Genomic DNA, 72,089 nt, shown 5'->3' on the forward strand with positions numbered 1-72,089 from the left:
TCAGCAAGTGAAATTCATGCTCCATTTGATTTAAATCAGGAGATTGACTTGGCCAATCTAAAACCTTCCACATTTTCCTCTGATGAACTCCTTGGTTGTGTTAGCAGTGTGTTTGGATCATTGTCTTGCTGCATGGTGAATCACCGCCCAATGACATTGGAGGCATTTTCTTGTACATAGGCAGACAAAATGTTTCTGTGAATGAATGAATGAATGAATGAATGATCGTTTTAAGGCCATTTTCCCCGCTAGAGCCGGGGTTAGCCTCCGACTCTTCCGAATTCATTCTGCTGCTGCCATTATTAGTTAAATCTTTCTTCATCTAACTTTCGTTCGCCTTTTTCAATAAAATCATTATTAGTTAAATAATAAAGATGAGTGAGTCAGTTCCAGAGGCAGCCATGCAAGCCCAAACCATGAAGGTTGTTGGTGACGTCACTGACAGTTGTTTCAGGGTTTTTCTTCACACCTCTGATGATTTTTCCATCATCAACTGCAGTTGCTTTCCTTGGCCGAGCTGGCTGTTGTCTATTGTTAAATATACTCGTGGTTTCTTTCTTTTTCAAGATATTCCAAATTGGTGTATTTGTTTTGCCCAATTTTTGTGCTCTGGTTCTAAATTAATTCTTCTGTTCTTTCAGCTTCCAAATTGCTTGCTTTCCTTTCACGGACAGTTCTCTGGTCTTGATGTTGGTTTATGCTGACTGACTCCCAAGGCAAAAGCAAAGGCTAAAACTAAGACCAGACATTCACAGCTCTTTTATGTGTGAACAATCAATGCAACAAGAAACACCTGAGCAACAAGAAACACCTGCAGGCATTTGTTCCAATACTTATGCTTACCTAAAATGGGTTAGGGGACTGAACATAAAAGTGCTGTTGTTGTACAATAGAAAAACATATAGTCCATGGGCCAGAGCAGATATCGGTACCACCTGGGGGGACCAAACCAAAGCAGTACTAAAATGTTTATAGGGTTGATATGAGTGTAATAAGATATGATAGCCTTTTGAGATAGGTAGCTTTGTCAATAATTTTTAAAACTAATTTTTTTGTCATTAGCGCCATTGTGTAATTTGCAAAAAATGAAAGATACGCCAGTGTCAAATTTCTATCTCCACCAATGTGGATTAAAACAATGCAAATAAGGTTATTTCCTTTTGATTAAAAAGCAAAATGCAAAATAAATGTGATTCACACTATTTTTTACATTGTATTGTGTTTACTGCCTGCAATAATTGTATTTATCTTCAGCTGGAAACTTAACATTTTGAATTACAGGTAGATTTAAGCGTTTTTTTTTCACCAATTATACTTATATTATCTTTTCTTTCAAAACTAATATCTTAACCAATATTATCTTTTTGTATGTTGCAGATAGTGTTGTACAGTGATCAGAGTGATGTCGATGGATCAAGGTACCACCCTGCCGAAGAAGCGGCCGTGCACAAACTGTCTTATTCATTGCTCAGACGATGACTCTGATTCCCTGGTGACATCGAGGGACCTGGATTCATGGAAGGCTTTGCTCCGGGCTGCAGAGATCAGACAGCATGCCCCAGTCCTTGACTTGGCAAAAGGACTAAAAGAAGGGGAAGTACCTCAGGTACAGTACCATCGCAAATGCCGCAGCATGTTTACCATGAAGAAGTCTTTGGACTCGATCCTCTCCAAAGGTGCCAGTGCTGAACCCACAGAAGCTGCTTCCAGAAGATTTATCATCCAGGACCAGGGATGCACCAAGTAGGCCTACTTCAAGACTGTATGACAAGATCTGCATCTTCTGCCAGAAGCCGAAATACATCAAAGGACAAAAATCAAGGGAACCTCTTTATGCAGTGTCTTGAGTTACGAGCAGACGACACCATCCGCAAGGCGGCAATAAGGAAATGTGATCTAAGAGTGCTTGCATTGCTGAGCAGAGACCTAGTTGCCGCAGAGGGGAATTACCACAAGACGTGCTACAAAGAGTACACAAGAAGAGTGTCTTCTACCAGCTCTTCAGAAGTACAACAGGAAGAGAGTGAGGCAGCAGATTATGAGGAGACAGAGAGACAAGCCGATGAGGAACTGTTCATGCATGTGAGGACTGAATTCCTCCCAAACCCTGAAATATTGCCTTTAACAGACCTCACAGCCAGGCTTGAGAGATCCATGAACTCCCATGGCATCACCAAGATCAAACCCTCGACAAAGAAGCATGTTCGTCGCAAGCTTGAAAGTGAGCTGGAAGGGTCACTTCACTTTGTCTCAAATGAGAAAGGAAGGGTGCTTCTCTATCCAGACAGCCTGTCAATGGATGTCCTCACCAAAGCAGCCATACAGCTGAGGAATCAGATCAAGAAAGAAGATGTCCAACAGTCATGGCCACCGGATACACAGAAAAGTGTCATCCCTGAAGCTGTCACAAAGTTCCTGTTTACCCTGCTGACTGGGGATACTGAGTGTGCAAATCCCTCTGAAAGAGTCCAGCGTCTTGCTGCTTCTTTTGGCAGTGATCTAGTCTTTGCTGTCACCTGTGGCAAGACTAAGCCACCCAAGCACATACTCCTCCCATTTGCTGTGAAGTCACTGACAGGAAACACAGAACTGATACGAAGTCTGAATCGTCTTGGCCATGCTATTTCCTACTCCCAAGTAGAGGAGATTGACACAGCTCTTTGTGTCCAGAAGCTGGAACGCTCAGCAGAGGACATACCACTGCCAGAAGACATGCATCCTGGTGTGTTTACCACCCTGGCCTAACAGGGGAGGAGACACAGCATTGCAGTTCAAGACCATAGCACCTGGGCACAACATTCAACAGTGGAGAAAGTTCATCTCCAGTTCATCTAACAAGACCAGCTTGATCGAGTTCCTTGTGCAGACGTGGAAGGGGCCAGAACACAGGCAGAAGCTTGACAACAAGTTACTGTATGTGACCTGTGGACATCAATGTTACAAACTGTCGAAAGAGCACTGGGAGGAGGCCACAGAGCTAAAGTCCTCACAGGAAGAAGCTGACACCCGCATCTTACTACATGGTGTTCATGCAGCAGAATCTGGCATCAGGTCCGTTGTGATCAGTGCAGAAGACACAGATGTCCTCGTGCTGTGCCTGGCTGTTGCCAAGACCATCCCATGTCCCATGTACATGAAGTGCGGAACCAAGGCCAGGACAAGATACCTCGACATCCAGAAGCTGAGCCATGCTCTGGGAGGTGAGGTGTGTGAGGCACTGATTGGTATGCATGGCTACACAGGCTGTGATACAGTCAGCGCATTTGCTGGACGTGGCAAGTTGGCTGCCTTCAAGCGAATGAAGTCTGACAAGACCTATCTGGAGGCCTTTGCTGAACTTGGTCAGTCATGGGAGGTATCTGGGGAGCTGTTCAGTAAACTCCAAAAGGTCACCTGCCATCTCTACATGCCTTCTGCACAGACTGCCACAGTCAACAAGCTTCGCTACCAACTGTTCTGTGTGAGACGTGGTGAAGTGGAGTCTAGCCAGCTGCCTCCCTGTGAGGACTGTCTCTTCCTGCATGCCATCCATGCGAACTATCAAGCGGCCATCTGGAGGAGATGTTTGCAGAGTCACCCATTCATCCCTGATCCCAAGGACTGTGGTTGGACCACAGATGAAGAGGGCAAGCTTGCTGTGCAGTGGATGCGTGGATCACCTGCACCAGAAGCTGTGCTCCAGTTGCTGTCCTGCAAATGTGTGCGCTCATGCAAACTATCGGACTGTACCTGCCTGGCATATAGCTTGAAGTGCACAGACATGTGCAAACTACAAACCTGCACCAACCAAGCCAGAGAAAAAGAGCTGGAAGTAGAGTTGTCAGACTCGGACACTGATGATGACACTGATTAACTTGGCAGTGTACAGTCATGTATGAGAGTGTGTATCACGGTAACAGAAATTTCAATTTTGACTTGGGTTATTAAGTGATGACATGATAAGTGACATATTGGTTTTATTTTATTATTTAGGCTTTTCTAAACAGAATAAGGGTGTGAATCCATGTAAATATAAAAAGTTCTTTGAAATGACATTGCCAGAAGTAACAACATTGAGTGTATGAACACATTTATTTCAATTTACCTTCAAGTGTGTGAAACATCCCAGTTCATAAAAAGACACATTTTAAGATTGTTTTCTACTGAAAAATAACTCAAAATGTACTTTTGACTTTCCTAACTATCTTAATAAAGTTGTTATTCTTAGAGTAAAGTACAAGGAAAAACGTGTGTTTCGTCTTTTTTGCGCAGGGTATGTTTACATATGAGGTGATAACCACCATTAAGCTAGTCATCTACAAAGGCTATCATACCAAAATGTAAACTAGGGACATCTAGCAAGCTGAAAATAGCAATTTGGTTTGGTCCCTCTGGGTGGTACCAATATGTGAAAATTGGGGTCTGGGCTCAAGGACTAATATATACTGTTACGGTTCTCGGGCTTCGGCGCTCCCCTTATCAAGGGAGGGTTAATCCCCTTGCCTTTTTAGCTGGCCGTCCCGAGTCCTTAGAAGTTATAACGCTCCTTCCGGTCGGTATTAGCTAGGGTCATTGGTCAAAGTAGTCCCAAATACCTACTTACTAACCCGACCGTAAAGCAGGGAAATAACTCCCGCTCGAACCACGGATACGATGGAAAACGCCGAGCGGATGGCAATCCGCGATCCGAGCCGTTAACAATAAGACTAAACCCGATTCTGAGCGGTTCCTAATCGTGCCACAGGTACTCAATTGAGAAAAGACGGATGCGATCGTATGGAGAGGAAACCAGAGTATGGGAAGAACAAAGATGGGTTTATTCACAAATATACAAGAGAAGAGGAAACGAAAGGATGTACAGGAAGAAGAAGAAGAAGCAGGACACAGGGCAGTCTTAACAACAGTCTTAACTTAGGACCCCAGACAAACATACACACTCACACGGGTATTGTAGCTGGTAGGGTGGAAGGTCCAGGTAGATGGTCCAGGCGATGGGGTCCAGGCTCCGGTCCACTCCAGTCCAGCGCGCGAAACCCGGCAGGCAGTTCTGCGTATCGTTGGAACGCGACAGGACCTTACATATAGCGGGGGGCGGGGGAGGCTGGTGTCGTTCAGCGTACTTAATAACTGCAGCAGCGTGCCAAACGCACCCTCTCCAAGGTTCTCTTAAAAGAGCCAGCGAGTGAGTCCTTACGCCAATGTGCGCTCCTTATCAGGCTTTTGCAATGCACTCTCCCGACCAAGTCCTTTCAATCACGACAGTCCCCTGCGCAGTCCGTGAAAGAAGTCCCTTCAATGCGCGTGCCTCCAACAAGTCCTCCGAAGTCCCTTCAATGCGCGTGCCTCCAACAAGTCCTCCAGTCCTTTCGCCACTGCCGTGTGCACGCGAGTCCTCTGCGCAGTCCTATAAAAAGCAGTCCTTCAAAGGGTTTTGCGCTCGCGCTTATATCATGCGAGCCAAGATCACTCCGCGCTTCCTAAAGCCACGCCTGCCGGTGATATTCCCTCAGCCCTGGTTGGCTGGTGGGGGCTTACCGGCCACGCCTTTGATGGCTGGTTGACAGGCCACACCTTGTTCTTGGCGTTCCGCCCCCTTTTTCCTCGGGCCTGACCGCATGGTTAATGGTGGCTTGAACGAACGCTAAGGTGGCTGCTGCTGGCAGAGGCGCGTAATGGCATCGCTGGGAGAGAGAGGTTGGCAAAATGGCCAGAATTGGATTGGGGACCTACTCCTATTTAATCGATGCAACGCAGATTCAACTATTGGAAACACGGCCTTATCTAAAACACATAATAATGAAATAACTGAGTTCCTATGGTGGCCTACGTGTTGCTTGTGGACTAACTAGGGGTGCAACCTTTAACCTTTAATGTCGTATTTACAAGTGATTATTTATTTACAAAAGTGTGGGTTCTAAAACCACAACACTGCACCCTCCCTTTTTCCAGGCTCATCCCGAGCCGAAACAAAAGGAACTATCTTTTAAATTAGTGTGACACTTATGTGTGGTTACCCTCTACTTTTAACCTCACCCTGAGTGCGACAGTTTTAACACTAGATATGTCCCACCTGCTGCGTTGCATCCTATCTAACTGACTCACGCCCACAATTAACCAAATTACGGAATGGTCTTCAAACTAAACATAGAGCCGGTGGGGAGCATTATTTACAATACACTAATTATTTACAAACTGTCACCCAGGACCTGTCTTTGGTGGGAAAAGAAAAGATGGTTTTGATAAGAGGAAAAATGCCATTGCCATGCACTGCACCGATACACCATACCATATGTACCCATATGCACCGATAATAAAGAAATGCACAAAAAGCACCATAAAAGCACCATCCATGAAAATGCACCAAAAGCACCAGCACCAAAACATTTCAAAATTAATAAATGATGTCTGATGTCTTCTCTGCTGGGCCGATGTATCTTGCTGTCTTGATTGATCTTCTTGCTTGATGTTATTTTATTTAACAAAAGGGCACACACCGCGTCTGCTTTTTATTATTTGTATGGCCAGCAGGGCCAACCCAGGTGGTCCACTGCTGGGCATAGATGCCACTTTAAAACACAGTGGTCCGCAAGCCAGATACTGCTGGCAACCATGGTCGGTCCCAGCAGAGGTGCCAGGCCACAGAACGTGTGGTCCATAAGTGGTGCTAGGCCACAGAACGTGTGGTCCATATGTGGTGCCAGGCCACAGAACGTGTGGTCCATATGGTGCATCAGTGCAGGCAGGAGGCAGCAAGGGCGCGAGCGCACAACTGCGGATACCTGCACAATCCCCTCGGGCACAAAATAACATGGTCCATGAGTGGGGAAGGAGGACAAAGCAGATTAGCGGGGCAAGGGCGCAAGGGTACACATCAAAACCAAGCAATGCAAGATGAGGGGCGCGAGAGAGCGAGCCGAGAAAGCTCGTCCCTAACCGCACGTCACCCCCCATGTCACCTACTCTACCCTTGCCCCTACCCCGTATTTACACAATCTACAACTTTACAAATTCGTCGCTAACGTCTTGTCCTTCCCATCTCCCCTAAACCAAATTTGTCATCAATCCCTCCTAAGGAGGAAGAGATGGAATTACAAACAATGTCTCACCCACGTCAAGATGCGTCTCACATTCCAAATGCCTGCAAAAACTGGCGTGGAGTCCTGTCACCTAGGTGAGTGGATGCGGATGGTGCGAAGAGATTTTCCTCCTAACTATCTTCTAAATGACATTAACACTTTAACTCTACCCGGGGTCTTGCCCTGCCAATCCATTGGCCATCATTACACTATGCGGTTCTAGAAACCAATTCCCATTGAACATACTGTGGTGCTCTCCAATTTGGGGTCTCACTCCCCCGATTTTTCAACCTGTGCCCTTGCACAATTTTAGGGCTGGGTCGTGTGGCTCACCAGCAGGTCCGCTCACCTGCACACCTCCGCCACTGTAGTTGCCACCCGAGCTTACCTAGCTCCTCACCCTAACCTGGGGAAGGCCCTCTGGCCCCCTTTCCCCACTAATGCCCCCTCTGGCATCGGGCTACCCGGGTCCTCTCTCGGGATCCACGGGCCCCACTGAACTCTACTACCTGGCTCCCTGAGCCTACCTGCGGCCTCACTTGGCCGACAGACTAGCAGTGGCGGAGTGCCCATTTAACCATTCTCACTAACAGGCCACATGCCCAGCCATTTCACTTTACTCATGCACCAACCAAGCAGTACTCTGCTACTTTTAGCACCACAGATGTCAATATCCAACCACAATTTACCTACTCCCTCTACGCTTGGTATTACGCTGTTACGCTATTTTTACGCTTGGCATTGCTCATGGTGATCTTAGGCTTATGTGCGGCTTTTTGGCCATGGAAACCCATTTCATGAAGCTCCCGACGAACAGTTGTTGTGCTGACGTTGCTTCCAGAGGCAGTTAGGAAATCGGTATTGAGTGTTGCAATCGTGGACAGACGATTTCTATGCACTATGCGCTTCAGCACTCGGCGGTCACGTTCTGTGACCTTGTGTGGTCTACAACTTCGCAGCTGAGCTGTTGTTGCTCCTCGACGTTTCCAGTTCACAATAAGAACACTTACAAAGTTGACCAGGGCAGCTCTAGCAGTGCAGAAATTTGACGAACTGACTTGTTGGAAAGGTGGCATCCTATGACGGTGCCACGTTGAAAGGTACTGAGCTCTTCAGTACGGCCCATTATACTGCCAATGTTTGTCTATGGAGATTTCATGGTTGTGTGCTTGATTATATATACCTGTCAGCAATGGGTGTGGCTGAAATAGCCGAATCCACTAATTAGAAGGGGTGTCCGCATACTTTTGGTCATGTAGTGCGCACACACACACACACACACACACACACACACACACACACACACACACACACACACACACACACACACACACACACACACACACACACGAGTCAAAATCAGTTAAGGGGTAATAAGCATAGGCAATTTGTAAATTCCACTTTAAACAAGTAGCTATTGAAGAAATTGGCCAAATGATGATGGTATATTTTAATGTAATTGACAAAGAGACAATGAAGACATTTTCATGCAGTACAATAAAACCTAACTATGAGTAAAAAAGAAAAAGGCTAATTCAGGGATCATTTTTGGCATAGCTTTTTGTACCATGCTGGGATACCCACTATGTAATTGCTTGTAGACTTTTTATTGATTTCAAGTGACGATGTCTGTCTAATTGATGGGATGTATGCTTCCAAAGCTACCTATAGACATCATATTCATATGTCAAGCCTCCTCTAAATGAAAAAAACAATATCTTGAAAAGTGCACTTGTTAGTATGTCCATCAATATTATAGGTGTATCGTCAATATTATAGAAAAACATGCATCGTGATAATGTATTAGAAATCAACTGCAGTTGAAATAGTTATTTTTCAGGAATATCACATTTTCCACCCCAGGAGCCATTTATTATCAAAATTTCGTGGTTTGAAGAAAAGTTCTACCCTGTCCGTCAAGAATATAACATGCATAACTTATGCGAATATCTCCTGCCTACTGAGGACAATGTGACCAATCTGCTTTTTGGAAATCTAAACTTAGCCCGGTGCAAGTACTCGATCATCGTTTTTTTTTAGGAAGGAGGTGGCAATGGCAGTTTGTTCGATCTGCGGTGGTGTCTGTCAGATGAAATTACCTGAAGAATAAATAACGTACAGTATATGCAAGTACAAACCATCTTGAACTTTTTTTTTGTATACAAAGTAGAGGCTCATGTAAGAGCTAATACATTAAACACAAAAAACATAAATGGACACATAAAACATATAATAAAGGGAGTGGGAGAACTTACTCAAAATGAATTCGAATTGTTGTAAAACTTCATAGAAATACTTCTCAAGTTGAAAGAAAATAAATAAGGGCCGATGCCACGGCATAAAAACCGAGGTTGCCCCAGCCTGTAATAATTTATGACTATACTTTTAGAATTCGTTGAACCAATCGTAATTTGTGTTTTTTCTGAATAATCTCAGACTTGTGTTTGAATTCACTATTGTTACCAGTATTGCCCAAGTCTGACACTGTATTTCACTTGGATAGCAAACTAGATGCTGATAATCCAAACCCTTTGAGATGTGTCCGTCAAAACAACATGTGCAAGTGAAGGGTGCATGTGACATGTGCATGTGCATGTCACACAATTGCCCACGTGAAGTTGAAATTGGCTCCTGCCAGCTCGTACTTCCGTCTTCATGGAATTGTATCCCTTATGAATAGTGTGTTCATATATTTTAAGCTAAACGATGAAACAAACATTTGAACATGACAGGGAAACCGATACTCTACTCAAACCATTTTGCCAGTTAAGTATGACACAAAATGCTTATGATGACAATTTAAACTCGGACCACTTTATTATGCCGTCTAGATGAGGATCAGCTAATCTTGGGCCAATGTGGTATAATATTTAATCTGGAGAGAATTTCATTGAAAATCTAATTTCAGGCTCGCGTAGTGATATTTAAATTGAGATTATCTTGGTGTGATATGAAATGAAGGACTGGCTTAGTACCTTTCTTTTTCAACGAGGTCGCAGGGGAATCGTACCTTGATCTTTTTTTTTTTGTATACAAGATCGAGGCTCGTGAAAGAGCTAACATCAATCACAAAAAAAAAATTACCACTATTTTTACCACTATTGCCCACATTTTTACCACATATCTTCTGCAGACATCAATGGTTCTAAGCCAAAATAACACACTCGATATGGAAAGCATGTTCTGGCAACAGGATGGAGGACCTGCCCAATATCACAGTATTGTCCAAAGGTAACCTGGACGAATCCTCCCTCAGTGTTGGATACACCTCGATAACCTTGATAATTGAATAGCAACACTATTTTGTTCCATTAACAAGGGGAATTGTACTCGTGTTTGCATATCTGTCACCGACAGGTGGCCACGATGTTAAAGGGATACATTTTGAGTCCCTTCACTAATCACTTAATTTCAAGTTCACCATGTACAGAATAAACATTTCAAAATTTACTATGCACCCTTGAATAAATAAATACAATAGAACATTTAAAAGTTTACTGGTTACTTTTGGATCATTCTATACATGTTCTATACAATTCTATACATGATAAAAAAACAACACACATTCCCGCGTTTCGTTTTCTTGACCTCTGGTTCTCGATTACCTTTTTTGAGATATTTTTACTTGGTTCTGTGTCTCTGAAATGATGGGTCCCATCGTCGATGGGGCCAAATGTACATGAGGTTTGTAGAAGAGGCTCATACTTCTTATTCTTTCTATGATTTGCAAAAGGCAGAAATCTGGAAGAGGAAACACACCCCATGTGGCAAAAAATCGATGAGTTCATCATCATATCAGTGAGTTCATTTTGACCTGTAATCTTCAAATTTTCCTTAACAAATGGATATCAACACATTCTTATAAACATTTATGAACAGATTGATAAACTTGATCAATAAGCCATGATCTCCATTCATTTCATTAATTTTAAATCATACTCTAATTAATTTTTAAAATTATTATTGTCATTTATTTATTAGCGATTGATTCATATTATTGATGCCAACTTAATAACCATTTACTTTATCGTTTTACATTTTATGAACAGATTGATAAACTTGATCAATAAGCCATGATCTCCATTCATTTAATTAATTTTAAATCATACTCTAATTTATTTTTTAAAATTATTATTGTCATTTATTTATTAGCGATTGATTCATATTATTGATGCTAAACTTAATAACTATTTACTTTATCGTTTTACATTTTATGAACAGATTGATAAACTTGATCAACAAGCTATGATCTCCATTCATTTAATTAATTTTAAATCATACTCTAATTTTTAATTTTTTTTTATTATTGTCATTTATTTATTAGCGATTGATTCATATTATTGATCCTAAGCTTAATAACCATTTACTTTATCGTTTTACATTTTATGAACAGATTGATAAACTTGATCAATAAGCCATGATCTCCATTCATTTAATTAATTTTAAATCATAATCTAATTTAAATTTTTTTTTAAATTATTGTCATTTATTTATTAGCGATCGATTCATATTATTGATGCTAAACTTAATAACCATTTACTTTATCGTTTTACATTTTATGAACAGATTGATAAACTTGATCAATAAGCCATGATCTCCATTCATTTAATTAATTGTAAATCATACTCTAATTAATTTTTTAAATTATTATTGTCATTTATTTATTAGCGATTGATTCATATTCTTGATCCGAAACTTAACAACCATTTACTTTATCGTTTTACATTTTATGAACAGATTGATAAACTTGATCAATAAGCCATGATCTCCATTCATTTAATTATTTTAAAATCATACTCCAATTAATTTTTTAAATTATTATTGTCATTTATTTATTAGCGATTGATTCATATTATTGATTCTAAACTTAATAACCATTTACTTTATCGTTTTACGTTTTATGAACAGATTGATAAACTTGATCAATAAGCCATGATCTCCATTCATTTAATTATTTTTAAATCATACTCCAATTAATTTTTTTAATTATTATTGTCATTTATTTATTAGCGATTGATTCATATTATTGATCCTAAACTTAATAACCATTTACTTTATCGTTTTACGTTTTATGAACAGATTGATAAACTTGATCAATAAGCCATGATCTCCATTCATTTAATTATTTTTAAAATCATACTCTATTTTATTTTTTTAATTATTATTGTCATTTATTTATTAGCAATTGATTCATATTATTGATCCTAAACTTAATAACCATTTACTTTATCGTTTTACATTTTATGAACAGTTTGATAAACTTGATCAACAAGCTATGATCTCCATTCATTTAATTAATTTTAAATCATACTCTTTTATTTTTTTTTATTATTATTGTCATTTATTTATTAGCGATTGATTCATATTATTGATCCTAAACTTAATAACCATTTACTTTATCGTTTTACATTTTATGAACAGATTGATAAACTTGATCAATAAGCTATGATCTCCATTCATGTAATTAATTTTAAATCATACTCTAATTAATTTTTTTAATTATTATTGGCATTTATTTATTAGCAATTGATTCATATTATTGATCCTAAACTTAATAACCATTTACTTTATCGTTTTACATTTTATGAACAGATTGATAAACTTGATCAATAAGCCATGATCTCCATTCATTTAATTAATTTTAAATCATACTCTATTTTATTTTTTTAATTAATATTGTCATTTAATTATTAGCGATTGATTCATATTATTGATCCTAAACTTAATAACCATTTACTTTATCGTTTTACATTTTATGAACAGATTGATAAACTTGATCAATAAGCCATGATCTCCATTCATTTAATTAATTTTAAATCATACTCTATTTTATTTTTTTCATTATTATTGTCATTTATTTATTAGCGATTGATTCATATTATTGATCCTAAACTTAATAACCATTTACTTTATCGTTTTACATTTTATGAACAGATTGATAAACTTGATCAACAAGCCATGATCTCCATTCATTTAATTAATTTTAAATCATACTCTATTTTATTTTTTTAAATTATTATTGTCATTTACTTATTAGCGATTGATTCATATTATTGATCCTAAACTTAATAACCATTTACTTTATCGTTTTACATTTATGAACAGATTGATAAACTTGATCAAGAAGCCATGATCTCCATTCATTTAATTAATTTTAAATCATACTCTAATTAATTTTTTTAATTATTATTGTCATTTAATTATTAGCGATTGATTCATATTATTGATCCTAAACTTAATAACCATTTACTTTATCGTTTTACATTTTATGAACAGATTGATAAACTTGATCAACAAGCCATGATCTCCATTCATTTAATTAATTTTAAATCATACTCTATTTTATTTTTAAAATTATTATTGTCATTTAATTATTAGTGATTGATTCATATTATTGATCCTAAACTTAATAACCATTTACTTTATCGTTTTACATTTATGAACAGATTGATAAACTTGATCAATAAGACATGATCTCCATTCATTTAATTAATTTTAAATCATACTCTAATTAATTTTTTAAATTATTATTGTCATTTAATTATTAGCGATTGATTCATATTATTGATCCTAAACTTAATAACCATTTACTTTATCGTTTTACATTTTATGAACAGATTGATAAACTTGATCAATAAGCCATGATCTCCATTCATTTAATTAATTTTAAATCATACTCTAATTAATTTTTTTTAAATTATTATTGTCATTTATTTATTAGCGATTGATTCATATTATTGATCCTAAACTTAATAACCATTTACTTTATCGTTTTACATTTTATGTGTACTTGTAATCACTTGTGAAAACTGTAAAGTTTGACTTTTATGTGATGTTGCAGTTGGTACAGTATTTTTTTTGCTTCCCCAAGGCTCACACATGTTGATTCAAAGCCCCAGACAGATAACCCCGTTTTGGCAAAAACTTTGGAACAGAGAAGGTGAAAAAAGAGATGGGGCGCGCACATGAACAGCACGTGTGTGGCATGCTCCCTCACGTACGCATCATCAATAACGCGTGTTCTCCACTCCTCCCTCCTCTGCTCCAGCGCGGCCTCTTCCGCAGAGGTGAAGGACGTGGCCACACGTAGAGTTGGCTCCAGAGGTTTCAATCTCTGCCTCCAGACATGAGACTGCTCCCGAAAAGGTCCCTAAAAGGGGCATGGATTGTCCCATATTCATTAATTGTTTTTTATTTATCGTTTAACGTTAGAACTTGCGAAATGGATTTCTGCTTTTATTGTGCTAGATTTTGTCTCGTTTATCAAACTATTTCCTCATATCAAGCATGCCATGGAGCATACATTTTCCTTCAGATAAATATTTCAACATTATTCAAAAGATGCCATTTCAAATGCTTTGAATCACATGGAAGAATATCTATAACTCGATCCATTTCTAAAGTGAAAATCGATGCATTTCTGTGCAATATGCAGTAACTCGTACCCACTCAGGAATAAGTAGTATAAAAAGACTTTGTATTTTAAGGAAGATAAACGTTTTAAACCAAATGCTTCCCAGATTCATAATAATCTCCCAAAAACATCATTCGTTTATCATAATAATCTGCATTACTAAAACTTTGATATGGAAACTCAAACGGTACAAATCAACACAATTAAGAAATTCTGTGCCATCATTATGTATTTTGCTTTCATTTCAACTCTATGTATTACCCTGTGCATTTCAACTCTATGTATTACCCTGTGCATTTCAACTCTATGTATTACCCTGTGCATTTCAACTCTATGTATTACCCTGTGCATTTCAACTCTATGTATTACCCTGTGCATTTCAACTCTATGTATTACCCTGTGCATTTCAACTCTATGTATTACCCTGTGCATTTCAACTCTATGTATTACCCTGTGCATTTCAACTCAATGTATTACCCTGTGCATGTCAACTCTATGTATTACCCTGTGCATTTCAACTCTATGCTGACAAACCTGAGGCTTCTTCGCAGCAATGTGCAGCATAGAGCAAGGCTTTTGGAAGCTCAATGCACTCCTGCCAGGGGTTGAATTTCTGGCAGGAATGAGGGAGCGTTTAGCATTGATTGGTGGCCGAGCCTCAATAAGACGTCTCTCCATCGCCATTGGTTCCTTGAAAAATGGGGAGTTGTATATTCCAGGAATCTGTGACGACATTAATAATTTCACACAATTGCCCAAGGCTTAAAACTCTTGCTTTTCATCAAAGAGGTACTCTATTCCTTTTAAGTCAAGTTATTCTGCATAAATATTTGAATCTCGAGCAATGCATCCATGAATACGGAAACCACAGATCTGACGAAGGAAACAAAGCAACATGTTACATGTGTCAGTTACATGCAAATCATCTATTACATGCAACATATACCGCTAGCAAAAAGGCAACCGCACTTCTTTAAACAAGTACACAGAGTCTTTGCTATCGTGGTAAGTTTAAAATTGTTTAAATTACATGCTTCAAGTGAGAATGGACATTTTACTGCATTTACCCTTCCATTTGAAGTTAATCTCGAGGAAAAAAACACAATTTGCCTCAGCACTTGCCTTATAATGTTGTGCTTTCCAGTTTAAATTAGTCATGTTTCTAATTCCCTTGTTATTCGTGTAGAAAGCACTGTATTGCTATTTTCAATGCTACGAGCACAGAGGGGACACAGTTGGGAGGCGGTTAGGAGGGGGGTGTGGGGGGTGGGGGGGGGGAGGGGAGGGTTGGCGAGAGACTTTCAGTGGGAGAGGGGGTTGAGTTGTCAGAGTTGCAGGTGTAAGTTTATTTACAGTAAAGATGTAAATGGTCACAGGTGTGTGTGTGTGTGTGTTTGTGTATATATATATATATATATATATATATATATATATCACAGCAGATGAGTGACACAATCACGATGCGAGTAATGTGCTACTGCATCTTAAATAGGATGACACTCGGTAGAACGCATACCTCTGCCAGGCTGAACAGTTTATGTTTTGTATCCATTGATAGGCCGGATCTGTATCCGGACCTTAATCAAAATTTAATTATCTTGTTCTTGCCACCTATCCAACTCATCCACCTAGTTTGTCATTACCCGTCCATAACTGTTTGAGATATCGTGCTCTATATATAATTTTAGCCATTTCTCTCAATTGTGAAGAATTACTTTTAAAATTCCAGTATCTGAATCCAGATCCTCATTCAAATCTAATCAATTCGTGCTTTTCACACACGCAACTTGTTCACCAAGTTTTGTTCAGATCCGTCCATAACTTTTTGAAATATTATGCTACCTGTATATATCGTTGTTGGCCTTATGTCTCATTGGTGGAGAATCACTTAAAAAATTTAAAAACTCTCGTATCCGGATCGGATCTTCACCAATATCTAATCAATTCATCCTTGTCACACCCAACCTGTCCACAACTCTGAAATATCCTGCTCATGGACTGACAGATAAACAGACGGAGGGGTGAAAACATAATGTATGTCCCCCTTCGGTGGTGAGGTAAAAATACTTAATAACCCTCAGACACTGGAGAACACATTTTAGAGACATGAACATTGCATGTTGTATTCATGGGACGATTAATCAAGACAAGATGATACAAGAGAACCTGTATGTATTGCGCAAATAATGGTGAGGTTACAGTCAAGCGGTGTGCTCATTCCATGGTGCTGATGCCCAAGTACTGCAGAAATGCCAGGGTTTCCAGAAAAATGCTGTACAGGTAATTGAACTGCAGTGTTAATGGAGATAATTTGCTGTCATGAAATAAGTTCCAGAATCAGGATGATTTTAACCATCAGAGCGATCCTATCATTAACTACAAAGCATCTCAAAATGCAAAGCCCACCCGCGTCCACTTTGCACTCAAACTAAACTCGACAAAAACACCAACTTGAAAAAATAGAGTTCATAGAGACACCTTACCCTGTGCATTGTTCAAGTATATAATTAAATTGAAATAAAATATTGATTTTAAAGGTCGTAGCCAAAAATAAATTCCGGAAGTTAACTGCTATTGATGCAGTGTCTTATACACCACCTTATTTAACATGTTCAAGTACTGCTAAACTGGAGGTTTTTGGAAGTGGCAAGAAGACATTTTTGTGTTCCACAATGTTTACGTTTATAATTCAATATAAAATAAAATAAAGATTTTACAGGTCGTAGCCAAAAATAAATTATGGAATTTACTGCCGTTGATGCATCGTCTTTTACACCACCTTATTTAACACGGTACATTAATTGCCCGTGCCTGTTGTTTGTGTCCTTTATGACGTCCTTAAAACAGTAATTTTCTTGCTTGGACTGATTTTCAATTTTGTTTGACTGCCAGACAGGCAGACAGATTGAGAAAAAAGTATCCCACTCCTCTCTGCACATGTGCAATCGGGACGAATTCAGAGCCAAAGTACTGTACGATAAACTACAGGTTCATTTTCCAATTCATGTTCCGATTAGTGTTAAAAACACAACATTCAATTGAAATCAAGTTGTTCCTTGATCTTTAACTGATGCTTGAAGACAGGCTAATCAATGGGAACATCCTTATGGAGAGGAAGATTGACTGCAGACAACAACACCTTGATCAATGATCGGATGGATATCAAAAATAAATTCAAGATGTGAAAAAAGCCCACAAGGAATTGTAAGATCAACATTCGTGCTCATCATCATTATTTAGTATGCAGCCTGCGGCTGTTGGTGGCATCATCGCAGGAAGCACGGCTGTACCGCTGATGTAGTGCCCCCGCTGCAGAGCAGAAATTTGTAATTTGGCCATGGTGCAGGCGATAGCTCACCTACTCTTCACAAATTACACTGTGGGGTCTTTAACATCCACCAACTAATGCCAGTAGACGAACTCCCATTTAACAGCCATCTGAGGTACGGCACACACATTGGTGAATCACCCTGCCTGTGAAACACCAGGAAGACATTTTATAGCTGTGCTGAGATTCAAATCCTGGCTAGACAGCTTACAGGTAAGCGTGCGGAATTCTAGGAGTGATGGTGATGGTGAGGCCCACAAACTCAAGAGACTGAGCTCTTATAGGTGTTGACTGTGGAAATATGTACAGTGACTTCAGAAAGTATTCACACCCCTTCACTTCTTCACATTTTGTTGTGTTACAGCCTGAATTTAAAATGGATAAAATTTAAAAAAATTGCCACTTTTAAAATTTTTTTACAAAATAAATACAAATGAATTACAGAAATATCTAATTTACATAAGTATTCAACCCCTCAAGTCACTACTTCGTAGAAGCGCCTTTGGCAGCGATTACAGCTTTGATTCTTCTTAGATGTGTCTGTATCAAGTTTGCACATCTGGATTTTGGGAGTTTCTCCCATTTTTCATTGAAGATTTGCTAAAGCTCTTTCAAGTTGGATGTGGAGAATCGTAGAACAGCAATCTTTTTTTTTTTTGTAGACAAGATCGAGGCTCGTGAAAGAGCTAAAAACTTCAAGTCTTTCCACAGATTCTCAATGGGATTCAAGTTTGGGCTTTGGCTGGGCCACTCAAGGACTTTCACATTTTTGTTCTGAAACCACTCCAGCGGTGCTTTGGTTGTACACTTGGGGTCATTGGCCTGTTAGAACGTAAATCTTCGCCGCATGTCGAAGGTCTTTTGCACTCTGAAGTAGATTATCCTCAAGGATTTGCTTGTATTTGGCTCCATTCATTTTTCCCTCTATCCTCATAAGCCTCCCTGCCATTGAAAAACATCCCCATAGTATGATGCTGCCACCACCATGCTTCACGGTAAGGATTATGCCAGATGGATGGGTGATGAGCTAGGCTCGGTTTCTGCCAAACGTAGCGCTTTACATTCAGGCCAAAGAGTTCAATTTTCGTCTCATCAGACCACAGAGTATTTTGCCTCATGCTTTCAGATTCTTCCATGTGGTTTCTGCAAACTCCAGGCGTGCTGCCATGTGCCTTTTTCTCAGGAATGGCTTCTGTCTGGCCACTCTCCCATAAAGCCTAGATATGCGAAGTGCTGCAGACCTGTTGTCCTTCTGGCAGGTTCTGCCATCTCAGCCAAGGAACTCTGTAGTTCTGTCAGAGCGGTCATTGGGTTCTTGGTCACCTCCATGACCAAGGTACTTCTTGCCCGATTGCTCAGTTTGGTCGGATGGCCAGCTCTAGGAAGAGTCTGGGTAGTTCCATATTCTTTCCATTTCCTAATGATGGAGCTCACTGTGCTGTTGGGAACTTTCAACCCTCTAGAAATTGTTTCATACCCTTCCCCAGATCTCAACCTCCTCACAATTATATCTCGGAGATCTACGGACAGTTCCTTGGACTTCATGGTGGCGTTTCTGCTTGACATGCACTGTCAACTGTAGAACCTTATATAGTAAGGTTTGTTTCTTTCTAAATCATGTCCAATCAATTGAATGCACCTGATCTCAATTTGGAGCGTCATATCTAAGGGAATGAATACTTATTTACTGAAGACATTTTAGCTTTTAATTTTTAAATAGTTTGTAAAAATTTCTAAAACAAAAATTCCATTTTGACATTACGTGGTATTATGTGTGATCAGTGACAAAAAAATCTCAATTTAATCCATTTTAAATGCAGGCTGCAACAACAAAATGGAAAGAAAGTCAAGGGGTGTGAATACTTTCTGAAGGCACTGTAGGTGAGTGCCTGGTATGATGCTGCTAGAGATAGTATGAAGGCATGATATTTGACTGGATGGAAGGACATATTCTGATTCTTTCCAGGTCAGTAGAAAGGGAAGCAGCTTCTGCTGTTTTGTTGTTGGAATGGAGAAGTATGGCATAGGGTGGAGTCATCAACTCGTTATTTAATGGCTCAAATTATTCACCGCCCTCTCATCCTCCTCTTCCCCCCTTATCGTGGTGTTGACTGGAGAAAGTTATTGGCCGAAGTATTTCAGGAACCGGCTGGTCAGGAATGATATTCGACTCACATCTTTCTCAGCTTGATGCTGTGGAAAAAAAGACCTTTAAGATTACTGGAATATCCTGTGATGAAGCTGAGTCTATGGGCCTATTACTTTCCCATCACAGACAGGTCGGTGGTCTCTACTGTCTTCTACCGCCTCCTTTCTGGCCTTGCACCTTCTGCTCTGTGCTTTGTACCCCCAGGTTCACTGCTCACTTCCACTCATTTGTTCCTCTTTTTCCCACCTGTGTGGAAAACTGCTTCCCCGGCTGTTCAATCTCATTCTTCCCTCCAGGTCTTCAAGACGGCTGTTCACCACCATCTCAGATCGTTACCAATTCAAAACCATGATCTTTTCTACCCTCGTTAACCCCAACCAAATCCCTCCTCCTTCCAATTTTCCCTCCTTGGAGTTTCCTTCTGTATCCATTTTATCCACCCCATGCATGTGCGTTCTGCATCCTGTTTTGTCTGTTACATCCTGATCCGTTCAGTGTACTAACTCTTCCACGAGCCTCGATTATGTATGCACCAAAAAAAAAAAAGGTGCCAGAAATTAAGAATTTGCCAAGTGTGCCAGCAATACTCACCTGGTCTTCACAAATGACATTGTGGGATTTCTAACATCCACCAGCTAGTTCTAGTAGATGGAACACCCAGCTTATCTTTCATCCAATGGATATCTATCAGTTTGTGATACTACACCTTGTCTGAAAAGCAAAACCCAAGCTAGACAGTTCAAAGGTAAATGCAGAGGAAAAGAGGGTTATCAAGGACATCAGAGGTCAAAAAAGTATATTAGGACGCACCTGGGCCCAAGACACTGCCTTGAGGAACTCTAGATAGAGATGACGACAGGTTGCTCGTGTAAGCACAACCGTTAGTTATTATTATTGATAAGCAAATGCTGCTGACCAGTGGTTATTTGAATTTACTGATTTGATTTGAGTCACTTCTGTCGTTGGTTTTGGACATGAAGAAGAGGCGGAAGTGTGGCCATTGTGGTTCTACTTCCTCTTGGTTGTACTGCTCCTGCTTGGGTGCTCGTTTGGCTAACAGAGGTGTGGAGGCTCTCTTTATGATGTATCGTTCTGTTTTGAGAAATAGTAACTGCCCTTGGAAAAACCCGTCTCTTGGTCCTTTAGTAGAAAGAAGTAGAAAGAAAGTAGAAAGAAAGGGAGTTGAAAGAAACAAGACGATAGGGGAAAACTCATACGTAATACCCATAGGCGTAGTTTGACTTCTCTATATGGGGGAGCAAGGGCTTAATATTGTTATTTCGGTAGGGTAGAGCAATATCTAGAGTCAGGTAGATCTGAATAGGTAACATGCTTCGTCTGTTGCGATAAGGAATCTGCCTTGTAATAAGTTCTGAGTGTTTAGTCCGGTTTGTCGGGTAAGAGTATACCTGTGAACGTACCAGGATGTTTGTGTGTTAGATGGTGTAGGGATTAAAGATAACAGCCCTTGTGTGTCACACCTGGTAATCAAACCTTTGTCCCTTATGGCAACGCACACCTGTAGACACTTAGATAGGCCCTTTATTACACACATTAATTAAATTCCCTTCCCTGACAATGACTTTGGAAGAAAACGGACAGGAAACCAGGCCAGGACACCGCCGATGATGGCTGCCGTCGGTTCGCTGAAGATAAGCGCTTTTGCCACAGCTTCCACTTCCCTTCTTCCTCCCGCGTTTTATAGCCGAATCCGTGTTTGGTCGTCGCCTCAAGTAAATCCGTTCTGGTCCATCCGACGTCCCTGGTGTTAACCGGAAGGATTCACACGACAATATTAATAATGGGTAGCTAGGTCTGACTTCCAAAATTACCGTTTGTTCGTTAAGGGGCATTGCCCCTCCTGCCCTGTAGTCGGTAATGTAGGGATAGAGAGGGATGGCATGATTACACAAGCTTTGAAGGCAAACACGGAGTTTGGACGTTCTGTGGTGTGTTGCATCGAGTAAGCTGTGATGCCATTTGAGGTGAGGGAAGGGATAAAGGGGAACAGGCAACAGAGGCAGGCTTAACAAGGTACCTCCAAGACTTTGAAGAGTGTGACAAGTTGTATAGTTCAGCCCTAAGGCGATAGCCATATGTTTTCAGTCGGTCATGTGTGATGCCTTTTGTGTCCTTCTTTCCCTTTGATCCTCTGTCTTTCTGTAAGCTCATTACCCTCTGCCATTTATCTCCTCCACACCATCCACAAAGCTCAGTTCAGAAGTGTGATGGAATACGCATTGCTTGCTTGCTAGGAGTATCCAAAACAACACTAAGGAAGCTCGACTACCTCAAGGACAGAGCTGATCACTAAATTGGCTTGATGCCTTCTTAAACCAAGATGCACACCTTTTCACACCAGTTATCCATGGCCGCAGTGTGTACAATATCTGACATGCATTGTAGCAAGTCACCGTCATTGCTCCTTCCAGACCCACAAGCACTACCCTCAAGAGCCGCAAGAGTGGTATTATACCGTGAACCACATCTCCTTCAGGGCTCACCATTTTGACTTTAATGGATATTGCCACTCCATCAAAGGTGGATTTAAATAACAGTGTGCTTTATCAAAGTGACATAATGGACAAACCATACCCACCGGGACATCTGTGGTTTAAAGAGAAGGCCAAACAATAGCTTCTCAGGCCAACTTGGGATGGGCAATAAAGGCTGCCCACAAGCAAAAGCCTATATTTTGTGAACTATAAAATTACATACAACTGATGCAATAGGTTGAAGATTCTGATTTGCCTGAAATGTCATTTCATGTTCAAAAGGTTTATTTAATTTTCTACCATGAGAGAATTACGTCACATTTAGTTGTTTACCTCAGGGCTGTGCATTTGTCATCTTTCTGCGATATAGGCACGAATCATGCCACAGCGACATGCCCTTGCACTGCACGGTAAAATGACATTTCATTACTGAAAAAGCTAGCGAACGCACCATGCTGAAAGATATATCCTATCAGCTTGATAAATGTAAACAAAATAGAAAGTGGAACCAGTTTTATATACAATAGACTAAGTGACAGATATAATAAACAAGTTTACTGGATACAAGTTTCCATGCAACTTGTCTGCTTCACACCACCAGCTTGCTCCGGCCATGATGATCTTAAACATTTAAAATTCCGTTCCACACAGGAAGTTCGGGCAAAAAAACCCACGTGTGATGCATACCCTTGCAGATGGCTCACGAGGCAACCAATGACCCCGAAATATTAAGATGTAATCTCTAGGGGTTGTGGGCTGCTAATGGTTTTTCTTGTGCTATCCTGACTCTGCTCCTGGATAAAGCTAAATGAGCTGTGAAAATCCTGATCGGAGCTCCGGAAATGAGTGATGTGGGCAAAGGGAGTGCGAGCATGAAACTGGGCCAGCGAGCGCAGTGCGGGGCAATGCCCCCCAGCAAACAGCTGTGCCAAGCTGAGCCTTAAAATCCAAGGGCAGAAGATGCTGCTGGGCCCATCTGCTAGCTGCCATGGCTCACGCTCGATCCACCACCATCGGCCTCCACGCTTACCTATTGGCGAGTACCCGAGAAATCGTTGTTGCTCTAAGATTAACCGATAAATTCGACACCAGGTACTCTATATGATTGTGTTCTGTGGTCTTATAATATGCTTATTTGGAAGTGTAAACAATTTTTTTGAACAATTATGTTCAATGACCTTCAATGCACTGATTTCTATAAATACATTGAAGATCTTTGAAGATCTATAAATGAAGATTAACCTGAACACATATATACAGATCTTCAAAGTAAATAACATAATTTGTTCTGTCTTAACATTGTTGCAATCATTTTATCGTGTACAGCTTTTATATTCCCCAAGTATGAAACCATACGTGCTGTTCTTTACTATGCAGAGCTTCATGTTATCAACGTGACATGAATTTAATTCCTTGAGCAAGACATTCAAATATTGCATTTTATCTACTTATTTGCGATTAAAATTTTCCTATTTTTAGGAAAATTTTCCTCATGTTAATTAATCTGACCCCTCCCACTCATTAACAGGAAGCACCCCGATAAAGATTGTGAGCAATGACGTCATTGGTACTTAAGAATTTAAGGTTAAACGATAAGCTTGGTCTATCATGATGACTCTTTTGATATCGTCTCTCTTTTGCTCACCCTCTCGCCTTGCCTGCCTGACTGCCTTTGCCTGATTGCTGCAAGGTAACTCGTGTTGGTGACTGCCTTGGCCTGCCCATGCTCATGTTGGTGACTGCCTTGGCCTGCCCGTGCTTGTGTTGGTGACTGCCTTGGCCTGCCCGTGCTTGTGTTGGTGACTGCCTTGGCCTGTCCGTGCTTGTGTTGGTGACTGCCTTGGCCTGCCTGTGCTTGTGTTGGTGACTGCCTTGGCCTGTCCGTGCTTGTGTTGGTGACTGCCTTGGCCTGCCCGTGCTTGTGTTGGTGACTGCCTTGGCCTGCCCGTGCTTGTGTTGGTGACTGCCTTGGCCTGCCCCGTGCTTGTGTTGGTGACAGCCTTTGCCTGCCCGTGCTTGTGTTGGTGCCTGCCCTTTGCCTGTGTGTTGCTGGTGTTGGTGACTCGAGCTGCGAGCCTTGGGGTGGAGGGGCACTGACCAAATTAGGGTACACAACATGGCTACACCCTTACACCCCACTAGTATTTCTTCCATTCACTCCCCCTTCCTTAGCGTTGGGTTACGGAACCACAACTTGTGCTCTTCACACGGCCTTCACTCCCGACGTTCGTTTCCACCTCTGTGGATGTCTAATGTGGCGCCCTGTTTTCTTTAATAGTATTTATAATCATAAGGCATAGGTTAAGTTAAGGTTCTGCTTCTCGTCCATTTTGCTTTGCTATTTAGGGGAGTAGCTCACTCGTCTTGCTATCGGCTTTGCTATTTAGGAGACTGCTATTTAGAGGAGAGGAAGGGGATTGGCTCACGTTTCTGAGTGAATGTGGCTCACGTTTCTGAGTGAATGTGGCTCACGTTTCTGAGTGAATGTGGCTCACGTTTCTGAGTGAATGTGGCTCACGTTTCTGAGTGAATGTGGCTCACATTTCTGAGTGAATATGGCTCACGTTTCTGAGTTAAGTGTGATGCCGATCAGGAAGAAGAAGAAGCCATACTACCAAATTCATACACTTCCGGAATTGTTTGATTTATTTGTATTCAAATATCTGGTAATTTTTTTGTATTTATTCATGCGAATGTGTACTTGTATATAACTGTCATTCATTTAAAAAGGCTTCAGCACGATCGAGCGATTTTTTTTATTTTTTTTTAAACTCCAAAAAAACGAACTTTTTATTTTCAATTTTTTTTTTGCCTAAAACACTCCCAGGCACTCACTGATGAACCTCTGAAAGTTTGATGAAGATCCGTTCAGCCATCTCTGAATAAAACGCGGACAAACACACAGACAACTCGCGTTTATTTATATACAGTGCGTATCAAAAAAAGGTGAATCCGAATTCAAGGGGTTAATATGCAAAGGTTATTTAGTTTGCCAATTTACATGTGGTTTACCAATTATGAGGAGATCCTCAGCTTTCCATTGATGCCTTTCATGCATCATTGCTGTCACACATGACCGAGTACATGTTCATTGAAAATGACAAGTTCAAATTGCATTTTTACAAGTTTGGCTCGTATACTAGCTGAAAGCACCCGGCGTTGCCCGGGTTATTTTTGAATGAATTTACTACTATAATTCAGCTTTTACTCGCGGCCGTAGAAGATTGACTACTGTAATTCAGCTCAGCTTTTAATTGCGAAATGGGCCCAGCCCGGCCGATGCGGTCTCGACCGGCCTCGCCACCTAGTCTATAACCTTCCCGGGGCCCGTCCCGACATTTTTGGTTCTTTTTGAATGAATTTACTACTATAATTCAGCTTTTACTCGCGGCCGTAGACGATTGACTACTATAATTCAGCTCAGCTTTTAATTGTGAAATGGGCCCAGCTCGACCAAAGTGGCCTCGCCATCTAGCCTAAAACCTCCCCGGGGCCCGCCCCGACATTTTTTGTATTAGAGGTTTCCTCCTATCTTTCACCGTTCAGGAGATTAGCTTGGGCAGACAAACAAACAAAAACTTTCTTTTATAACATAGAGATGTGTGTGTGTGTATATATATATATACGTATATATGTGTGTGTGTATATATGTGTATATATATATGTGATATATATATATACACAGACTTGGCATTTAATATGGAATATTTTTTTTGTGGGGGTGAACTTACTTTTCAAGATGTCTTAGAACCAAAAGTTCATTGGAATTATGTTGAAATTATTCTAGATTTTGTTAATGTGACCTTTAAAAGAAACAAAAACCACATTTGACATTTCAAAACAAATAAATTGATTCTTGAAAGTGATGTAAACTGATATCGAACTCAATTCATGGACAGTACTGTGTTAAACTTCTGTACGTTTTCCAGAAGTATCTCTTTATTTTGCACATTAGCCAAAAAAAATTTCAACAAAAACAAAAGTTCAATTACGACTGGGATTACGGACAGTAAAATTACAGTTCAGTACTTCGTGTAACCCCCACGAGCATTCAGGAGAGCACGTACACGTTGAGGCATGCTGTTCACGAGATTTGCCAAGGTTTGGACAGGAATCGTTTGCCATGCAGTGACAATAGACTGCTGCAATTCACGCACAGATGTCGGCTGCTGGTCCAAGTGGTCGATTTGACGCGTTAATTCTGCCCACAAGTTCTCTATCGGATTCATATCCGGGGACATGGCAGGCCACTCCATATGCTCTACACCACGGTCAGCAAGAAAGTGTTGGATCATGCGAGCACGATGAGGCCGTGCATTGTCATCTTGGAAGACAAAGTATCCTCGAAAGGCTGCACGAGCAAATGGAAGCAATGTTTCTTCCAGAATGGCCCTGTACTTGAACTGGTTCAGGTTTCCATTCAGAACAACCAGGTCAGTTTTGCCCCCTGCATGAAAAGCAACCCAAACGGTCACCCCACCACCTCCAGCTTGGACTCTTGGCACTATACAATCTTTGTTGTAGGCTTCATGCACTTGTCTGAGCACTCGGACGCGGCCATCTTGACGATAGACCAGAAATCTAGACTCGTCACTGAAGATCACGTGATTCCAGTGTCCTGGCTGCCATTGAAGGTGCTCTCTGGCCCACTGCAATCGGCGCTGGCGGTGTTGTCTGGTCAGGCGTGGCTTTCTCAGGGGATGCCTGGCACGATAGCCTGCTTGAACCAGTCGTTGGTTGACTAGCCTTCTGGATACAGGCACATTTGTCAGTTGCTGCCCCTCAGCCCTAAGCCGATTAGCTGACTTGGGACAGCCATTGCGGACTAACCAGTGCGCTGGTGATCATCACTCGTTGTGGTTCTGCGGGGACGTCCTGGCCTCGGTATTGGAGTAGGGACACCCCTCTGAGCATTTCGTTTCAGGATCTTTGACACCTGACCTTGAGTGATGCCATACTGCCGTAATTTCAGCACGCTGTTTCATGCCGTAATTTCGTAAAGCCACCACTCCATGACAAACAGCATTGTCGAGTTGACGGACCATCTCCAGAGGAAGCGGCAATAACTTTTGGAGATGTGCAGCAGTTGTTTTCCACTAATACAGAACGCAACAACCCTTGTATACCCGACTGTGAAGCCAATCATCAAATGCACCTGTCCGTACATTTTGCCACGCCACCTGTGATATAATCCTGTTGTTGACTTCTTGTTGCGACAGACAATCAGTGACATGGTTCTTTTAACAAATAAATCACCAAAGTGTAAAAGAAACTCACCAGATTGATATAATGAGTTAAGCAAGTAAACCCAAGTCAAGAAAAAAAAAAAATTCCATATTAAATGCCAAGTCTGAGTATGTCACTATGCGATTTCATACCATCAGTGGTGAACCGCCATTAAGGTATACCATCCAGCTATGCTGTACCTTAATGGGAGCGATAAGTACCATCTGCCACATGGCACATTATCTCTGGTATCCACTCATATGGAATCCCCTGGATGCAGCCGGGAGCAAACCAATCCAAATATATGTTCAGTTCTCCAGCTTTCAATGAGCGCAAGTAATGACGTCACTGCCATGTACATACGCTCTGCCTGTCAAGCTCTCAAGAGAACCCTCTGAAAGAGCATAATTTTGATCTTAGTTCAGATACTGTCATAAGTGTATGTAAAACTCACAGTTACCAAAAATTCGCCCTTTTTGGGGCTCATCAGGGCAACGCAATTGTATCAGGGCAATTTTTGGTAACTGTGAGTTTTACATACACTTATGACAGTATCTGAACTAAGATAAAAATTCTGCTCTGTCAGAGGGTTCTCTTGAGAGCTTGACAGGCAGAGTGTATGTACATGGCAGTGACGTCATTACTTGCGCTCATTAAAAGCTGGAGAACTGAACATATATTTGGATATATATATATATTGTTGTGGATTTGGGGGTCGGCGCTCCGCTTACCAAGGGGGGGGGGGGGGGTTAATCCCCTTGTCTTTTAAGCTGGCCATCCCCCGTTCCTGGAAATTACAACGCTCCTCCGTGGGCAAGATTGGCCAGGGTGATTGGTCAAGAAGGTGTCCCAAATACCTGCTTACCAATCTCTCCGCAAAGCAGGGAGATAATTTCCGCTCGAACCACGGACAGGTGGAAATTGCTGAGCGGTTTAGCAATCCGCGATTCGAGCCGTTAGCAAAAGACTACCCCGATTCTGAGCGATTGGCCAAATCGTGCCACCGGTACTCAATGGGGAAAAGACAAAGACGATCGGATGAGAGGAAACCAAAAGGTAAGGAAAGACCAAATATGGTTTATTACTACACTGTACAATAAAAGAGGAAACGAAAGAGGGCATGTACAATAAGAAGAAGAAGCAGACACAGGGAAACCTTACACAGTCTTAAATATCACGCCCAGGACAATACAGACAGACTTACACGAAAGGGGAATAGCAGGAAGGAGGAGAAGGTCCAGGCAGATGGCAGGAGAGGAAGGTCCGGGCAGATGGTTCAGGCGTTGAGGTCCGGCTCCAGGTTCATGCTCCACTCCGGTCCACGCATTGGTTCCGCGGCGAAACCCGGCAGGCAGTGCGGTTAGTATTGTCGCGGTGGCCGACCGACTCTCTCATCGTCTCTCCCTCTCTCTCTGCTCTTGTCTATGCTCCATCTCATCTCTCCAAGTAGACCCACGCGAACGCTTTTATCACGCGCTCGCGTATCAAGCCGTATGCCTTTGAGGTCCGCCTACCGGTGAACACGCCTCGGCCCTGATTGGTCGCGAGGGTTCACCGGCTCCTCCCTTCGTGACACGTTGATGGGGCCACGCCTCGCTCCGCCAACTCCTCCCCCTTTTTCTCCGCTCTGACCGCATGGTTAATGGCGTTTGGAGCGAGCGCTGCGGCAGCGAAGGCTCAATGCAGCGAACGCTGCTGGCAAAGGCGCGCAATACAATTTGGAGGGAGGCAAGCCGCAAAATGAATGGGATTTGAAAAGGGGCCTAGGTTATTTGATGAATGCAACGCAGAGTCAAACTATTGGAAACACAGCCTTGACTAAAACACATACTCATGAAATAACTGAAGAAGGTTCCAATGGTGTCCTACGTGTTGCAATATGGACTAACGATGGGCGCAACCTTTTTAAGTGAAGATAATTATTTACAAGAATTATTATTTACAAGTGAAGGTTCTAAAAACCGTAACAATATATATATACATACATACAGTGCATTCAGAAAGTATTCAGACCCCTTCACTTTTTTCACATTTTGTTATGTTGCAGCCTTATGCTGATATCGTTAAAATTCATTTTTTCCCTCATCAATCTACACTCAATACCTGCAATACCTCAATACCTCAAACACTGCTACACTCAATCTGAGAAAGCCAAAATAGGCTTTTAGAAAGTTTTGCAAATTTATTAAAAAGAAAAAACTGAAATATCACATTTACATAAGTATTCATACCCTTTGCTATGACACTTGAAATTTAGCTCAAGTGCCTCCCATTTCCCTTGATCATCTTTGAGATGTTTCTACACCTTGATTGGAGTCCACCTGTGGTAAATGCAATTGATTGGACATGATTTGGAAAGGCACACACCTGTCTATATAAGGTCTCACAGCTGACAATGCATATCAGAGCAAAAACCAAGCCATGACGACGAAGGAACTACCTGCAGAGCTCAGAGACAGGATTGTGTCGAGGCATAGATCTGGCGAAGCCGACAAAAAAATTTCTGCTACATTGAAGCAGAAAGCACAGTGGCCTCCATAATTCTTAAATGGAAGAAGTTTGGAACAACCAGGACTCTTCCTAGAGCTGGCCGCCCGGCCAAACTGAGAAATCGGGGGAGAAGGGCCTTGGTAAGAGAGGTGAACAAAACCCCGATGGTCACTCTGGCTGAGCTCCAGAGATCCTATGTGGAGATGGGAGAAGCTTCCAGAAGGACAACCATCACTGCAACACTCCACCGATCTGGGCTTTATGGCAGAGTGGCGAGACTGAAGCCAAACAGTTCAATCTTGTTTCATCAGACTACAGAATCTTGTTTCTCACAGTCTGAGAGTAATTTAGGTGCTTTTTTGCAAACTCCAAGCGGGCTTTCATGTGTCATTCACTAAAGAGAGGCTTCCGTCTGGCCACTCTGCCATGTATCACTCTTGTACCAAACATCTCAACATTTCTGCCAGCAACACAGGGTTAACGGTGCGAGACGTTGTCAAGAGCAAAATTCCTGTTTACCTCCTCACAAATGTGCTCGGGGTGGAGGGTGTGGGCCTAATCAGTCGACCAATCACAAAGCTGTTTTTGCAAGACCTCGTGACAATTCGACAATTCTACCATCAGCCAATGGCAAGATTGTCTTTTAGCTGCTTTGCATCCATTAAGGAAGTTCATTGAAATTGCGTTGTGTGAAACCTCTGTTTGTGATGTTTTAATGATCCGATAAAGACCATCATGTCCCGCTTTGTCTCTGTCCTCCTTCCCCTACCTGTCGGAGCAACAAGCCTGAAGCAACCAATAAGCCCGAAACAGCCGACAAGGCCAAAGCACGTGTCCGTGAATGTTCCTTCTCCGGGGTGGACTGATGTATAAAATTTAGAATTTAATTATCTTCCTGATATTGGCTGCAGCACAATCCTTCTGGGAAGTAGGGGACTGTAGCTCTGCTAAGCTCATGCTTAATAGGCAGAGCCTATGTAACTGTTTAGCCAGAAGAGCCTTTTTAAAATTTCAATTGTGACTGGGTACCCCCAGAACTACCTATTTAATAAAACATCAGTAAACTCTTTATTGAAATCACAAAAGTGATCCAAAACAAACATTGCCACAATTCTGTGGCTCTCACAATCAACTCTCGTTCTCGGTTGGCTCTGCCATTTTCGGTTGGCAATTTCGGTTTTTGGTCAAGAATCAGAATGTCCTTCCATCCAGTCAAATATCATGCCTTCATACTATCTCTCTGGCAGCATCATACCAGGCACTCACCTACAGTGCCTTCAGAAAGTATTCACACCCCTTGACTTTCTTTCCATTTTGTTGTTACAGCCTGAATTTCAAATGGATTAAATATAAATTTTTTGTCACTGATCTACACTTAATACCCCGTAAAGTCAAAGTGGTGTTCTTTTTTTTTTCTTTTTTTTTTTTTGAAATTTTACAAAATAAGTAAAAACGAAAAACAGGATTGTCTAATTTTCACAAGTATTCAACTCTCCGAGTCAATACTTGAAGTGCCTCTCACAGTGATTACAGCTTCAAGTCTTCTTGGGTATGTCTATCAGCTTTGCACATCTGGATTTGGGGAGTTTCTCCCATTCTTCCTCGCAAATTTGCTAAAGTTCTGCCAAGTTGTATGGGGAGTGTCGTGAATAACAATATTCAAGACTTTCCACAAATTCTCAATGGGATTCAATTCTGGACTTTGGCTGGGCCACTCAAGGACTTTCAAGTTCTTATTATGAAGCCACTCCAGTGTTGCTTTGCCTGTATGCTTGGAGTGATTATCCTTTTAGAACATAGTCACGTGAAAAAGTAAGTGCACCCCATGTAAAGTTTTGACTTTTTCAACATATTTCAACATACAGCTATTTGATCTTCATTTCAACAATATTGAAAGACAAAGGTGATATAATATAACAAATATCATGAAACATTTACATTTTGTAGTCCATTGTATAATTTAAATAAACATAAATGCTAATTTCGCATGTGGAAAAAGTAAGTACACCCCTACATTTATCACTACTTCAAATACCTAAAATTAGAATCAGGTGCAGCAGCTCAGGTGCAAATGATTAGAACATTGTTAGAGAGGATCTTGGAGGAACCTGTCTTATTTAAACCTCAGACATTTAGTTTGGTTTGCTCTTTGTTGTTGAAGTGTGCGGCGTCACCATGCCTAGATCAAAAGAGCTCTCTGAGGCCTTCAGAAAGAAGGTTATAGATGCCTACGAGTCTGGGAAGGGATTTAAAAAGATGTCCAAACAATTTGAAATCAATCATTCCACTGTCCGGAAGATCATCTACAAATGGAGAAGATTCCAAACAACTGCCAACTTGTTCAGGCCAGGCCACCCCAGCAAGTTCAGCCCGAGAGCAGACCGCAAGAGGCTGAAATAAGTCTCTGAGAACCCCAGAATGTCATCACGGGACCTACAGGTAGCTCTTGCCACTGTTGATGTCAAAGTGCATGAGTCCACCATTAGAAAGAGGCTGCACAAATTTGATCTACATGGGAGGTGTGCCAGGAGGAAACCTTTGCTGTCCAGAAAGAACATCAGGGCAAGACTAAAGTTTGCCAATGAACATCTCGGCAAAGTCCAGCACTTCTGGAACAATGTGCTCTGGATAGATGAGTCAAAGGTAGAGCTATTTGGCCACAGTGCCAGAAGACATGTTTGGCAAAAACCAAAGACAGCATTTGACCACAAGAACCTGATACCAACTGTAAAGCATGATGGTGGAAATATTATGGTTTGGGGGCAGCTTTGCTGCATCAGGGCCGAGGCAGCTCACCATCATACACTACTCACAATAAGTTAGGGATATTGTGGGATTGAGTTTTTTTTTTTTAAAGGGGTTAGGGTTGGGGTATTGAAATCAAGAATGCTGTGTTTTTTCACACTCATTAATAACCATAGAATTAGGACCAACAACTTTTTTCAACATAATTAATACACAAAATCAACCACACCGAAGGACCTGCCAATATCCCTAACTTATTGTGAGTAGTGTATAATCCACTATGAATTCTTCATTGTACCAGAGGGTGCTTGAGGATAATGTGAGGCCATCTGTCGGAAAGTTGAAGCTCAACCGAAGGTGGACCTTGCAACATGACAATGACCCTAAACATACCAGTAAATCCACCAAGGAATGGCTGAAAAGAAAGAAATGGAGGGTTCTGGAATGGCCAAGTCAAAGTCCGGATCTAAATCCCATCGAGATGTTGTGGGGGGATTTGAAACGAGCTGTGCATTCAAGAAACCCCTCAAACATCGAAAAGCTGAAAGAATTCTGCATGGAGGAGTGGGAAAAATTTCTCCCAGTCGATGTCAGAGACTGGTAGACAGTTATAAGAAATGCCTACTTGAGGTTGTTTCTGCCAAAGGGGCAATACCACCTATTAGAGCCAAGGGTGTACTTACTTTTTCCACATGCGAAATTTGCATTCATGTTTATTTAAATTATACAATGGACTACAAAATGTAAATGTTTCATGATATTTGTTATATTATATCACCTTTATCTATCAATATTGTTGAAATGAAGATCAAATAGCTGTATGTTGAAATATGTTGAAAAAGTCAAAACTTTACATGGGGTGTACTTACTTTTTCACGTGACTGTAAATCTTCAGTCCAAGGCATTTTGCACTCTGAAGCAGATTCTCCTCAAGGATTTGCCTGTAATTGGCTCCATTCATTGGCTCCTCTATCCTTACAAGTCTCCCAGTCCCTGCCGCTGAAAGGCATCCCCATAGTATGATGCTGCCACCACCATGCTTCACGGTAGGGATGGTGTTAGATAGGTGATGAGGTGTGCTCGGTTTCCAGCAGATGTAACGCTTTGCATTCAGGTCAAAGAGTTCAGTTTTCATCTCATCAGACCACAATATTTTGCCTCATGCTCTCAGTCTTCCACATGCCTTTTTGCAAACTACAGGTGTGCCCTCATGTGCGTTTTTCACAGGAGTGGCTTCTGTCTGGCACTCTCCCATAAAGCCTAGATTTGTGAAGTGCTGCAGAGACTATTGTCCTTCTGCCAGGTTTTCCAATCTCAGCCAAGGAACTCTGTAGTTCTGTCAGAGCAGTCATTGGGTTCTTGGTCACTGTTACGTGGTCCCCTCGGTGAATACCTGGTCTCGGTGACCCCCGGACCGTGAGAGGAACTCCGCCAGCAAGCTGTATTATATATGCGCTTTCGCCACGCAATCCATATGAATTTCACCCAGGAGACAACTAATGTTCAAGGATATATTTCCAATGGTAATGATACCATACAATTTCAATGACACAACCACGGAGATTTTCCCCGAGCAATCAACAATACACAACCATCAACAATTCCCAATTCACAAACACTTCCCTATGAGTAAGATGGCCATCTTATATATGTGTGTCCCGGTGAGTACTCACAACCCCCTTTCGGTCTCTGCTCCTCACAATGTCTCTGGGCCCCTCCTGACCAAGATACTGGTCGGCGTCTCCGCACTCGGGCGGTTGAACGAACCCCGGGTGGACGTTTCTCCACCGGGCAGGTATCGTACCAGGCACCGTGGCTGCAGCCCCTCGTGGCCACGCGAAGCGGGTACGGTAGAGCAAGCCAAACCCCACGCCGCTTGCAAGGCGCGTTAGGCCCCAACGTGCGACCCGCACGCGTCTGTTTAGACGGTGCCGCGAACGATGCCAGACGCGGAGTCGATGCACGGCCCCACGTCAACTTGACGTCTCCACCGGGCAGGTACACGTCCCGGTGATTCCTCTCGCCAGACAGGCTTCGGAACGCCGCTTTTCCACGCAGCGCAAGGTCGATCCCACCTTTTGTCGGAGCGGGGCGAGGAAGAATAATACTCGTCCTTTTCTCCTCGTGTCTTTTTCCTTCCGTCTCGGTCACTTCCGTTTCCGGCCACTTGTTCAGAAGGGCTCCTGACCCTCCAATCACAACAACCCTTAATATACTACACACGGATAAGCAAAGACCTGAATGGTAATCCATATACCTTCACATAAATATGTAACACTCCCCCCCCTTCAAGAAAGAAAGTTTGAACCCAGCGAAAACTTTCTTTGCCGGCCAATTTGGAGAAACAAACCAGATAACTCAACCCCCCCCACATTATCAGTTCCCCCCGGGCACAGTTATCACTTAAAAATAAAGCAACCAAAATTTCACCACAACCCCTCCAGATTACTCACTCTGGACTAAGCACCAGCAACGACATTGTCCCTGCCAAATCAAACTCCATCTCATGACCCTCTGACTTTGACCGTCCGTTTCTTGTGAATGAAGGTTAAGGGGTTGATCAAAGATCCAAAGTTACGCCACTCGATAGCACTTTTTCCGGGAGGCCAAGCCGAGTATTCACTACATGGATGCCTTTAGGAACGTGGAGTTCACGGTTAGTCCGTGCAGGAAAGTTCTCTACATGGGCGCCTTGAGGAACGTGGAGTTCACGGTTAGTCCGTGCATGAAAGTTCACTACCTGGACGCCTTTAGGAACGGCGTTCACGGTTAATCCGTGTAGGAATCTTGGCTCGGCGGCTCCGCCGCATTCAGTGCTTCAACTTCTCAGAACTTCCCTAATACTTAGGGTGGGACCACTTGTCCCTGTAGTCCCATGAATAGCGGTCTCCTTCTCGGCCACTACTTTGCCAATCCTTCCTTCGGGAGCGGCCGTAACTCAGGGAACCTCCATAATAATATTGATTGCGGCCCCCACCAAAACTACCGCCCAGTTGTCCTCTCCTGTAGACCTCTCGACGCCTACGAAATGCCTTCCCTACTGTTATGGTCCGACCCTCCAAATCCTTGCCATTCCAATTCTTCTCTGCCTCTCTGGCGTCTTTTGTGCTGGCAAACGTGACAAAGCCGAACCCTCTTGACTGTTGCGTTTCCCAGTCTCTTACCAACCGCACTTCCACCAGCGGCCCATATCTGTTGAAGACAGAGGTCAGAACTTCTTCCTCTGTTTTGAAGTTCAGTCCCCCTACAAATAACTTGGCACTTTTGTCGCCATCCCGAGCTGGTGTGGCGTTAATTTCCCTGCTGGGCTCTTTACCAACCCTCAGGTTACCATAAACTTGACCCCCGGCCAAATCATTCCCGATAACCACAGATACACCCTCTACAGGAAGCGTGGCTTGTAAACCGACGGTGACCGGTCCTGACACCAAATCGGACTCCAAATGGATGACATGAAGGGGCGCACTAACACCGCCCCCGATCCCCTGTAAACGAACACTATCCCCCGTTGCCGTCTCCTCGGACCATGGCAAAATGCCTTCAAGCATTAAAGATTGATGTGCCCCTGTGTCCCTCAATATCCTAACCGGTTTCCGGTTAGTCGAGGCTCCATCCCGTGACACAAACCCCTCTGAAATAAATGGTTGGTAACCCTTTTGATGGCGATTTCTCACAATGGCCATTGCGTTTGGAGTCGTAATAGTCGGACTCCGCTCTGGGTCTTCGCTTTTCATGCGGTAACAACTGGACATCAAGTGTCCAGGTTTCTTGCAACAAGCGCAAGTAGGCCCGGAGGAAAAACTCGTGGTCTGCCTCGGGCCCCCCGAACTATAAGTTTGTCTTGGGCCCGCATCCCTCCGATTTCGAACAGGTGGGGTATCATAGTTGTCCCCATAATCATCTCGAGGCCGCCGCCATGTATGGTCGTTCTCCGCACCTGCTGTTCCCCACCTCCCCTGCGGAGATCTAGGCGAGGAGTTAGGTTCGTGGACCCCTATTCGGTGGGTTAAGGCATAATCATCTGCCATGGTGGCTGCGTCCCACAACTTTGGTACTTTCTTTTCCTGCAGGTACACTTTGATGTCCTCGTGGACACCCTGCTGGAATTCCTCCACCAGGATCAAGTCCCGCAATGTCTCGAAGTCTTTCCCGACTCCTTTTGACTCACACCACCGATCAAACATGTTTTCTTTCACTCTGGCAAACTCCACATGGGTCTCACTCTCCCTCTTCCTGGCATTCCTGAATTTTTGCCTGTAAGCTTCCAGAACCCACTCATAGGCCTTGAGGATGTGCTTCTTCAGTACCTCATAATCTGCACATTGGTCCATTGGTAGCGCCGAATAAATTTCCTGAGCTTTCCCCACCAGCACACTTTGCACGAGTATGGTCCAGGCCTCCTCCGGCCAGTTTAATTGTCGAGCCACTTTCTCAAAGTGTGGGAAAAATTTCGCGACTTCTTTTTCACTGAACGGTGGAACCAGCCTCACATGTCTGCCCACATCCCAGGTTTTCTGGTTAGGTGTCGACCCCGTCAGCAAGGGTGGTGCCTCTCCCCGTTCTCTCATTAACTCCAGCTCCTTGAATTTGATTTCTTGCTGAAGCTCCATGTCACGTTCCTTTAATTCCCTTTCCGCTTTTCTCTCCTCTGCTTCGAGGTCCCTTGCAGCTCTCCTCTCCTCCGCTTTTCTCCCTTCTAACCTTTCCTGGAGTTCTCGTTCCACTCTCCTTTCCTCTGCTTGCTTCTCTTCTCTCCTCTCTTCTGCTTTCCTTTCCTCTTCTGCTCTTTCCTTTTCTGCTTTCCTTTCTTCTTCTGCTCTTTCCTTTTCTGCTTTCCTTTCTTCTTCTGCTCTTTCCTTTTCTGCTTTCCTTTCTTCTTCTTTGATCCGTTCCTGGCTCCGTAATTGCAACTCCAGTTTCCGGAGCTCAACGTCTTCTGGTTCTTCGGGTAGCCACTCCCAGGCTAACTCGTCCCATGTTCCTAATCCCACCATAGATTGTATCACCGTGGCCTGCAACTCTGCCTTCCTCAAATTAGTTCGGACCTCCAAGTTAAAATGTTTGGCCAATTTCAAGAGGTCCGACTTTAGCAACGCTCGGAACTGTGCCTCACTCGGGGTTACCCCAAAGTTCTGTGCCACAAACGCCATGGTGCCTATCGTTAACACCTGTTAACCTTCACCCAAGACTTTACCCCAATTTCTCAAATTTTTTTTTACCAATTAATAATTAATTAATAAATTTTAATTAATAAAAAAAATTATTATTTTATTATTTTATACAATTTTAAATCCCGGACGAGCCCCCAATTCTGTTACGTGGTCCCCTCGGTGAATACCTGGTCTCGGTGACCCCCGGACCGTGAGAGGAACTCCGCCAGCAAGCTGTATTATATATGCGCTTTCGCCACGCAATCCATATGAATTTCACCCAGGAGACAACTAATGTTCAAGGATATATTTCCAATGGTAATGATACCATACAATTTCAATGACACAACCACGGAGATTTTCCCCGAGCAATCAACAATACACAACCATCAACAATTCCCAATTCACAAACACTTCCCTATGAGTAAGATGGCCATCTTATATATGTGTGTCCCGGTGAGTACTCACAACCCCCTTTCGGTCTCTGCTCCTCACAATGTCTCTGGGCCCCTCCTGACCAAGATACTGGTCGGCGTCTCCGCACTCGGGCGGTTGAACGAACCCCGGGTGGACGTTTCTCCACCGGGCAGGTATCGTACCAGGCACCGTGGCTGCAGCCCCTCGTGGCCACGCGAAGCGGGTACGGTAGAGCAAGCCAAACCCCACGCCGCTTGCAAGGCGCGTTAGGCCCCAACGTGCGACCCGCACGCGTCTGTTTAGACGGTGCCGCGAACGATGCCAGACGCGGAGTCGATGCACGGCCCCACGTCAACTTGACGTCTCCACCGGGCAGGTACACGTCCCGGTGATTCCTCTCGCCAGACAGGCTTCGGAACGCCGCTTTTCCACGCAGCGCAAGGTCGATCCCACCTTTTGTCGGAGCGGGGCGAGGAAGAATAATACTCGTCCTTTTCTCCTCGTGTCTTTTTCCTTCCGTCTCGGTCACTTCCGTTTCCGGCCACTTGTTCAGAAGGGCTCCTGACCCTCCAATCACAACAACCCTTAATATACTACACACGGATAAGCAAAGACCTGAATGGTAATCCATATACCTTCACATAAATATGTAACAGTCACCTCCCTGACCAAGGTCCTTCTTGCCCGGTTGCTCAGTTTGGTCGGACGGCCAGCTCTCGGAAGAGTCTGGGTATTTCCTTATTCTTTCCATTTCCTAATGATGGAGCCCCCTGCGCTCTTGGGAACTTTCAACACTCTAGAAATTGTTTTATACCCTTCCCCAGATCTCAGCCCTCCTCATAATTCGACCTTGGAGTTCTATGGACAATTCCTTGGTGGAGTTTCTGCTCTGACATGCACTATCAATTGTGGGACCTTAAGTGGAAAGGTGTGTTGATTTAGAAATCATGTCCAATCAATTGAATTGGCCACAGTTGGACTCCAATCAAGTTGTAGAAACATCTTAAGGATGATCAAAGGAAATTAGATGCACCTGATCTCAATTTGGAGTGTCATAGCCAAGGCGTTGAATACTTATTGAAGCAATACATTTCAGCTTTCATTTTAAATTAATTTGTAACAATTTCTGGAAAAAATAATTCCACCTTGACATTATGGGGTATCATGTGTTGGTTGATCAGTGACAAAACAAATCTCAATTTAATCCATTTCATATTCAGGCTGTAACAACAAAATGTGAAAAAAAAGTCAAGGGGTGTGAATACTTTCTGAAGGCACTGTAAATTGGATGCTTTATATTCATGTATGATTATGAGTTTTCTTTTAGTTATTAAAAAATAAAAATAAAAACAATTCCAATAAATGCATTCTTTTTCATTGGAATGCTTTTGATGTAAAGGTTTTTGCACCCAAAAACTATTAAAACCACGTCGCAGAAGTGGTTTATAGCAATCCAGTATGTGTGAGTTTGCCGATTGATTACGAGCTACGTTTGTTTTTCTCCAGCTGCGGAATTATAGCTGTATCTGAAATTGAGGCTTAACACATAGTTTTATCCAAGCAATACTCCCCAAAAATGAGCTATGAACTTAACCACATAAAGATCTTTTCCAGTTTGTTTCAACTTCAACTAAATGTGAAATTATATAATGATGATAATAATAATAATAATAATAATCATACTAATAATAATAATAATAACAAGAATATACAAGAAATAGTTTGTGACAGGCAGGAAATTTACTTTTTCATTACCTAGGTCCCAGTTCATTGATTAAATAGCAAATAAATTAAACCACACAAAATGTAATGACCTTCAACCAATGGGCAAAATATAACATCGTGATGCCAAATATATTTTATACGTTTGTCAATTACAAGAAACATAAATAATGTTGGCAAAACCCTCAGAACCAAGCGATAAAAAGAACAGACTTTTTGACCTGAAATTAATTCCAGAAGAAAAAAAAAACCCGGTTCGTTTCATAGCGGTTCAGCTTGGCTCAATAAAACTTCACTCTATCAATTATAATGGAAATGGACTCTGAACTGCTGAGATATGCCAGTTAATTAAATCCACTGCCTATTCATTTCTCAAGACATACCACGTTATGCTACATACCGGATACCTTTGGAGTCCTATACTTGATTAGGCAAACAATATCCTGTAATGAGCTAATTAAAATCCTGAAGGTGTTTGCAGAATGGAAAACGCCATCGTATATCACAAAGACATGTGGAGTGGTCGAGAGTGAGTGTATACTTGAGATATAGGGCCTTGCACGCGCCTCGCCGCGCACTCACATGCCGTGTGCCCACGAGGTAATGGGTTCTACATGCCAAGCGATCCATGCGCCGCTCCTCAGACTCCCGGAACCGTTGGTCCTGCTCACGTGCCTGGCTATCGACAATTTCTTTCAGCTGGATCCTTTGGAGGAGTAGGAAGAGTTCTATATTTCTTAAATTATTTAAAAAAGACAATAACGCCACCTTTTCAAAACATCATACAGTCAACCACATTTTGAAAGATAATGGGCCATTGTGTATTAATTAGTACCTTGGACTAATTCCAAATCGGATTCTTCCTTGGCCTTCAGATTATCTGGCCAAAGTAAAAAAACAAAAACAAAAAACAAACAAAAAAAAAACACCTTTTATTGGCCAAAGTATAGTATATCTTAATAAGGTCAGGTACAGTATCTGAATTTAGAAGCCTGGTGTTGGTTTAGCGGTTAGGGTGCAGCTTGGGATCCTACGATCCTGGGTTCGAATCCTGGTCGATCACTCAATTAACGCCAGGGGGGTTGACTCAGCCTGTCATCCTTCCAAGATGGCTTAGCGGATTAGGGTGCTGGCTTGGGATCCTCGGATCCTGGGTTTGAATCCTGGTCGATCGCTCAATTAACGCCAGGGGGGTTGACTCAGCCTGTCGTCCTTCCAAGATGGCTTAGCGGATTAGGGTGCTGGCTTGGGATCCTCGGATCTGGGTTTGAATCCTGGTCGATCGCTCAATTAACACCAGGGGGGTTGACTCAGCCTGTCATCCTTCCAAGATGGCTTAGCGGTTAGGGTGCCAGCTTTGGATTCGAGGATCCTGGGTTCGAATCCTGGTCGATCGCTCAATTAACGCCAGGGGGGTTGACTCAGCCTGTCATCCTTCCAAGATGGCTTAGCGGTTAGGGTGCCAGCTTTGGATTCGAGGATCCTGGGTTCGAATCCTGGTCGATCGCTCAATTAACGCCAGGGGGGTTGACTCAGCCTGTCATCCTTCCAAGATGGCTTAGCGGTTAGGGTGCCAGCTTTGGATTCGAGGATCCTGGGTTCGAATCCTGGTCGATCGCTCAATTAACGCCAGGGGGGTTGACTCAGCCTGTCATCCTTCCAAGATGGCTTAGCGGTTAGGGTGCCAGCTTTGGATTCGAGGATCCTGGGTTCGAATCCTGGTCGATTGCTCAATTAACACCAGGGGGGTTGACTCAGCCTGTCATCCTTCCAAGATGGCTTAGCGGTTAGGGTGCCAGCTTTGGATTCGAGGATCCTGGGTTCGAATCCTGGTCGATCGCTCAATTAACGCCAGGGGGGTTGACTCAACCTGTCGTCCTTCCAAGATGGCTTAGCGGTTAGGGTGCCGGCTTGCGATCCCAGGATCCTGGGTTTGAATCCTGGTCGATCACTCAATTAATGCCAGGGGGGTTGACTATGCCTGTCATCCTTCCGAGGTCGGCAAATTGAGTACCAGTTCACTGGCAATTCCCTGTGTGTCGCAATAGGCGACTAACAGGGTTGGCGGCAGGAAGGGCATCCGGCCATACAACATTGCTTCAAAAAAGGCCAACCCCTGCTCTGCGGGGGAAAATGGCCTCTAAAGGTGGTCTCACAGTATCTGAATTTACTAGGGTCAGAAGACAAACTCGCAAGGGCCCCTGATAACACCAAACCTCACATTATTGCACGTTGCTGCAATTTCTTTCCTGGTGAACCGATAACCATTCGTCTACTAATGTCTTTGTAATCCATTTAAAAGTACACTGATATATTCTTTGTCCTGCAAGTGATATACTGTAAGTACAAGCTCCACCATGAGCCAAAGATTACTGTTATAAACCCCCCTTTGGGAGAAGGAACATTATTTGATTGTACAAACAGCACATTTCTATGTTGCCAATTGAATTTTTTTTTTTCCACCAAATTTGGATAAGAATATAATGTGTATTCCAAAACATCTATCGGTCAAATTTAAACAAATTCAACACGTGCAAGTCATAAGGGATATTCAAATGTTACAGAACAGGATGCAAAATTCAAGTAACCTTCAAATCCCTAGGACAACTTCGGGGTTTTTGTCAAAGCTTAATACAACTCAACAACTCAATATAATATTAACAGAATAAATTAATATGGGTGCCAAACAAGTTCGAACATTGCTTTGGCTAAATGTAATATTTCATCACCAAATCAATATCTTTAATCGCCAAGCAAGCACGCATGGTAAAAAAGAACGATGCTTCACTCCTAAAATAAATTATCTCTGTGTATTATGGAGATGTACAGAATTTCACAGAAATGGGGCGTACATTTATTACGTATGCAGATATGGCAGAAACTTTTAACATGATCCCCAGCTCACCAGCCCCCAATCCCTCAAACACATGGTCAGACCTCCCTCAACCTACCCATTACCTCTCCCCCTACGTGCATATATAATAAGTAGATGGCCACAAGGAGGATATAATTTGCTTTTCGCAATTTTATTAATTAACATCACAAACAAAATCAAAAGTGTTACCCACCTGGTTATTTGATTTGTGACCACCAGAGTTTCAAGATAACTTTTACGTGCATAATAGTTATGTACGTAGTTGCGAATGTAGTAGCCTCTCCAAATCTTCTGGATCTGTCACAAAATATGGGAATGTTAGTGGTTTGATAAAATATTAAATTAATTAAATCAAATGAGTTCATTTTTCTAAAGGGCTCATAGGATGGCCTAGACTCCCTCGAGGTACGCACACTCGCCTAAAGAGCCGTCTAGCCTGGGTATGAATCCCTACCCAGCTATAAACTACCATTCCGGTCTTTCACAGCCAGTGATTCATCATTGAGTGTGCCATCCCTTGGACGGATGTTAAACGGGTGTCACGCCTGCCAGCATTCGTTTGTGGGCGTTAAAAACCCCACAGTGTCCTTCACAAAGAGGAGGCGAGCTATCGCCACCGCCATGGATGGCCAAATTCCTGCCCTAACCCCCAGAGGGCACAGCCATGCCCTCACACAATGATGATACGCAGCAGCCTTGTGCTGCATTCGAACGAAGAAGAAGACTCCTCTAAAATGGTATCTTCAAAGTTTGTGTATTTTTTTTTTTACAGTAACTAAGTCTCATAGTGGACCTACCTCACCCACATGGACATACAGAAGAATACACAAGACAACACAGGATTGACATCAGACGAGACAAACATCCACTATGGGCACCGCCACGGGCCCACGACTCCCAGCAAGGGAACCGCCGTTTTCACCGCACTCAGCAGGGTATTTCTGAAGGAGAAATGTTCTCGTCCGCATGGATGCCAACCAAGAGAGATTGGCTGTGCTCTTATCCTTTTAAAAGCTGAGCGTCAAGCAAGGAAACAGCAGATACCATTTTAAAAGTCTTTGGTACGACTCGCCTGGGGTTGGAACCGCCAATCTCGTAGACTCGGAGTGGATGCACTATTAGTATTACAACACCGAGTCTGGTATGTTCGCTCAAGTTGCCTCGCATTTACAAAGTTAGCTCAAGTTATGAGATTAACCCCCTCCCAAAACTCCTACAGTTTGCAAGGTTAACTACTCATTTGTAACATTACTAGCAGAAGTACCCGGCATTGCTGGGCGGGGGAGGGGAAGGAGGGGGAGAAGAGTGGGAGGGGGAGGGGGAGAAGAGTGGGAGGGGGAGGGGGAGAAGAGTGGGAGGGGGAGAAGAGTGGGAGGGGGAGGGGGAGAAGAGTGGGAGGGGGAGGGGGAGAAGAGTGGGAGGGGGAGGGGGAGAAGAGTGGGAGGGGGAGGGGGAGAAGAGTGGGAGGGGGAGGGGGAGAAGAGTGGGAGGGGGAGAAGAGTGGGAGGGGGAGGGGGAGGGGGAGAAGAGTGGGAGGGGGAGGGGGAGAAGAGTGGGAGGGGAGGGGGAGAAGAGTGGGAGGGGGAGGGGGAGAAGAGTGGGAGGGGGAGAAGAGTGGGAGGGGGAGAAGAGTGGGAGGGGGAGAAGAGTGGGAGGGGGAGGGGGAGAAGAGTGGGAGGGGGAGGGGGAGAAGAGTGGGAGGGGGAGAAGACTGGGAGGGGGAGGGGGAGAAGACTGGGAGGGGGAGGGGGAGAAGAGTGGGAGGGGGAGGGGGAGAAGAGTGGGAGGGGGAGGGGGAGAAGAGTGGGAGGGGGAGGGGGAGAAGAGTGGGAGGAGGAGGGGGAGAAGAGTGGGAGGGGGAGGGGGAGAAGAGTGGGAGGGGAGGGGGAGAAGAGGTGGGAGGGGGGAGGGGGAGAAGAGTGGGAGGGGGAGAAGAGTGGGAGGAGGAGGGGGAGAGGGGAGAAGAGGGGGAGAGGGGAGAAGAGGGGGAGAGGGGGAGAGGGGGGGAGGGGGAGAGGGGAGAAGAGGGGGGGAGGGGGAGAGGGGGGGAGGGGGAGAGGGGAGAAGAGTGGGGGAGGGGGAGAGGGGAGAAGAGGGGGGGAGGGGGAGAGGGGAGAAGAGGGGGAGAGGGGAGAAGAGGGGGGAGGGGAGAGGGGGAGAGGGGAGAAGAGGGGGGGGAGGAGGAGGAGAGGGGAGAGAAGGGGGGGAGAAGAGGGGGGGAGGGGGGGAGAAGAGGGGGGAGGGGGGAGAAGAGGGGGGGAGGGGGGAGAAGAGGGGGGGAGGGGGGGAGAAGAGGGGGGGGGGAGAAGAGGGGGGAGGGGGGGAGAAGAGGGGGGAGGGGGGAGAAGAGGGGGGATGGGGGGAGAAGAGGGGGGGAGGGGGGGGGAGAAGAGGGGGGAGGGGGAGAGGGGAGAGGAGGGGGAGAGGGGAGAAGAGGGGGAGAGAAGAGGGGAGGGGGGGAGAAGAGGGGAGGGGGGGAGAAGAGGTGGGGAGGGGAGAAGAGGTGGGGAGGGGGGAGAGGGGGGGAGAAGAGGGGGGAGGGGAGAGGGGAGAAGAAGGGGGAGGGGGAGAGGGGGAGAAGAGGGGGGGAGGGGGAGAGGGGAGAAGAGGGGGAGAGGGGAGAAGAGGGGGGAGGGAGAGGGGGAGAGGGGAGAAGAGGGGGGGAGGAGGAGGAGAGGGGAGAAGAGGGGGGGAGAAGAGGGGGGGAGGGGGGAGAAGAGGGGGGAGGGGGGAGAAGAGGGGGGGAGGGGGGGAGAAGAGGGGGGGAGGGGGGGAGAAGAGGGGGGGAGGGGGGGAGAAGAGGGGGGAGGGGGGGAGAAGAGGGGGGAGGGGGGAGAAGAGGGGGGATGGGGGGAGAAGAGGGGGGGAGGGGGGGGAGAAGAGGGGGGAGGGGGAGAGGGGAGAGGAGGGGAGAGGGGAGAAGAGGGGGAGAGAAGAGGGGAGGGGGGGAGAAGAGGGGAGGGGGGGAGAAGAGGTGGGGAGGGGAGAAGAGGTGGGGAGGGGGAGAGGGGGGGAGAAGAGGGGGGAGGGGAGAGGGGAGAAGAAGGGGGAGGGGGAGAGGGGAGTAGAAGGGGGGAGGGGGAGAGGGAGAGGGGAGAAGAGGGGGGGAGGGGGAGAGGGGAGAAGAGGGGGGAGGGGGAGAGGGGAGAAGAGGGGGGGAGGGGGAGAGGGGAGAAGAGGGGGGGAGGGGGAGAGGGGAGAAGAAGGGGGGAGGGGGAGAGGGGAGAAGAGGGGGGAGGGTGAGAGGGGATGGGGAGGGTGAGAGGGGATGGGGAGGGTGAGGGATGGGAGGGGGAGAGGGGGGAGGGGGGAGGGGGGGAGAAAGGGAGGGGGAGGGGGGGAGAAAGGGAGGGGGAGGGGGGAAGGGGGAGGGGGGAGGGGGAGGGGGAGGGGGAGAAGAGTGGGAGGGGGAGAAGAGTGGGAGGGGGAGAAGAGTGGGAGGGGCAGAAGAGTGGGAGGGGGAGAAGAGTGGGAGGAGGAGGGGGAGAGGGGAGAAGAGGGGGAGAGGGGGAGGGGGGAGAAGAGTGGGAGGGGGAGAAGAGTGGGAGGAGGAGGGGGAGAGGGGAGAAGAGGGGGAGAGGGGAGAAGAGGGGGAGAGGGGGGGAGGGGGGGAGGGGGGAGGGGGGAGGGGGAGAGGGGAGAAGAGGGGGGGAGGGGGAGAGGGGAGAAGAGTGGGGGAGGGGGAGAGGGGAGAAGAGGGGGGGAGGGGAGAGGGGGAGAGGGGAGAAGAGGGGGGGAGGAGGAGGAGAGGGGAGAAGAGGGGGGGAGAAGAGGGGGGAGGGGGGGAGAAGAGGGGGGGAGGGGGAGAGGGGAGAAGAGGGGGAGAGGGGAGAAGAGGGGGAGAGAAGAGGGGAGGGGGAGAGAAGAGGGGAGGGGGGGAGAAGAGGGGAGGGGGGGAGAAGAGGGGAGGGGGGGGAGAAGAGGTGGGGAGGGGGAGAGGGGGGGAGAAGAGGGGGGAGGGAGAGGGGAGAAGAAGGGGGAGGGGGAGAGGGGAGTAGAAGGGGGGAGGGGAGAGGGGAGAAGAGGGGGGGAGGGGGAGAGGGGAGAAGAGGGGGGAGGGGGAGAGGGAGAAGAAGGGGGAGGGGGAGAGGGGAGAAGAGGGGGAGAGGGGAGAAGAGAGGGGAGAAGAGAGGGGAGAAGAGGGGGGGAGGGGGAGAGGGGAGAAGAGGGGAGGAGGGGGAGAGGGGAGAAGAGGGGGGGAGGGGGAGAGGGGAGAAGTGGGGGGGGAGGGGGAGAGGGGAGAAGAGGGGGGAGGGGGAGAGGGGAGAAGAGGGGGGGAGGGGGAGAGGGGAGAAGAGGGGGGGAGGGGGAGAGGGGAGAAGAGGGGGGGAGGGGGAGAGGGGAGAAGAGGGGGGGAGGGGGAGAGGGGAGAAGAGGGGGGAGGGGAGAGGGGAGAAGAGGGGGGGAGGGGGAGAGGGGAGAAGAGGGGGGGAGGGGGAGAAGAGGGGGGGAGGGGGAGAGGGGAGAAGAGGGGGGAAGGGGGAGAGGGGAGAGAGGGGGGAGGGGGAAGAGGGGGGAGGGGGGAGGGGGAGAAAGGGAGGGGGGAGGGGGGAGAGGGGGAGGGGGGGGAGAGGGGGAGGGGGGAGATGGGGGAGGGGGAGGGGGAGGGGGAGAGGGAGGGGGGAGAGGGGGGAGGGGGAGGGGGAGAGGGGGGAAGGGGAGGGGGAGAGGGGGGGAGGGGGGAGGGGGAGAAGGGAGGGGGGAGGGGGGAGGGGGGAGAAGGGAGGGGGGAGGGGGGGGGAGGGGGGGAGGGGGGGAGATGGGGGAGGGGGAGATGGAGGGGGAAGAGGGGGGAGGGGGGAGGGGGGAGGGGGGGAAGGGGAGGGGGCGAGGGGGGGAGGGGGAGGGGGAGAGGGGGGTGGGGGAGGGGGAGAGGGGGGAGGGGGAGGGAGGAGGGGGGGGGGGAGGGGGGGGGAGAGGGGGGAGGGGGAGAGGGGAGAGAGGGGGGGAGGGGAGAGGGGAGAAGAGGGGGGAGGGGGAGAGGGGAGAAGAGGGGGGGAGGGGGAGAGGGGAGAAGAGGGGGGGAGGGGGAGAGGGGAAGAGAGGGGGGGAGGGGGAGAGGGGGAGAAGAGGGGGGAAGGGGGGAGAGGGGAGAAGGGGGGGGAGGGGGAAGGGGGGGAGGGGGGGAGGGGGGGGTTGGGGGGGGAGGGGGGAGAAAGGGAGGGGGGAGGGGGGAGAGGGGGAGGGGGGAGATGGGGAGGGAGAGGGGGGAGATGGGGGAGGGGGAGGGGGGAGAGGGAGGGGGGGGGGGGGGGAGGGAGGGGGGAGAGGGGGGAGGGGAGGGGGGAGGGGGGAAGGGGAGGGGGAGAGGGGGGTGGAGGGGGAGAGGGGGGAGGGGGAGGGGGGAGAGGGGGGGAGGGGGAGGGGGAGGGGGGAGGGGGTGGGAAAGGGTGGGGGAGGGGGAAGGGGGGGGAAAGGGAGGGGGGAAAGGGAGGGGGTGGGGGGAAAGGGAGGGGGGGGGGGAGGGGGGGGAGGGGGGAGGGGGAGGGGGGAAAGGGAGGGGGAGGGGGGAAGGGAGGGGGAGGGGGGAAAGGGAGGGGGAGGGGGAAAGGGAGGGGGAGGGGGGAAGGGAGGGGGTGGGGGAAAAGGGAGGGGGAGGGGGGAAGGGGGGGAGGGGGGTTAAAGGGAGGGGGAGGGGGTGGGGGAGGGGAAAGGGAGGGGGGAAATGGAGGGGGAGGGGGAAAGGGAGGGGGAGGGGAAATTGGAGGGGGAGAGGGAAAAGGGAGGGGGAGGAAAAGGGAGGGGGAGGGGGAAAAGGGAGGGTGAGGGGGAAAAGGGAGGGGGAGGGGGAAAAGTGAGGGTGAGGGGGAAAAGGGAGGGTGAGGGGGAAAAGGGAGGGGAGGGGGAAAAGGGAGGGGGAGGGGGAAAAGGGAGGGGAGGGGGAAAAGGGAGGGGGAGGGGGAAAAGGGAGGGGGAGGGGAGGGCCAATCAACAATGACGTTGCAGTTCTCATTGTCTGCAGCACAACAATCGGACATAGTCCTGCATATTCGCAACAGCACGAAGCGGATTTTGGAGACTCACCGATCCTGTGACGCCGTCCAGTACCGGCGTTGCCGGGCGGGGGAAGGGAGACCCGTACATTCTCAACCCGTACATTCGCCCTCTCGACTCAAGCTCACTTTTACGGTCTGGCACCCCGCTCTGCTCACCAAACTCTCCTCCTTTGGTATCCATGGAAATCTCCACGCATGGCTGGCGGACTTCCTCTCTAGTCGTCGTCAACGTGTGGCCCTGAATGGGTTTCTCTCATCTCCTCTTCCTGTTCAGGCTGGAGTTCCCCAAGGCAGTGTTCTGGGCCCCGTGCTTTTTCTGGTCTTCATCAATGGTCCACGCTGTGCACCTGTCTCCTTCAGTGCGCTGCGTTCTGCACTCCCTTCTCTCGTCTCATGTGTTTTGTGGTGACTTTCTATTTTGCCATTGAAGGTTTTGCATTTTCCCCAACTCGATATTGGCAGATCTTTTAAAAGGCAAATTCTGTGCATTTTGCATGGTGAACGCCACCACCTTTCTGCTACAACTTCGGCATATTTGCTCATTGTTCCACCTGTATAAATGTTGTCCTTGGGTGTACATCCAAGAATGTTACAGAAAGAATACTGCACAAAAGTTTGGGTTCTTTTCACTGTTGTGGTGCTGTTCCTCATTAAACATTAGTGGGAAGTTGTTAGTGTGCAATATAGGTAGATAATAATTTATATTTAAGGTCATTTAAGGTCAATAAATCTATTTAAGGTCATAGTTAGTCAATTTAATATCACAGATACCTTTAAGTGTATAAAATAAATTCTGAAATTGAAAGAGTTTGATTTTTGCTTCACATATTATCATGTAACACAAATAAAAGAGGCAGAAGCAGTTTTTTGTATACGGAATCAAGGCTCGTGTGAGAGCTAACACATTAAACATGAAAACATGCACGGATACATAAAACATACAATAAAGGGAGCGGGAGACAAGAGGGGGAGAGAGAGACGAAAGCACACAAGCACAGCAACAGAAGAGAACAGGGAACAGTAGAGAATAGAGATCTGTGGAAGGGAGAGGCTGGGGGGAGGAGGGGAGGGGTACACGTTATAAAGCAAATGAACACTACAAGGAATTTCAGGAAAGAAGTTAGAGATTGAAAGAGGTGGATTTGTGGCGTTTTAACAGGGGCAGAAAAGATCAAGGTTTTGGATGGGGGAAGATAACAGATGGTGGTGAACAGCTGTTTTAAAGACCTGGAGGGAGGAGTGGGATTGAAGAGAGTGTGAGAGAAAAGTGAGTGTTCCAGAGGTGGGAAAAAAGAGGAAGGAAAGAATTTGTGAACTTTTGTGCGGTAAATAATTATAAATTATTGAAACAATCAACACCAATAATTTATGGTCAGGTCAGTCTTTTGGGACTGCCACTGGTAACATGTAACCCAGTGCTACCTGCCACAGGGTCGGGTTGTCGACGACTAAACTGACACTGATCACTGGCTTTACTAGTGGGGAGGGTGACTGTGACACTTTGCCAGCACAAAAAACATCACCTGGTAAAGGGCAGATGAGCTCCCGTCGGGAACCAACGACCATCCAGTAAGGAGATGTGTACCCTAAAAACCACAGATCCGGTTTGGACCGGTTCAAGTCATACCAAAGACTTTTAAAATGGTCCGTGCTGCTTCCTTACTTGAAAAGGATAGAGCACGGACAATCCCCATCGGTTGGCATCCATGGGGAGGAGGAAATTCCTCTTGAGGAAATCTCCCGCTGAGTACGGTGAGAAAAGTGGCACAATTGTTGTGATGTTGCTGGTACCCAGTGTGTGTGTGTGTGTGTGTGTGTGTGTGTGTGTGTGTGTGTGTGTGTGTCGGCTCTATTATTTAGCCCATGTATATACGAGCCTTAGCCCATGTATATAAAAAATAAAAATTAACAAGTATAGATGCATTCAAAGTACACTATGCCAAATAAATAAATATCCTCCAGCGCGGCATTGCCGGGGTGACTTCGGCGCCCCGGCAATACCGCTGTGCAGCTCATAGAGACTGTATTGGGTTGGAGAGGTACACAGTAATTGATTGATTAAATGCATAATTAAAATCAATAAATAATGATCATAAAATATTTCATTAATCAATTGGCTAATAGCATACCTAAACCACCAGTGCTTCACCCGAAGCTGTAACTTGTTGGAAATTAATTAAATAAGTCATTAATCGGAAAAATTAAATAATTAATTGATTAATAAATAAATAATTAATCAATAAATCCAAAATATCCTTTGTAGCCACAACACTTGGTCACTGTCATGTCCAAATATCAGCTTCCTAGCTCAAAAGATGCCTGCGATATTGCCCAGATGAGACAGAAAATAAATAAATGATTAATAATGAAAATAAATAAATAATAATCACAAAATAATTAATCAATTGGCTAATACATTATCTAAACCACCACAATTTCATCCGAATCTGTAACTTAAAAAATAGTAATTAATTAACTCATTAATCAAATAATTGAATAATTCATCAATTCATTTATAAATCAATAAATCAAAAATAGCCTTTACAGCTAAATCACTTGTTCATTGTCATGTCCAAATATCAGCTTCCTAGCTCAAAAGGTGCCTGAGATATTGCCCAGATGAGAAAGGAAATAAATAAATACTTAATTAATCGATAATAATTAAATGACTAATCAATTAATTGATTAATCAAAAAACAAAAACACAGTTTTTGTCAAAGCAGTTGCTCACTATTGTGACGAAATTTCAGCTTCCTAGCTCAAAGAATGGTTGAGATATCGCCCGGACAAACAAACAAGAAAACAAACAAACAACCGGAGTGAAAACTGAGTACTCCCTTTCAGCGTGCGTCATTTCCGGGCCCCATTCGGTGCCCGGCAATTAAGTTATGCAGCGCCTGGAGATGGCATAGGAAAGGAGTGGTGTCAAATGACAAAAAACAACAAACAAACAAATGAAAAATCACTCATTGAGCAACACTTGGAAAAACAGAACAAAGTAGAATGGCACTCAGTGGAGCATCCTTTTGACCTCAAAAATTATTTCTGGTAGAATCCAGTGACCTGATATGCAAATCTTCTTCAAAGTTTAAGTCAATCTGATGAAAATTGATAATTTTAGAAATTTGGCCTATGTTGACCTCAAAAATAGTTGGTGGTTGGTTTCAGTAAGCTTATATGTAAATCCTGTTCAGATTTCAAGTCAATCGGATGAAAATTGAGGATTTTAGAGATTTGAAAAAAGTGGTTGACCAATTTTTTGTTGCCACTCTTTCTGTGAATGCTTCCGGGGCACTCAGTGCTAACCATAGGCGCACCAACGGCCTGATCACGATCAGGGTCTTCCTCCAATGGAGGAACAAATGCATGTCCATGCCCACTATAAAATATAGACACCTCTGGGGGTAAAATAACACAATTATATAAATGAACAGGATTATAAATTAAACCAATCGATATATCTGGGAAAGTTACGCGCCCATAACGGGAATCAAACCCAGGTCCTCTGGTGAACCGTACCAGTGCTACATCACCGTGTAAGTGATGAGGTCCTTGGGTTTAAGTCCCAGGTTGAGTCAGACCTTTTTCACACGAGCCCCACAAATGCATTCTTGCTCGATAAAAAAAGAAAAAAGAAAAAAAAGAATGAATGAATGAATGATCGTTTTAAGGCCATTTTCCCCGCTAGAGCGGGGATTAGCCTTGCAGGCCCCATGACAATCATGGTTCCCTGTTTGAGGCAATGTTTTTATGGCCGGATGCCCTTCCTGACGCCAACCCTTGGTCACCTCTTACGATGCGCAGGGATACGGTGTACCTATTCTAAACCAGGGTACACACCGGGATCATTCATCCCAGCAAGCTGGTACTCAATTTGCCGACCTCGGAGGGATGACAGGCTGAGTCAACCCCCTTGGCGTTAATTCAGCGATCGACCGGGATTCAAACCCAGGATCCTAGGATCCCAAGCCGGCACCCCAACCGCTAAGCCAACACCAGGTTCCAATATATATATATTGGAACCTGGTGTTGGCTTAGCGGTTAGGGTGCCGGCTTGGGATATATCCTTGGGATATTATATATATATATATATATATATATATATATATATATATATATATATATATAAAATATATATAAAAAATATATATAAACTATATATATAAACTACAAAAATAAACTATATATATATATATATATATATATATAACTGTGAGAAATAGTAGAAACTCCACAGTACGAGCAGGGCGTCTCATTTGCATTAAATAAATAATCGGGAGATTAAATCAGACTAAATTATCAGGATTAGATCAGGATCAGAAATTAAATCAGGAAATCAGAATTAAATCAGAATCAGATAAAATCAGATGTATATTATATATTCAACCAATTGCTCGATATCCACTTACAACAGAGGATCAAAATTCTACTGAATGGTGATGGATAGGCAAATTTCCAAGGTTTTAAATGGCACAACTTTCAACTAGTGTTCTTGCATTTGACATCGGTAAAGTCTCGTTGTAGTTACACAACAAGAAAATGAAATTGACAGCTTTATTAAAATTGATAGGTAACATAATAACAAGGTCCTCCAATCTGACAACCTCGGAAAGCAATCTACGTTACAATTTGTCCGTTATGTTTGTCTGTTCAATTTGGAAATTGACAAGCTTCTCGTATATTTCTATAGATTTTGTTTCTGGATGAACGTACCACCAACCTTGCTTTTAATTTAACCCAATATTACAGAATCAGCTTGCAAGAATGAATTGGTTTTAAATTGTTGTACATAATCAGATATTCCAATAAATGAACATGCTTTGCACTTCAAAATAATAACAATGTAATTGTATATCAAGTAAGTCAAGATGTAGGCACAGAAAGAGTGAAAACTGTTGTAGGTTTAAATGATCTGAGAAAGAAGTGGTGGAGGTATGCTGCTAGCCAATTGGACCATCGAAGCCAATGAATGCTGTTATGAGCTGGGCTCACGATATGGTCCTTGTTGTCCAATTGGCTTTCCTGCGGAGAATGATGTTTCGGAGCCCCGATGGTCCAAAATACCTCGCTGCGATGCAATCACAAGGATTAGCCAAATGATATACCCCTTACAATTGTGATCATCAATTTACTTTACTTAAGTTCAAACTCACACCATGGATGTACTCATTAGAAAGGACTAAGTCAGAACATTTGCAAAAATAAACTAATTAATTTAACTACAAAAATATTTGTAATCACAATTCCCATGTGATCACATGAAATTATCCATCAAAAGTTTAAACATGTAAATGGTAACTTCTACAACTGCTGCACATTATAAATCCTTTCCTCCGATGTAATAAGTAATCATAAAGTGAAGTTAGCTTCACAGTAAGTCCGTGCGCAGATACAGTAAATAAGGAAATTAAAACACAAAAGACGCAGATGGGCAAATACACAAAGAATGGCAATCGAGCTCCTTTCTGGTGTTAACGTTCTCTTTAAGATCAACCAAGACAGGCAATGTGGCTCCGAATCAGCATTAGTAGGTTAAAAGGGTGAAGCAACGGATGAAATATGACCCGGTCCCTCCAGCTAAATGGAACAATTTGCTCATTTCTGGCAACTCTTTTACACTGGCACACAGGATGGGCACTCGCTGTCTCCAAAGATTCACAACACCATGGAGAAAACGCATGCAGATAAGAGCTTCCCCAACTTGTCTTCAGCAAGCAGCCTCCGTTCATGATCCTACCTTCGGGTGGCTGGACCAATCACACAATCACCAATCATGATGCGCCAATGTTCCTCCATCTGGAGGCTATCGTATTGCAGTTTCTGACATAATCTCCAAAGCTCACCACCTCCACCTCAGCCCAAAGCACTGCAACCAACCTCTCTGCATTGCCATACATAATGTTATACATTAGAAAAATAGCTGCCGCAAAGTCAGGTGCATTGGCGTCAGCCAATCAGAAGTTCAAATCTGACCACAAGCTTCTGGGTTCCTTTGTACTCCATCTCCAGAGCCTTGCGGACCAACATCACTTCCCAATCCCTCTCCGCTCTATATTTTTATTGTTATTGGTATGTACAGGGAAAGGTATAGCAGAGTATCGGCCTCTAATGGGTTATTAATGGGCCACAGTTAAGTTCGATTGAGCAAATGCTTACACAGCTGACCAAAATATAAAAAAGAATAGCATTTTGTACATATTAAATTTAATTATCTTCCAAAAATTGCACGCAGGATGCAGATGAAAGACACAAGAAACCTAGCATACTTTAATTTCATCCAGAAAATGTTATTAATGTTAATTTCATCCAAAGTAAATACTATCAAGCTATCATTTATATATCTGCATTATATGCACAAGAACAATAAAGCTGACCACACAAATAATATCTTGCATTAAATAAAAGGATATGTGATGAAACAGTTGATTATGACAAGGCCAGTCCTTTCAGAATTGACGGAAATCCGCCTTTGACCATGTTACGGATAGATTGTTTTGGGATTCATGAGTGGCTTGGTAGGCAAAAGAATAACAATATTTATCACCATATTAATATTGTCATGTGACTACCCTGTAGTGAACACCACAGGGTGACAAGGATGACCAAACGAGCTTTAGCTCCAAGGCGTTCAAGCCAATGATGACGGAGAATACTTATGTGGGGGGAGGCCGAGAGGATACCTTTACGGATACGGGAAAACGAGGCCTCCGTGCACAGTTCGTTCCTCTGACCTTGGCCGGAACCGCACGCTTTGCCGCGCAGTTCGTGGGCGGGAAAACCAATCCTCCGTGCACAGTTCGCTCCTCTGGCCATCGAGCGCGTGGCGAGCAGGCCACGCCCGTCCACTTGTCTCTGCTCCACCCAGCACCGCTGCATCTTGTTCACTCGGCATGGCCCTCAGTCATCACGAAGCCATGGCCAAGCGCACCAGAGTCCACGAGCCGCGACCGCCTTTCCTCACGATCGTCGAAAACCCAAAGTCAGGGATCTAAAATGCCGACTGCACGCGATCAATTTCCTGACGCAAGACGACAAAACGCAACTGCACAGCGCCAATGTCCCAACGCAAGAGGCAATAAGCGACGCAGAAAAATAAGCGAGAAGCAGAAAATGTCGGCACATGACCGTTCACCACCAGATCCAGAACCTGAAAGAGAAAATGTCTGCCGTTCTATTGTTTTGAAAGGAAGGCTCTGACATCATCCCACGACGTCTCCGTGTCCGCTCCTATCAGCGAGTTCCATCTTACCAGTCCTTGCGCCAATCAAATCCCCGACCAATCACTGCTCTTCGGGGCATGGCTTCTCGGACCTTTTATGCCTGTATGATCACCAGGTCAAAGTTATCCACGGTTGTGCTCAAAGTCCGGTTTCTGGTTGGTTTTTATTTAGTGTCATAAATGGGTGATTTCTTACCATGTGTGTGTGCTGCTGGTGTCATGAGGAACAAAGGAAAAAATAACAGAGGCCATTACATACAGGGGATTAATTTATCCATAATCCCTAGCTAATTAACAAACCCCACCCCTCTCATGGGCACAAAGACGCGCTCGCTCTTCCACGGCATACGGTCTACACAAATTTCCTACTTATTACATGGGGTTTCTTCTTTTTCACGAGTCGGAGCACACTACCGATTCAATTCTACCTGGACTAAGGTAATCACTGCCTAACCCCTACAAACGTAACAATATTATGCTATTACTTGCGAAAATCGAAGATTTTTCAAGTATATTGGTTGGTCTTGTGCATTATTCTGTCTGTTTTCTGTCACCTACAGGTCACAATTTTCAACCGATCGTCACAAAACCACCAAACGATAGAGTTGGTCATAAGCAAGAAGCCTATTGTTTTTGGGGTCAAAGGTCAAGAGGTCAACATCAGCCAAAAGGTCGACGTAGGCCAGATTTCTAAAATCCTTAATTTTCATCTGATTGACGAGATTTTAAGAGGATTTGCATACCAGGTCACTGAATTCAACCACCAATTATTTTTAAGGTCATCATAGGCCAACAACTTATTGTAGGGATTTCGCAAGTATCGTGCTGTGCACGGCATATTTCTTGTTGTTGTTGTTTGTTATTGGTATGGTGGCTTTCAGAATTACGCTTCTTTTTTTTTGTATACAGAGTCAAGGCTCTTGGAAGAGTTAGAACACTGAATGGATCAGGACGCAGCAGGACAAAAGGAACAATACAGAGAGGACTGCCAAAATACAGAGAGGACTGGTTAAACTGCCAAAATCAAGACTCTCTGCTCACCTTCACTCCTTCATTCCTCTTTTCTCCTGCCTCTGGTACAAACTCTCTCACTCTCTTCAATCCCACTCCTCCCTCTAGGTCTTTAAAACGGCTGTTCACCACCATGTCTTATCTTCCCCAATCCAAAACCTTGATCTTTTCTACCCCCGCTAATTTCACCCCAAATCCACTTTTTTGAGGTGACTTTTGACTTCTTTCCTGGAAGTCCTTGGTGTCCTTGCGTTTTATACCTATCCTGCCTCCCCCCAGGCCCTCTCCCTCCAAAAACACCTCCCGATGTCCCTGCTCTCAAATGTTGTGTTTGTGTGCTTCCTCCCCTTCTCTCCCCATCTTGTCGACCGCTCCCCTTTTTATATACTTTGTTTGCTTGTTTGTTTGATAAATGTTAGCTCTTTCACGAGCTTCGACTCTGTATACAAAAAAAAAAGAAAAAAGAAAAAAAGAAAAAAGACCACTGCACAAATATTTTGGATGGGTATGCAGTCATTTCCAGAATAGGACATTATCTTCATCATTCACAAACATAATGCCCAGCTGTGCTTTGAGAGATCGAAATATTATATATGATAATCAAAAGGTGACAAATCTGCACAACAGCTACAATTACAGCTTTAACGGCCCATACAATTCAACCTTTTTGTGTGGTTGGTCATGTTCATAGAGTGTCTATGCTTGGTTTAAGTCTTTCACGAACTGGCTGGCCAGGCCTGACTTTCGACTGGAGCTGCTTTGGGCAGCATTTTAGAATTTGTTAAATGTACCGGAAATAACTCGTCTTTTCTTTGTGCGATATTAAAATTTCACCAACTAATGCAAGCAGAATGAACTCCTGCTAAATGTCCATATGAGAGAAAGAACACTGATTGGTGTAACATCCTGCCTGAGCAGCACCGATCCAACAATTTATAGTTGGGCTGAGAATCAAACCATGACTAGACAGCTCAAAGTTATGTGTGCTACATCCGCACCATACAGTAGTAGTGTAATAATGTTGCTTCTGGGACACCTCCGTTTAACATGGGAAATCCCTATCTAATGTCATTTACCCCCTTGTCTTTTTCAAAAATCATAAACACCTCTATTTCTCCCACCCTCATCTTTATGAACCTTTTGTCTGTAGTACCTATCCTTAATGTTGTTCATTAGACCACTCAAACACTACAAATATTTGTTTTTTCTTATAGACCTATCATCCTTCTTCTACATATCATCTGGCAGATTAATCTTTGACCCACTCAAACATTGACCCATTCACTTCCATATTAATTCTTTCCCTCCCTCATTGCCCCTAAACACCTATATTTCTCTCACCCTGTTCTTTACGAACCTTCTAACCTTTTGACATGTTATCCTTATTCATTAGACCACTTAAACACCTGTGATCCTTCTGACCTCATGGACCTTTTAACCTTTTACTCTTAATATCATCTGGTGAATATAACCCACTCAAACAACGACCCTACAAATATTTGTTTATGCGTGGGAAATAATTTAATTCTCCTACAACTCTCTTCACCATCTAATATATTAACAAAAAATATGTTTGAGTTTGGTTCTTTATTAAGATATTTTAACTGAGCTAAGATAAAATGGTAAACCTCCCTCAATGTTCTTGTTTGAGCACCTCCAGTGCCACATACCATTTTTTGGTAAGCTCCGCCCACTTTTTGGTAAACCACGCCCATTTTTACTAAGCCCCACCCACTTTTTGTTAAGCCACGCCCACTTTTTACTAAGCCCCGCCCACTTTTGCTAAGCTCCTCCCACTTTTGCTAAGTCCCACCCACTTTATAAACTCTTCAGCATTGTATCATTTCCAGGTAATACATTACATCATTTTCAGGGAATTTCCATCACATCATTTCCAGTTAAGACACGCCCAGGGAATTTCCACAGGAAGACACACCCAGTCCTTATAAAAGGCACCGACCACACAGGCTTTTTCAAACACGCTTTCTGCTTCACTTGAGAATGGACTACTATGCCGAAATGGAATGGGATAACTTTGCTATTCCATGGAGTCCTACTACCTGTGTAGAACTCAACCTTCAGATTGATGAACTGGACTCGAACCTCTTATCAATGGAGGTAAGTTTGTTTATTTATTTATTTATTTATTTAATTTAATTTTTTTTTTTGTTAAGATGAGACTCGTATAAGAGTTAACAAAGTTTATTTTAATATTCATAGAGCTTGATTTATACAAATAAAAAATATTGTATTAAATTAATACATTGTTATTTTCTTTCACAGGAAATTGTATCTGAGATACGAAATGAAAATTCTGCTTTTAACACAACTTGGGATGAAGTTATTTTTTTGTTTGAAGACATTTTGAACAACCAAGACCCCCAGAACGAGTTCTACCTTGATGACCCAGCCAAAGAGTTATACCTTGGAGATCCACAAAATCCTGAAAAAGAGTTTTACCATGATGATACTTGTTGTGAGTTATCAAAACAAAACCCACTGAACAAGTTCTACCTTGATGAGCCAGAATACAAGTCATACATTGGAGACCCACAAATTTCTGAAAATTGGGAAAGGAGAGTTCTCCCTGATGGTCCGCAGTTATACTATGTGAGACACATCATAGAAACCCTAAAAAATTGGGCAAGGAGAGTTCTCCCTGATGGTCCGCAGTTATACTATGTGAGACACATCATAGAAACCCTAAAAAATTGGGCAAGGAGAGTTCTCCCTGATGGTCCGCAGTTATACTATGTGAGACACATCATAGAAACCCTAAAAAATTGGGCAAGGAGAGTTCTCCCTGATGGTCCGCAGTTATACTATGTGAGACACATCATAGAAACCCTAAAAAATTGGGCAAGGAGAGTTCTCCCTGATGGTCCGCAGTTATACTATGTGAGACACATCATAGAAACCCTAAAAAATTGGGCAAGGAGAGTTCTCCCTGATGGTCCGCAGTTATACTATGTGAGACACATCATAGAAACCCTAAAAAATTGGGAAAGGGAAGTTTTCCCTGATGGTCCGCAGTTATACTATGTGAGACTTATCACGGAAACCCCCAATATTTCTGAAAATTGTGGTTTTACCTTGGGGACTTGGAAAGATGGTTATATTTTTGGAGACTCGGAATGGGGGTTTTGTTTTGATGACTCGGAATGTGATACCTATCTTGGAGGCTCAACAGGAATGTGGTTATACCTTGGGAACTTGGAAAGTTGGTTTTATTTTGGAGACTCTACCTGTGGGGTTCCTCTTGGAGACTCTTTGGATTCTAAAGCAATGAACAATGTTCTTTATTTAATGACGCTTGATTTAAGCAATATCAAGAAAGTTCGAGGAAGAAAATGCTGGAAAATTCTTTCTTCCCATTTCTACTTCTTCAAACTTAAAAGCCTTGAAAGACAGAATTGGAGGAAGAGGAAAAAAAAAAAAGAAATACGTATTTAAAAAAGAAGAAAAGAAAGATTATGTTAGGGTTTGGGTGGGATTTTGAATGTGAGGGTTAGGGATGGGGTTGGGTTAGGGTTGGGATTTTGAATGTGAGGGTTAGGGTTGGGGTTGGGTTAGGGATGGGGTTGGGTTAGGGATGGGGTTGGGTTAGGGATGGGTTGGGTTAGGGTTGGGATTTTGAATGTGAGGGTTAGGGTTGGGGTTGGGTTAGGGATGGGATTGGGTTAGGGTTGGGATTTTGAATGTGAGGGTTAGGGATGGGTTGGGTTAGGGATGGGGTTGGGTTAGGGATGGGGTTGGGTTAGGGTTGGGGTTGGGTTAGGGATGGGGTTGGGTTAGGGATGGGGTTGGGTTAGGGATGGGGTTGGGTTAGGGATGGGGTTGGGTTAGGGATGGGTTGGGTTAGGGATGGGTTTGGGTTAGGGATGGGGTTGGGTTAGGGCTTGGGTTGGGTTAGGGTTTGTATATTATTATGACTCACTCGCACATACACACACACACAAAAGTTAAGCCCCAACTAAAAAGTTGTGGGATTCTGTGTTTGGGGTTCACAGATTTAAAAACGTATCCCCATTATACACACACAAAAGTTAAGCCCCAACTAAAAAGTTGTGGGATTCTGTGTTTGGGGTTCACAGATTTAAAAACGTATCCCCATTATACACACACAAAAGTTAAGCCCCAACTAAAAAGTTGTGGGATTCTGTGTTTGGGGTTCACAGATTTAAAAACGTATCCCCATTATACACACACAAAAGTTAAGCCCCAACTAAAAAGTTGTGGGATTCTGTGTTTGGGGTTCACAGATTTAAAAACGTATCCCCATTATACACACACAAAAGTTAAGCCCCAACTAAAAAGTTGTGGGATTCTGTGTTTGGGGTTCACAGATTTAAAAACGTATCCCCATTATACACACACAAAAGTTAAGCCCCAACTAAAAAGTTGTGGGATTCTGTGTTTGGGGTTCACAGATTTAAAAACGTATCCCCATTACATTTTATTTATTTATTTATTATTTTCAAGGGTATTATCTGCTTACTTGTGTTTTTTGTAATTCTTGTGAGTAAAATGAACCCAAGATTTCTTCTCCATTTAAATCATATAATTTGTAGGTCCAAGGGACTGTATCCATTACATCAATGATTTTAAATAATTCACGAGTCCATTTTTGTGTATAACCTTTCTCAAAATGACTTTTCCATTTGTATATTCTTACAATATCACCAACTTTAAACTTGGGCTTTCTCAAATTAATCTCCTTTTCATATTCTAATTTTGTAAATGTTTCTGATGGTTTTGATTGTGTTGATGAATGAACTGTATTATTGTAATTATCTACAATATCCTGAATTAAATACACCCATTTTTGAGAACCGAGTTGTGTGAATTTTTTATATAATTTCTCTTTTAAAGTACGATTAAAACGCTCAATAACAACTGCCTTTCCTTCATTAAAGGTGCTGTATAATTTAATACCCTTCCCCTTAAGAAATTTCATGAATATTTTGTTATAGAACTCTGTTCCCTCATCAGTCCATAACTTCTTTGGTTTCCTTTTATCCCGATCAAATATTAGCTTAAAGGCTAACATTAAAGTATCACCCCTTTTATTTTTTAAAGGGACAACCCAGGCAAATCTACTCCTCAAATCAATAACGGTTAAAGCATACCTGTATCCCCTGTCATTATTCAATTCAATTAAATCAGCGGACCATATGTGGTCAGTGTATTTAGAATAAACCTTCCTTCTTTTAAACTTTGTGATTATAGGTTTGTGTAATTCTTCAGCCAAAAGCTCCTCAGTCTTGATGGCATCATTAGAGCCTAATAGTTTTTTGAGGAATAACCAAGACCAAGTTTCAATTTAGCATTTATCAAATTTCTCACAATAAACCTATCAACTTTCTCTCTCAACGTTGGATTTTGTATCAAAGACAAATTATACAACATTTCGCTGTCGGCTTTATGTTTTTCAGTCAACGTAGTGGTTTTCCCATAAGCAATATCATGCTTCATACACACTTCGTCAACCCTATTTGTAGGTTTAGACCAAGGTTTAGGATTGTCAGCCTCATCTAATCTTTTATCCAAGTTTGTTCCTGGACCACAGAAAGAATACCCTGGAAGGTGTAATTCCCCTGGAATTCCAGTTGTTGTAAATTTACTTCCTGACAGAAACTTTTGTATGTCTCCTCCTCTTTTAGGAGAGATGAATTGGCACTTTTTAGAGCCACATACTTGACATATTCCTTTTTGATAAACTCTATTATTTTTAGCTTTAACATAAGAGATATTTTTAGATTTAGTTTTCTTTTTACATTTGAGACAATAACTCATATTTATTTATCAGAAAAATTCCGACAGAGTATCAAAACCTTTTTGGTTTTCAACATATACATTTCAATCTTTATTTTTAAAACATAAAGAATCCTAAGGAATGCCTTCACTCTCTCCTCCATTTATTTACAAATAAAAACTAACTAAAGTCAATGACACCAACATCATCAATCACATAATCTTTTCCTTCTTCTTCTTCTTCTTCTTCACCACTTTCTCGTTTAAATCTCTGAAATTGAAGACATTGACGTTCTTATTTTTGAAACCATTATCTTCATAAGAGTTGTTAATTCTTTAATTTCCTCTTCGGTGCGTTGAGATTGATTTATTTGCTTTAATACACTCAATCTTTTATGAATCTCAGTGATTTCCATCTTTTTATATTTTTCCTCCCTCTCTCTTTGCTCCCTCTCCTCCTCCTCCATTTTCTCCCTCTCCTCCTTCTCCTTTTTCTCCCTTTTCTCCCTTTCCTCCTTCTCCCTTTTCTCCCTTTCCTCCTTCTCCTTTTTCTCCCTTTCCTCCTTCTCCTTTTTCTCCCTCTCCTCCTTCTCCTCCTTTTTCTCCCTCTCCTCCTTCTCCTCCCTCTCCCTTTCCTCCTTCTCCTTTTTCTCTCTTTCCTCCTTCTCTTCTTCAACTCCTTCCTCATCCCTTGCTACCCTTGAGTTTGAACCCCAAAGAATATTATACATATACTCATCTGGATTTTGAGATATTCTTGTATCTATAATTATTTTTCTCATAATAGGATACCAATAAGATTTGTTGACGATTTCTAAAAGAGTTTTATATTTCATAACTTTGAGAAGTTCATTTTTATTTAATATTTTAAACAAGTCTCTATTTGTGGGTTTAACAATATCAGTATAAGGCCAGTTTTTTATGACAAAATTCCCATGTATATGCTCCAAATCATAAGGTATGTAATACCGAGCACCCTTTTCTTGTAGGTATCCTTGAATACAAAAATTATAATTCTCTTGTAGTCTTCTTCCTGCCATTTATGTATCAGAAATATATGTGAGATTAATATTATGACAGGTAATACCACCCCATCTTCCCACTACCAAATCGGTTTGTATTCCTCGGCTTTCTATCCTTATCTCATTACCTTCCTTCTTTGTCATGCGAACCATCGCTATACTATCATATATTTTTATTTTCTTAAAATCACGTATTTGTTGTTTACTAATTGTACTTCCACATAAATCCTTATCTTCACCAAGTGGATAATATTCTTCTTTACGAGACTGATTTAAATCATGTAGGTCTTCTATGTTTATTGAAAAAGACCAATTATACCCTAAATCAGGCATATCATACCCCCATTTATTAATTCGCATATTAACTAAATGTCCTTCTTTATAAAATTTAATTGTAAGCAGGTAGTTAAATTCAATGAGGAAAGGTGTATGGTCAGTATAACCAGGTGTTGTGGTTGTAAATTTTACTTGTTTCACAAAACGTGCTGTTTTCTTTAAAGATATATATTGTGATAAATCACTGAATCTAATCAAGTCATTCGCATCTGTAGGGTTTGGATAATTGATTAATTTATAAGTATTCTTCATATTAATATTTTTACTTACACTATATTTTTGTCGTTCAGCCTGTGCCTTTGTATAATAATTTGATAAATCAATATCCTGAGAGGATTTTCCAAAGATAGAACCATCTTTTCCAACATAGGTCATTTATATTAGATAAAAAATGATATCATAAAAATTTTCATTATTGTTGAGTTGAAATAATACATATAAACATAATTGGCCACAACATTTAGAATTAATTTCTTGAACTTGGAATGTTTGATAAACACCATTCTGTAAGAATTGTATTACTTCAACAGGTGGTGGCATACCATAACTATCAAAATAATATTTATCCTGACTATTATGAATACAAACCCAATGAGAACCATTCTGTGTGTCTAAATTCATAATAATATTCTTTGTATTCTTATTTATATGTGTTAATTCATCTCTCATACAAATAACCACATTATCAATTTTTAGTGTTTTACAATACTTAGCTAGTTCTATATTTGACGTTGTATTCTTTCCAAATTGTTTAAACCATTTATCCATTTATTTATGAGAAAGATACAATCCATTACCCCGTTTAGTTAGTTTAACACCCGCTTGAGCGATAGAGGAAAGCATATCTCCAACCAACAATCTAGCTTTATCAGGTAGACTTTCAAGTTTTTGAGCAAAATCTACAATTACACCACTTCCACTAATTTGTTTCTCCAACTCCTTGTTATGTCTTTCCAATTCTTTTTGAGCTTTTAGTTGTGCCTTCCTTTCGTTAGCAGTTTTTACCGCTGCTGAAATACCACCAGTCAATGCTCCCGCCGCACTTAAACCAGCAAATAAAGGAATTAGAAACGGGAGAAATCCTCCTCTTGACTCGTCTATTGAATATTTCTTTAACATAGGTTTCGTCATTTTAATTTTAAGTGATCCAACATCATTTAGTGTTTTTACTTGTGTGTGTGTGAGTAAAACATCAATTCTTACAGCTCCTTTTCTTTGAATTGTATTAACATTAATAATACAAGGCTTTTGATTTTGAATACAAGATGTTAATTTATTAAGATTGATTTGATTAACATATACCCCAACCATTTATTTATGAGAAAAAACCTATGTGATATTAATCATAACACCATTATCTGTATTAATCTGTAATTCTGTTTCCTCCAAAAGCAAACAATATGCATTAACCTCTTCACTCTCCCCTCTTTCAATGTATAGAGAAGTATCCACTCGATTAGACTTTATAGTTTCCTTTTGAGAACTCAGGTCAATTGCGTAGATTGTATAAAGTTTTTGAAACGCAACCATATCCAAAATAGGATCATTATTACCATTACTTTCACACACCTTTTGGTAGGACTTGTAGGCTTCCGCATAATCATTTTTTTCCCAATCAATTTCCAATCTATCTCGCGGATAAAATGTGCCATCAAGAGAAACCCGAAGTTGTTTCACCTTTGCATTATCACTCAGGGCATTATTCTTATTAGTACCGTCCTCTCCATCTGGTTTTTTAAAAATGAGCCAGAGGTATCGTGGCTTTCCTTGAAGAACACCTAAATTCCAAGTGTAGGTAGTGTGTTCCAGTTTAACGTGTTGACATCTTCTTTTAAGGTATGATACATTTAGCGGTTTCTTTGAGTTAAGTCTTCTATTTAACATCTCTTCCGTTTTAAGATTAGGAGTATATTCACTGATATACCAACACAAATCATTAATAACAAATTTATTATTTTCTCCAAAAGCATTTTCATCCCCAAAAAGCAATCTATTTACATTATCATTCCTTTGTAGTTGAAATCTAATTTTAAGCCCATACAAAACTTTATCATAATCACAAAATCCAAATATACCTTTCAGAGGTACTGCTACGGTAAAACTATTCTCAGCTTTTGCGTCATCATTATACATTGACTTCCTTTGACTATAACCAGGGTCTGCGTTTGTACCCGTTGACATATCAGGAATAAAACCCTCAACAGCTCCCTTACCCATTCTATCACTAAACGAATATAGTGTAAATTTCATCATTTCAGATGTAGCAGAGACATAATCAACCGCTTCAACCTCTTGTGTTCCAATATACAGGCGGACACTGTCAAACATTTTCCAGAAGAAATCATTTACGAGTGTAGCATTAGTATTATTCGCAGCCTTAGTGAATTTAAATTTACACAGCAAGAAACTATCAGCTATATTCAAGTAAGTTTGTTGATTATTTATTTCAAAACTTTTTGTTCCGTTTGAATTCCAGTCTGTTCCTGTTATAGCATTTACCTTAAAATAGTCTTCCTTTTTAGTGGAGTTTGAAATGATAATCGTATCATCCAAATCATAGATACTATCAATCGCTTCCATACTTGTATTTATATAGCATTAAAATTGTTGAAACCCTGACCCAAGTATTTTAATGATTTTTTGTCGTTCTTGTGAAGATAGTTGAGTTTTACCTTTTTTTATTTCTTTGATTGCTTGTAATTTATGAGACTCCTTTTGAGCATCTTTTATACTCTTTATAGCACCCGCAACGGAGCCCACGGCAGAAGCAGTTGAACCAATTAGGTCTTTATGTTTAAGGATGGTTGAACCAATACCCATTAGAGTATCAATTATCCCATCTCCTTTATTTCGAAATTGATGACCTACACCTCGTTGTCTCTTAGGTTTATAGTATCCTCTACCCACATACCTTGTATAGTCTGGTGAAAGGAACATGCCCTCCCCTGTAATTATTTTATATTTTCCCAACTCGTGTTTTCTCACAATAACCATTATTTATTTATTGAAAAACTTCACGTAGGTGAATTCTGATGGATATAATTTCATCATTAAAGGATATCATACGATTATCTTGGTCGGTTATCCTAAAATTTACTCTGTATATGGTTTTTCCTGACACAGGTAAATAGACAAGATTTTTTGGTTCCATATTAAATTTATAACCAATCGGGGTTGAGTATGCACTGAATGAAAATATTGTATTTGTTCTTATTCCATCGTTATAAGCACCATCAATCAAATCACAATGAATTAATACTGAATTTATACCGGAGGATATTTGGATAACATTATCACTGTAAAACGTCCCGTTATTTTCAATCTTTTTTGAAGAGAAACCCAATAGCTCTCTAAACGAATTTTCAATCGTGAAATCAACTTTATAATTATTTTTAAGTTTAATAGTTGATTTTGAAGTGTGTTTTTGAATATCTATTACAATATTTTTTGGTTCATCACCTTTTTCTTTCATAAGGCGAGAGACTTCTGAAGATATTTGAGAAATCTCGTAAGCTCCAGGTGAAACGGTTATAGTTTTATATCCACTTCCTGGATTATAACTAAACTTGTTGTTTTTCTCTGTGATATTAAAAAGGGTATTGTAAGTTTCCATTGACAACAAAGATGCCTCATATGAGGTAAGGGGGTCAAGTTGTAGTGGGTAAGGGAATGAAGCTGTGTAATCGCTCGTTGTGAAATTAAAACTAAGAATTGTGCTTCTCATCTTATTTAATATCTAATAAAATATCTTTGTATTGACATTTATTAATTATTTTCATGTTCATCAACTGATCTAAAATGGCTGAGGATTCATTAAAACAATTGTTGTTTCCAGCCTTCTTACTACCTAACAACAATAATAGCCTATTAACTAATTGTGATGGGTCATTTGGAAGAAAACTAACACCCGAACCAAGCTTACTTAAAGCATCAATAATATGTTTCTCCTTCTCATTCTTCTTACTTTTACCAGCAACAGAAACTCCATAATCAAGTGCATTTAGCAACTCAATATATACCCTATCTTCCTCTCTTTCCATATCAAGTGGTTCCTCAAAATATTTTGAACCGCTGAATCCGGGGTTTGTTAGAAGAAACATTAATCTTGGAGTTAATTTAACATTTGGTTGAGTAGAACTCAAGAACATCAATTCATCATTAAATATCAATACCTTTTCTTCCACAAGATGAAACACTGCTGGTTCTTCTGTTGGAATGAGACCTGCTCTGGTTTTTGAACCCGCCGAATATTCATTGTTTTGAAGAGCTTCCACAACATAATTAGGGGGTTGATTTACCTCCTCAAGTTTCCGAAATAATCCCTCGTCATCATATTCTAATTCACCAAGTTCTTGTTTTGTTATCTGACTAAAATCTTTGAGCATTTGAAGTTTTTTCGGAGTAAATTCTACCGTGGGAACTGTAGGGTGTTGAGTTTTCAAAAGTGGTTTAAAGAATTTCTCTTGTTTTCTTTCAAAGGCTTCTTCACCAGTTAGTTTCTGTCTCCGTTTCTTCTTTATCTCTTCCTGTTGTTTAACAACTTTTGAAACTAATTGTTGATGTTCCTTAAACTTTCTTTCTCTTTCTTCAGTATTCATTTTCTGTATTTATTTATTGAAAAATATCATTTAGTATCTCATCTTGTTTCACAACAATATATTTATATTTTCCAATCGTGTGTTTCATATAATTTTCAAATTCTTTTTTACTACATAACGTAGAGCAATTATCTCTCCAAAAATTATTTACATCTATTGAATTTAACTTAAATAAAATAAAAGTATTGGCATTGTTTCTTATTGAGCGTCGAGGGAGTTGAAAATATGATTGACTAAGATATATACAATTACAAGAAGAATGTCTCCCTCTTGTATAGTAGCTATCCATTACTGTTTGGTTTCTCTCATTAACACAATCATCAAAGATGACAAGGTTCTTTTTTGATTTATCTAAATCTTGAGGTGAAGGTATATCATCCGTATTATCACTGAGAATACAAGTTATGGGTTTCGATTTTGATTTCTGTGTATCACAAAATAATTGTATTATATCATCAATATTATAATCATTTAGTTTGTTTTGAAGTTTAAATAAACCGATAATGTCTTCCTTTTTAAGACCCGCATTAAAACCCTGTGAGAGTAGTTGATACTCGGGTTGAAAACTTGACTTTGTAAAAATTATTAAATTATCATAATCTAAAAAATTAGAACCAAGGAGCATCTTTAAAAGTAAACAGGTTTTTCCACATCCGCTTGAACCAACTATTAGACATCTCAATGAATTTGGAATGTTTTTATGGTTATTAAATTTTATCTTATTTTCCCAAACGGGTAAAAAATCATTCATTTATATATTTGGAAAACAAGTTATCCAACTTTTTTTGAGCTATTTGAGAAACTCTATATTTTATCCTGAGTTCGGGTTTAATTTCAAAATAATCCATTATTTTATTTATATAGTATCTTGTATTAACATTTCCATTAAAATTATTTTGAATAATAAATATCATTAAACCCTTATACATTTCCTCAATACAATTAGTCTCTTCCCTTGAAAGAAATGGTGTATTATCATCACAATACTTAACATTCATCTCTCTTATTAATCTTGTAAAGTAATTCATTTTTGGTTCTAATTTAAAAGAGTTATATATTTTTTTATATTTCTTATTATCATTAATTAAAATTAAATCACAGAAAATACATTGTTTATATGAATCCTCATCATTAAGCCCCACTCTATCACAAGCCGGACAATTCTCTAATTTATCATATGGAGAGTCTGGAAATTCTAAATATCCTTCAGAACTTATCATATTTATGTGGTAAATTTTTACTTAAACTAAACGCAAGTTTATTCATTAATAAATACAATGTTTCAAAGCACAAAAGACAAATTTCAATCAATCTCTACTTCGGTGGAAGATATAGAAAAATATGTCAAAGATGTTAAATTGAACAAAGATAAATATGGAAATTTTTGGGTAAAACCAGTTATGGAAAATAACATGAGCCCCTCTATTTCATTTAAAGGAAGAGCTCTAACTATACCTGGAAAGACATCCATTAAAGTAAATCTAACAAAAGTTTCTCCGCTACTCCTGGCAATTTATTCAAAGCTTGAAAAAGTGATTGACCACGATACTTTGAAAAAGAATGATAAGACCATTAATAATTCTAGAGGAGACATTTGTATTTTCTTTAATAATCCAAAGGGTGTAGATCTAAGTAAAATGAATGATGTTAATATTTCTGGTGAAATGTCATTTCGTTCTATGATAGTTAGAGATTATTTAAAGATAACTTTTGATATAAAAATTGTAGAGATTGAATCTGTTAATGAAAGAAAGTATATAGATATTGATGGGAATATTTTTCTTGCTAATTAAATATGAGTCAATACAGCAGTGAAGATTTTACTATTTCATTGAACTCAGACGATAGTGATGATAGTATTTCATTGAACTTGGACGATGGTGATGATAGTATTTCATTGAACACAGATGATAGTTATGATACTAATAGTTTGTGCTCAAATGATAGTTATGAGAGTAGCTTTATTGATGACTCTGAGTATGATTCTGAGTATTCATGTGATAGTTATGACTTAGATGATTCTGAGTGAAAAAGTGTTTTAGTTTAAGCACAGCGATATATATAAAACGGAGCTGTAAAGCTCAAAAGTGTTTTATTTTAAGCACAGTGATATATATAAAACACCACGTTTTCTCACGCTATAAATATGGTTTATTGTGATACTTGCGAGAAGGAAGTAAAATATTATAAACAACATATTCTCACCGCAAAACATACATACAACATTTTAAACAAACTTTCCCCTCTTCCACCTGAAACAAAACACTGTTCTACATGTAATAAAAATATCCTCAAGAAAGGCTTCAAAATACATCTTAAAACAAATCTACATTTATCAAATTTTATCACAACTAAAAACTCTGATGGAGCATTCAAAGGACATATTAAAATAAGAGTCTTTAACTTCAAACCTCCTGAACCAGAGTCTATAGTTGATGCTGTAGAAATAGTTAAACCTGCTGTTCAAACGTTGATTGAAAAAACACTAAAGGAAATGAAACCACTTAAATTTTATATGGGAGTAAAATTAGAAATGACAAAGGATGAAGGAGTTATAGATGCACCATACATGAGAACTGAGCCACACTTTATATCTTCATATCAAGATTTTAAAACATCAGGAGTCTATGATGAACTTATTAAACAAGAGCAAGATGTGGATAATTCAATCGTAGGAAGTGGATTCAATATAGGAAAAATTATTTACATAGACATTCATATTCTTAAATCAGATCCTCTAAAAGCTTCTTCTTACATTGATTTACCCAGTGTTATCAAAAATAGAAAAGCAGTTATCAATATCAAAAATAAAGACAATAAATGTTTTCTCTGGTCTATTTTAGCACACTTACATCCTCCACATTTTCATGATGAAAGAGTATCTCATTATAAAAAATATGAGAATACATTAAATACGAAAGATCTAAAGTTTCCGATGACTTTAAATGATATTCCTAAATTTGAAAAGATGAATAATTTATCAGTTAATGTTTATGGTCTAACAGAAACAAACAACATTCAGGTTTTAAAGCTTTCTGACAATTGTAAACAAACTCATATTAATCTTCTATATTTTAATTCAGACGA

The 72,089-nt window shown here is 42.5% G+C and overlaps 1 protein-coding gene across 1 annotated transcript; it reads right to left on the bottom strand.

Moving 5' to 3' along the window:
- Positions 1–8,497: 8,497 nt before the first annotated feature.
- Positions 8,498–55,954, bottom strand: SPATA17 (spermatogenesis associated 17). Its single transcript, XM_078785046.1, has 9 exons — positions 55,794–55,954; positions 52,380–52,441; positions 50,485–50,648; positions 43,260–43,363; positions 40,774–40,897; positions 15,004–15,192; positions 14,057–14,205; positions 10,661–10,796; positions 8,498–9,154 (listed from the first exon to the last, which is right to left on the bottom strand). Exons 1-9 carry the CDS (start codon positions 55,952–55,954, stop codon positions 9,092–9,094), a joined length of 1,152 nt encoding a protein of 383 aa, XP_078641172.1. The 3' UTR covers positions 8,498–9,091.
- Positions 55,955–72,089: the final 16,135 nt, after the last annotated feature.

This window comes from Myxine glutinosa, chromosome 9, assembly GCF_964187855.1.
Source record: "Myxine glutinosa chromosome 9, kmMyxGlut1.1, whole genome shotgun sequence".
Lineage (NCBI taxonomy): Eukaryota > Metazoa > Chordata > Myxini > Myxiniformes > Myxinidae > Myxine > Myxine glutinosa.

Coding starts and splice junctions, on each gene's coding strand:
- SPATA17 (XM_078785046.1), bottom strand. CDS start 55,954: ATGCCGAGTGAACAAGATGCAGCGGTGCTGGGTGGAGCAGAGACAAGT. Junction 40,898..43,259: donor GTCACAAATCAAATAACCAG/GTGGGTAACACT, acceptor ACTCCTCCAAAG/GATCCAGCTGAAAGAAATTG. Junction 10,797..14,056: donor ACACGCGTTATTGATGATGC/GTACGTGAGGGA, acceptor TTCCTCTTCCAG/ATTTCTGCCTTTTGCAAATC.